Source organism: Lissotriton vulgaris, unplaced genomic scaffold (genome assembly GCF_964263255.1).
Source record: "Lissotriton vulgaris unplaced genomic scaffold, aLisVul1.2 SCAFFOLD_610, whole genome shotgun sequence".
Lineage (NCBI taxonomy): Eukaryota > Metazoa > Chordata > Amphibia > Caudata > Salamandridae > Lissotriton > Lissotriton vulgaris.
This window is the reverse complement of record NW_028244781.1, coordinates 409,677-481,765: the sequence shown is the minus strand read 5'-3', so window position 1 is coordinate 481,765 and position 72,089 is coordinate 409,677. Positions and strand designations below refer to the sequence as shown.

General features: G+C 46.9%; 1 protein-coding gene across 1 annotated transcript; it reads right to left on the bottom strand.

Annotated features, from left to right (window-relative positions):
* Positions 1-15,405: 15,405 nt before the first annotated feature.
* LOC147666739 (epithelial sodium channel subunit beta-2-like) lies at positions 15,406-71,365 on the bottom strand. The gene is made up of 7 exons (XM_086948915.1): positions 71,298-71,365; positions 60,596-60,732; positions 51,355-51,518; positions 45,753-45,857; positions 42,224-42,340; positions 19,476-19,533; positions 15,406-15,449 (listed from the first exon to the last, which is right to left on the bottom strand). Exons 1-7 carry the CDS (start codon positions 71,363-71,365, stop codon positions 15,406-15,408), a joined length of 693 nt encoding a protein of 230 aa, XP_086805041.1.
* Between the last annotated feature and the right edge of the window lie 724 nt (positions 71,366-72,089).

Here is a 72,089-nt window from a genome sequence, read left to right as displayed (position 1 = left end):
AGCCCAAGACAATGCTCTCTCATGCTTTCTGTGTTGTGCAGGGCGAAATTTTGTTCAGCTTCACGCACGTGTGATCTTATTAGCATTTATGTGGTCGATGACATCATCGGAATGCAACACATTGTAAGCAAGATGATGCACAGTATTTTTTCCATTCACCAAACGGGACTTGGTAGATTTTCACGCAGCAGTGTATTGTGTGACTCTTTGTAAATGTTCCCCAAAATTACCCACCATCTGTCAACAAAACAACAATGGGCCTGTGGACACGTCAATGGTGTATGTGGAGCAATTTCTCTGTATCAAAGCTTCTCACAGGTTGGTAATACAATGTTAAGCAGTAAATTACACATGTAGAAGAACACTCTGGAGTATTGTTTGTTCTTCCTTTATTTCGAATGATTGCCCAGCCAATACGTGTTTCGTCTGGGGAATGCCCCAAGACTTTTTCAGGACTGAAAGGCAGGCGCAAAAACGTGGTCAATCTCTCTGCTGGTTGTACTTCCGTCCCGACTGGTGTGGATAAAATGCACTCTAGAATTGTATCTGGTCCGAAAGTGTGCACAATACGGTGGAGCCGAGTGAGGCTTCACTCTGGGTGGTGTGCCTGCGTGACTTGTAAGAGACCTGTTTCCAGTCGTTGGTTGTCAGAAGTTGCAGCGTACTCGCTGCTCCTAACTAAAACCACAGATATCCTTACAACTCCCTTTAGCTCAAAGCTTGACCGGGTTCAAACACTGGAGCTTCTTAGCAGTCACACAAGCACACCACCCAGAGTGAAGCCTCACTCGGCTCCACCATATGGTGCACACTTCCGGACCAGATACAATTCTAGAATTCATTTTAACCCCTTCGCAGCGGGGGTAATTCCCCCGCTGTGCTGGGGGTGGGGGGCGCGCACAGCGCCCCCATGCTCATGACGAGCTCAGCTCATCATGAGGCACAGTGCTCGTGTGCTCATGACGAGCTCAGCTCGTCCCGGCCACATCCGTTTTCGTGGAACGTTCAGCACAGCAGGGGAATTATCCCCACGTGTGAGCGTTCCACGGCTCATGACGAGCTCAGCTCTTCATGAGCACACAAGCACTGTGCCTTATGACGAGCTGAGCTCGTCATGAACACGGAAAGAGTTAGCCACACCAGCGGGACGGAAGTACAACCGGCAGAGAGATCAACCAAGTTTTTTCGCCTGACATTCAGCCCTGAAGAAGTCTTGGGGTATTCTCCAGCCAAAACATGTGCTGGCTGGGCAATCCTTCAAATTAAAAGAAGAACAAACAATACTCCAGAGTGATCTTCTACATGTGTAATTTACTGCTTGACATTGTATCATCAACCTGTGAGAAGCTTTTATTCAGAGAAATTGCTCCACATACAGCATTGACGTGTGCACAGGCTCATTGTTGTTTTGTTGACCTTGTCGGTTTTCAGGGGTTCAGGGTTAGCCCCACCTTTGGCACTGTCTTATATGCATTGTAGCTACATAAAAACGCAAACCTGTTGCAGGCGCCACTACCTACTGCACACATCAAGACCCTACACCCACCATCTGTCCTTACCTCTACACTCGAACACAGGCCCAACCTGGTGTTTAGCGGCCTCAAACTTAAGATAAACTACAACAGTAACCCCACCTGGACCTCTTAGTGGGACTTGCCCTTTCCTTTCCCTGGCCCTGTGGAACAACAGGTTCCAGACAAAAAAACAATCCACCACTAGCAGCACACTCTGGCATCACTAGAGGAAAGACAAGTCAAGTTCCCTAAGGCACGCCTGACCTTGACAACTGTGAACTAGCAGCCTGCAGAATGGAATGTCCTTGGAAACGCACCACAGAACAATTCAATAACGAGGTCTCAAATCCTGCCAAAAAATGTACAACCACATTAAAGTTCCTGCCAAGGCACCCTTCTTCGTGTCAATGAAATGCATCATTGACTTAAGCATTGGTTGCGTAAATAGCAGGTCACAGGTTAGAATCCGAGGAGGACAACTCTGCCTTTCGTCCTTCTAAGGCCAATATTTTGGCCCTCATTAGCAGAGATCTATAATTCCAGAGGCAGCCAGTAATTTAAGTTATTGGCCACAGCAGCAGTGGTATCTGTTGACATTTGAAAGAGGTGGGGCGTAAAAGTTGGGTATGACTTTTATGTAGCGAGCAACACAAGCAAGCTTCAAAATGTGGGTTCCAGGGTGGTTCCTCGTTCCAAGAAAAAACATTGAAAAAAGATTGCCAAATGGTGTATCTTAAAGCAAATTAATTTTGTGATCATGCATGGCTTACAGAGCATTGGGAAAGTATATTTGTGGAATATTAAACACATTAAAAATACACCATAGCTTACTGCATTAATGTGTTCAACAGTTACTGTAATGTGCAAATTGTACAGTGGACAACTTCAGGCCCTTTGAAGTGTGTGCTTGCCAGTGTCTTGCACTGCATGCAGCATCAACTTTGGAAGAAAATGCTCTAACCAGGCTTCCAGAAGCACCCACAGCTGCTGGATACAATCAATCATATAGAAGTATGTGCAAACGGGTCTTTAAGTGGAAGGAAAATAGTGGGAGCTCTCTAAAAGGGAACATGTAAATACATTTCTGATTCCCATAGTGTGCCACCCCGCCGCAATTTTGGTTTCTCTCTGAGATGAAATTGCAACCAGAAAAATAGAACAACTGAGATACACCTAAGACCTGTAAGTACAAACGATTTGTCATAACTAATTAACATTGTAAATGTTTGCCTTCTGAAACTGTGAGTCTTTTAATTAAATAGTATTAAGGCCTGGGGAAGGAGTTTCAGCCTTCAGTTATTTGCTTTTTATGTTAGATATGTGTGCCCCTTTTCTCTGCACATCTCGTTCATCTGCACATCTTCAACCGACTCTCTTTCCCCTTCAGCCCCCCGTTTAACTCTTCCTCAAATGCACTTACTCATCGTCCTGACATCACCAGTTCCAAACATACATGGAACTCATTCACATTTAAGCACTTTATGTCCTTTTGCTCTTAAAATATTTTGGCATCTGTGTACCCTCTTCACACACATTTTCATGGAATTTCAATTGCAACTGGAATACATGATCATTGTTCTGTGTGCTCTGTGGAGAGACCAGTTCACTGACAGGCACTTTGCTTTGCCTTCTGCCTCAGCACCAGAGCTCTCAATAAAAGCACCTAGCACAACTCAGAATGTGTACTGTTCAAGCATCAGCGGCTCCTCGCTATGGCTGAAAAGCGTTGCCCCCCTGGGAGCAGCCCAAAAATAAAAAATAAACTATAATGAACCTGTGTTTAATATTGTTTTATTTTTCTCTGTAGCATCGTCCAGGCGGCGAGGCCATACAGATGACAGGCAGAGGGGGAGTGGTAGGTGCACTGGTTGTTAGTGTGCATGACGATTAGGTCGTCCGTCTCAGGCCAGCCAAACTCTCATGCGCACTGAAGCTTTCTCCAACCCGAACTGCATTGCCGGGTTAGAGAGAGCAGATAAAGGCTCCAAGTCTCACTGGTAGCACAAATCTTTGGTGCTCAGGCCAATCCTGATGCTGCTTTCATGCAGCATGAAAGAAGCATCAGGATTGGCCCAGTGGATTCAGGGAGCCTGTACCTGCAGTGCACAGTGACTGAGCCAGAGAGGAGCTTCGAGCAGGTAAGTTCTTTTATTATTATAATATTTTTGGTTGTTCATCCCCAGTCCCCCCTCTGCCTCGCCACTTTGCCCAGACACTGGCCGCTACTGTGTACAAGAGTAATATTATGCTCACAATAATACAGAAACACAACATGATGAAATAGTTAACTAAATCGCTGGCATGCATTACCCTAACGTTTTTAACATTCATTATTTGCCAGCCAGTCCATCTTTTTGGCATTAATGATAAGGCCATGAAGATAGGTACAGTTTTATCACCATACAGCAGACAATTGCCTTTACTATAAGCATATATGTCTCCTTTCACGCTGGACTCTGATATTTGGATATTCCCTACACTGTCACCACACTGGTTTCATGAATAAGAATATGTGTGCACATTCACAGACATGCCTGCCATGTTTTACATATGTACGTTTTTCTTTTAACCATACGTTACAAGCAGTTGATGTTAGTAAAAGGAGGGAAATTCCTGAGCCATGTGCTGCTAGTTCACTATATAACTTTAATTAGCATCTGGGGTAGAATGTGAGGCTACAGCCGTCATTCACGTTTCTTAATTTTCAGGGATACACCAACCACTGCTCATGTTCAGGAAGCATGTGGCTGGCAGATCCTTCTCTCTAAGCTACCTTTTGCTGTCATTTCACTCAGGGCTTTAAGTGGGATGACAAAACTGGGGGGTCTCTCAAGGGGGCCTGGCCAATGTAATTAAGGGCGTGGCTTAAAACACGTAAGCTAAAAGTTTGTGCTTAGCATAGTGTGCCGCCGACTGATATTTTGTTGTTTCTGTCATTGCATCTAGATATATGATACAACAAGTAACATCATACTTACAAGTCAGGACTATTGGCTTTGTCAACGGTTGTTAGTTCCATAAGATCAATAAGCAGCAACTGTGGCTTGTAAATAATATTGAAAAAGCTTCCACATAAAGCCCTCGTGACACCACGACAATGTTGCTGCTCCTTTGTTCCGAAAGAGAAGAGAAATCCAGAGAGAAAATGACTCTTTAAAGGATTTCCCTTCCCCTACAACGTTCGAAAAAAACGGACCTCCTGTGCCATGGCACAAAACAGAGCCAGATAGAGACCCGTTACGAGGCCTCCTTAAAAAAACTGCTGGTGCTCAGACCCAGTGGGACCCGGCCCACTTAAAGCCCTGATTTCACTGTAAACCTACCACGGTGGGTAAATTACTAACTCATTGAGCCACCTATGGTTTTGATAGGAGCATTTACTACATGATGTCATAAAGTTCAACAAGCATTTACAAACTTCCCTCTACCACTGTTTAGCCAGGGTAAGGTTACTTTGCAGCGCAGAAAGTGAAAACAAAAACAGCCGAGGAGAAAGGCATTTTCAACGATTACGTGCAGATAAGGATATTTGGCTAAAAATATTAATTTGCACCTGAAATGTGTTCTGCGCAGGCCTCCTTGCTACCTGTAATCAAACTGCAACTTGGTGTCTGATGCAAGGACAGGGCCTATGGTATGGGGGCCTCATACTAACATAGAGCAGAATGCTACTCTCGAACTACTCTCGAACTATAACATAGAAGGGCAATTTCAGGGTAAATTAAATGCACTGGTAACAAGCATTCAGCGACTAAAGTAAGTACCCACAAGATAGTTAGATCAACTCCACAAGGGAACAAAAACCATGCTGGTCTTTTGGATCAATTTCACGGGGGACCAAGTACAGCAGCTCCACTTCTAAAGGGGCCAGCGGCGTGCAGCCAGGGCCTGGGGTGTCACAGAGGGGGAGGTTAGCATGGCGAGGGGGTTTCAGCCCAATATACTTGACCCAAGATTAGCATTATAACACTTACCATGCCTGCATCCATTCCTGCCTCTGACAAATGGGAAAGGGTGGGTTCTACGCCTGTGAATGACGGGTGGCTACCTTCGCGCAGGATGAAGGCTCCCACACCCAAAACCATGACGCAAAAAGTTTCACTGGCATACAATGGATACAGTCATTAAGCACAATCGCAATGAAGGGCTTTAAGGGCCGGATGCATCAAAGGGTTTTGCTCATTCTGTGTCTATGGGAAAATGTGTTCATGCATATGGCCCTTGGAACAGTAAGCCCTGTGTTGTGGGCCACAGTTCTTAAAGTTGATTTACTGCCTGGTTTCCGTCTCCTGCTTCCGAGAGATGTGGGGCAGGCAGCCAGGGACAGACAAACTTAAATACATCAGTTTGTTAAGAGATATGATCTCAAAATAAAACAATCTATTTTATATTTGAATAGCAATGTGAAGGAATTCCACTGGGGCACACCCCCAGAACGCTAATAGTGTAACCGCCCCTGCTGACAGCAGTAATTACAAGCGCCGGGCAAAGCAATCAAAATGTCCAGGTGAAAAATAGCCACCTATGGGGAATGACATGTAAGATTGGCGCTGAAACACTGAATCCCATGTGTCACACCCACTTCTCAGCTGCAATCTTCTAATGGGACGTATTCCCACAATCCGCAAGTGCCCAAGTTGTGTAACAGTAATGCCAGCAACTTGCTGGGCTATGAAATAGTGAACATAAGACCCCAAAGTACAATATTAATAAAAGCCCTAATCATTGGTAGTAAAAACTAAATGCCTTTCCCCCGTCGTCCCGGTGAGACTTGTCTGCCACTATCTAGGATCCCTCTGTCACTCACATTATGAAAGACTTCGCCAAACACCAGCCTGCACCCTACCTCGCCACTTTTAACGGAGACAACCCGCTCCTTACCCCATCGATTTATACCCCATTACCAATACTAATAAAATTGCCACTAGAATGACAATCCTATAGGTACCCGGGCTCTAATGAACTCTTTTCGACTCACTTCTTAAGTGTCTCCCTCAACTGAGGCTAGGAATTTCCGAGTTTATTTTAAATTTCCCCCTTGACATTAGGATACATTGTGGTCAGGGCCACTTGAATTATGCGGCAAAGGAAGACCAAAGTATGCTACAGAGACCAAATTATGCGCCAACAAAAGGCAAACCATCTGTCCGAATGTGGCACATTGTGTGTCAATTTTATTATTTTTACATTTTAATACACTTTAATACTACCTGTACAAAGGTTTCACCTCATTGCTACTAGGGTAACACCTGGATGCAATGCAAACAGATACTAAAAGGTCCCCAGTGGCCTTTTTAAGATGGTCAGCCACTGTGTGGCCCAGCAAACGGCGCTTTTTGAAAGTTTTTTTTTGATCCAATGATCTAGAAACAGTTAAGATGTAGAAACCTGTTAATTATGCAGCATATTGTGGATTTTGGGGGAGATTCAGTAAATCCAAGAGTATGTGGAAAGAACCATGGCTGCAGAATCCTACAAATCTAGGGACTTTGATTACGCTATTGTAGTCTCACAATTTAAAATTATTCATTTTCTTTTATGCAGTTCCTGGCAAATGCTTCCTCTAAACTCGTTAGAGAAATAAAGCAAATATGCATGCCTAGTTTCACCGGAGGCACAGACCAAAGGTTGAGAAGACACCAGTTTGTTGGAACGTGAACACAAAACCTCCTGTCGTGTCTTGACCCAAGAACGACAGACACACTTCTTTATATTTTAAGGAGCTTTATTCAGTACATCCTTCTCTGTCCCTGTCCCTATCCGATCTGCCTCTTTCCTGCCTACGCTCCTCCTCTTCCCGTGGCCCCGGCTAACTCCACCCACCCAACTACTAGACTGCTGACTCTGTTACATCTCCCCCTTTCTTAACAAACAAACAAAATAACAGACTGGCTCAAATTTCTTCAATGAGTCTTCTTGGTCGTTGAATGTCTCGGCGGGGTCGCAGAGACACTATCCCCGTATGAGTTCCAGAGTCCACTGGAGGATCTCTTGTCTGACTCACACTCTCTTGGTCAGATCGAACATGTCCTTCATTGACGGGCGCTCCAGTCATCTTTGTGAGAGCTTCTTTCATGTCTGGAGTGCACTTCTTAAAATGTGACGCATTCCTGGTGATTCGTCGATGATCGGACTTCGCCGTTATCATGGTGCCCTTCTGCTGGGTAATTAGTAACGGTTCAGCTCGGAAGCGGCAATCAGTCTTTCTTTGTTGGTCTTGTTTGACAATAACACAGTCTCCTTCATGTAGAGATTGTGATCTCGCTCTCCTCCTTGCAACCGCATATGATTTCATTTTGTCTTTGCCATGACTGTCTGCCGCCATCACCTTTTGATGAACACGGAGAGGCGACACCGCTCGCAGGGCTCCTTCCCAGGTCTGTATGCGTGTTCTTGTGGGTCGCCCTAGCATCAGCGTGGCAGGACATTTTCCAGTGGTGGCATGAGGGGTTGTTCTGTATGCCCTGAGGACCTCGTTCAGAGCCACTTGCAAGTCCTTTTTCTCCGTGGTGGCTTGTTGAAAAGTCTTTTTAAGTGTGGCCATAAACCGTTCAATGGTGCCATTTGCCTGCGGCCATAGAGGTGTGACTTTCCTATGTTTGAAATTAAAATGCTTTGCAAAGGCACTGAACTCGTGTCCATTGAAAGGAGGTCCGTTATCTGTTTTCAGCTCTTTGGGAACACCCCATGCCGCAAACACTTCATCCAACACGGTGAGGGTGCTGGAAGCACTTGTTGATGACACAAATTGAGCAATGGGGAACCGGGAGTAGTCGTCAATTATGGCCAAGACATATTTGCCTGATTGCAGAGGTCCATAAAAATCCATGGCAAGTTCTTGCCACACCCCACTAGGTAGCGTGGTCATTTGCAATGGAGCAGGAGGATCTCCACGATTAACCAACTGACACTGGGGGCAGTCCTTGAGGGTTAGCTCTACCATCTGATCGAGGAGGGGAAACCACACCCGTTCCCGGAGGGCTCATTTTGTTGACACCACTCCTCTGTGACCTTCATGATCAAGGTTGACAACACCCTGTAGTAGTTGGCTTGGGAAAACAATCCGCTGACCTCGCAGTATCAACCCATCTGTGGTAGCAGAAAGTTCATCGCAGACATGTCGAAAAGCTTGCATTTCTTGCTTGACAGTCGGATCACCAGCTTCTTCTTCACTTTCATGTCTCCACCTGTTCGTTTGGAGCCAACGTAGCACCTTTTTGTTCTCTCTGGCTTCCTTTCCCTTCGACCTGGGTCACGCCTCCTATGCTCAGTGTGCCGTTGGCGGGACAACGGCCGAGGCCTCCATTGTTTCTCTCTTGAGATTCGACGGCTGCTGCTGCTGGCCTGTACTCGACACACCTGTTCTCGGCTTACATTCCGTCCAGTTTCAATGCTCTTAGCATGTTCCTTCGCCTGGTCATAGACGCGAGTCATTTCTTCAATATCATCTAACTCATGATGTTTTCTCAGCAGCCGCCTCCAGAGTGTCTCAGAGTGGCATCCATCGATGATCTGTGATTTAATGGCAACATCTGTTGAAAAGGTGTCGAACTCACAGTGTCTTGATAATCGCCGCAGTCTGGTAATAAATGTGCTCATTGCTTCTTCCTTTCCTTGACGTGCCTGATAAAACGCATGTCGTTCATAATCGACATTCTTTTTGTGGAGGAATTTCTTGTTCAGGGCTTCACGCACCTTGTCATATGTTCCTACGTCCGCAGGAGGAAGGTCTTTGATTATCTTACTAATTTCACGGCCCGCCAGATTGCGGAGGGCAATCAATTTTTCCTCATCTGCTGTCACTTTCGATCCCTTAATGTAGTCCTCAAAATCCTCAAGCCACTCCTGCCATCTGGGGCCCATGCTCCCTCCAGTGGTCAGAGTTAGAGGTTCTGGAGGCCGCAGATGTGACACACCCGTGATGATTGGTTTGACTTCGTTTCGTTGTGGGGAGGTGTTCGGAGTCACCATTGTGAGAGCACATCTTTTCCTCTTTTTCTTTTCTTTTGGCTTGTGTTGATTTATTGTTTCTTATTTGCAGGTACTCGTGCTAGTTTGTTATTTCTTATTTGCACTGACTTGTGCTTGTTTGTAGTACCACATTTGCTATTGCTCGTGCTTATTTATCATTTGTTGCTTGCAATAACTTGTGCTTGTTTATTTTCAACTGTTCATGTGCACCAACGCTTGTTTGTCACTGGAGCGCCTGACTTCAAGATGGCCGCTCCCGAATTGCACAGGGGGTGTCTCTTTAGGTTGCCTGACTCCAAGATGGCCGCTTACTTGAAACTCCCATACACCACAAGGTTTGGGGCTGCATTCGACTTCCAGGCTCACAGGGCTCACACGGCACTCACCAAAAGCTTTCCTGGCGGGCAACAGGTCTCCCTCGGTCTTTCTTGTGCTTCTTGTTCACTTGCACTCTCAGGTAGGCTCGGGGTCAGCTCCCGATTTCTTTCACTTGTCTGTATGCCGTTCCTCACGCATCGGGGGTGAGCTCCGACTTTCGGCAATCTCAACATGGGATTTCTAAACTTCCCCACGGCTCTCCACACCTCTCTAGACGGTCTCAACCTTCAGGGCACTTCAGGAAGTCTGGGGTGGGCTCCCAGTTTCTTCATTAACCTTGCACGGCTCCTGGGCTCACACACACTTTTGGGCGCGAAACGGCGCCGGGTTTAAAATTTAATTTGCCGCTCGACCGCGCTCCTCTCACACGGCTCCACGCGATCGCTGAATCGCGAAGCTGGGACACTGGCTGCTGGCCTCTTCTTTTAGGCGACAGTTTCCTCAGGGCACATATGTCACGACCGCGACCGTTCTTCAGACGATGCCCCAGGGACAGGATGCTGTTTCCAGGGTTCAGGGAGAGCAGGCTGCTCATCCCACTCTCGTCGCCAGTTGTCGTGTCTTGACCCAAGAACGACAGACACGTTTCTTTATATTTTAAGGAGCTTTATTCAGTACATCCTTCTCTGTCCCTGTCCCTATCCGATCTGCCTCTTTCCTGCCTACGCTCCTCCTCTTCCCCTGGGCCCGGCTAACTCCTCCATCCCAACTACTAGACTGCTGACTCTGTTACACTTCCCTTGCAAACCTGTTTGGAAGACTTGTGGCACTCAGGGAACTGCACCATAAGAAGCACTCCCTTCCAGAAATATTGTTAACTGTAATAAGTAAATTCCAAACCAACTGTTAAATGTAAATTTGCTAAATTCTATGGATAAGATTAAAGAAAAGCAAAATACATGCCAATAAGCTTGTACAGTGGTAAGAAAATAGATATCGGATGGAACCCTTCATCCCTGTGCTCAATGATAAAGGTGTATTTTTAATATAATGTTTCTAACTGCAAAGTAGCAGGATCAAGCTAGGACAGAAAGTGAATCAGATAGCTACAAAAGTGGTCCACATTCTGCAAATTCTGCCAATTTTAAACTTATAAAGACACGTTGTATAGGTGATTTGCAAGGTATGGGAGCCTGCATGCATGTGTGCTTGCTGCAGGCAATGTTTGAGGCTAAATCAGGGAAATCAACAGTAAAAAGTTGGCTCACCAGACCATAAAACAGAGACCCAGACAGCCCAAAAAACGGCCTGCACAATGATCTGTCAGGCCACCCTTTCTGGCACTGCCTGATTGCCCTATACATCAGTCGGACCCTGTTAATTAGCAATTAACAACATTTTCAACACAAAAGTATTTGTGTTATACAAATAAATGGTATGTCATGCATCACAACGCGTCGGGAAGGGGGTGTGGCCTTACAGCCAGGGTGGTCGACCTCGATGCTGGGAAACCGGGGTCAAGTCTCGGCTAGGGATGCTCAACATCCTGTGATGCTGGGCAAATCACTTAGGGCCAGATGTAGGTAGGCTTTTACCGGTCGGTAACGGACGAAATCGGCCGTTACTGACCGGTAAAAGCCTTTCCGTATGTAGGAGGCTTATTTACCGATTCGGTAAATTCCGAATCGGTAAATGTTGATTCGGTATTCACCGAATCGGTATTTACCGATTCGGAATTTACCGAATCAGTAAATGAAATGTAGAAAGCACTGTAAACAGTGCTACAGGGCTTTAAGAATTCGTTATTTACCACCAACTATTAGTTGGTGGTAAATAAGGAATTCCTATGTAAATACATAAATGTGCATTTACACCTGTGCCATGTGACAGACATACATGCCCTTAGGGCATGTATGTATGACACATGTGCACACCAACACTAATCAGGGGTGCAACAGGGTGTCAAAGTGACACCCTGCTACCCTTGACTTTTTCACAATTTTACCAAATCGGTAATTACCGATTCGGTAATTGACATTCATTCCTATGGGCCTCCAGGCCCATAGGAATGAATGGCAAATACCGAATCGGTAAATACTGATTCGGTAATACCGAATCTTACCGATTCTGTATTTTTTACTGATTTTTTACCTACATAGGATTTACCGATTCTGAAATACCGATTCGGTAAAATTCGGTATTTAAGAATCGGTAAATCCAATTTACCTACATCTAGCCCCTAATCTCTCCATGTCTAATAAAAAAATGAATGTGCCCGTCTGTAACGCAACTGGTGCTCATGATACCTTCGGGTCAAGTTTGCGCCATATACAAATCTGGGAGAAAAAAACGCAGCCCCATAGTGTACCTCACTTATCTCACAGCATGATCAAATTCAAATTGGAAGAAAGCTAATTTTTCCGTTGTCAGTTCCTTAATACCTGTCCTGTGGTATAATCCAATTGAACACGTCAATACAGATTGTACTTGTCTCATCGGCATTGAACAATGCTATCAAATGCACATTTTATTTAAAACTATACAATAAAAAAACGAAAATCACCCTAAAGCCAACTGTTAAATTCGGTCATCATAGGAAAACATGTACGTCGTTTCTGCATTAAAGCCTCCCATTTTCACTGTCCACTGAATGATAAGGCTAGCAAGGGTGGAAATACAAAATATGGAACTAGAAGCTTTTTTAAAAGTCCATCATCGAAATGTGTCTAATTTGGTCTTCATGGTGGCTCGTGCTGTACATAAAAATGAACTTGGAGACAAATGTACACTGACATTGAGACAAATGGAAACAAAAATGATTTTGAGACGCTGCACTTTGCAACCATTAGGAATAAATTTAGATACAGTTTTCTCTATGAGGGCAGCTGAGGTTGGTGTATTGTAGACAACTCACCACAAAAAAATGAAACTTTGTGTTCAGTACAGGCTATACTTCATTTGTACCAGTGGTTTCTGGTGCTCTGCTCTAATTTGTGGTTACTTAGATTCATTGTTCTTCATCAGGCTTTGACCAATAGTAAGAGGATAAAGGCAGGAAAGAGAGAGGGGAAACAGCATCAAAGGATGAAAGGAGAGATGAAAAAGAACCTGCAAGAGTGAGCTTAACAGACAAGAGGTGTCGGGTTGACAGTGAGGCAAGAGGTGGAGTAAACGCAAGGGAGCAGTGGCGGCCGCTTTGTACCAAGGTGGCGGGGTGGTTGAAGGGGGGGGGGTTGTAAATGAAAAAAAAATAACAAAGAACCACTTACCTTCTGGCCTGCCACCTGGCCGGCCGCCGCCTCTCGTCCACTCGCTTCCGCCTCTTGCTCCTCTGAAGCAGGAACCAGATAGCACCCAGGCTCCTGACTCCCCGTGCCAATCACAACGCTGCATTGCAGCATTGTGATTGGTCTGAGCACTGTGGTTCGGTGCTCAGACGGGGAATGGCAGGCTCAGCAAGTTCTCCACCCCGGCTGTAATGCAGATTGGGTGCAGAACATGCAAAGCGCGCAGGACGGTTATGGTCCGCCCGAGAGGGCCGGTCAAACAGTTATGCGCACTTTAGAGGGGTGCACCACTCCTCCTCCCGGCCCCTGCTCTGGAAGTCCAACCCCGCTCCGCACCAGGAAATGAAAAACTAAAATGATAATAACGCTGGTCATCATTTTAGTTTTCCTTTAACTACTACTTCCAGAGCAGTGGGGCGATGCTCCCCCGCCATAGCCGAGGAGCCCCCACTGTGAGGGAGCCGTGGAATTCAGCGGATCTAATATTCGGCAGAGCCGCTGACGGACTTATAAAAAAACTTTGAGTGCCCCGCACTTATGTTTAATATGAAATGAAGCACGCTGTACTCATTATTTTCCAAAAATCAATTCAGAGGCGAAATAATGACTTTTGTACAGTGACAATATTTATGCTGTTATATGCTTCTGTTACCATCTTGTTGTTTTTTGTCATGTGTATTTAGTTATACAAAGTGGAACCCCAAAACGAGGCTTCTGATTCAATCTTAACTCTAAGCCAAACAACCCACAGAACATCCCTCAACCTAGAAACAAGCATTGCTTCCTCCTCATATTGGAAGATACCCACAAGAAGAGAACTACGTTGTGTGACATTTATACTAATTAAGTATTTTATCTTAGCTCTGTCACCATGGATTCTATTGCCAAGGCAAACACACATGGAAACAAAGAGCAACTGTGTCTTTTGCGTTTCACCAACAAAAACCAAACAGTAAGCTGTCTGTTATTCTTCATTTTCGCCCTTGGCTAAAGTAAAGGAGTGTCAGTATACTGACAAATAATCTTGCAGAACCAAACCACTTTATTTAGCATTTAAATTATCTACCTTAAAGGGCTTCTGTGACCTCATTCTGATGACGTCAGTAAAGCCGGTTCCGAATTACCAAATAGGCAATGTAGGCACCAGCCTAAGGGCCCCACTCCTTTTAGGGGCCCCACGACAACAGATCAAAATAATATTGATTTGATCTAGAAATAAACTTACAATCAAGCTTTCTTAAATTGTTTCCAATTAATTTTTGTTTAATAATATTAATAACTGTGACTGCTTAGTTTTGTGTAATAAAATATATTTATTAAAATTGTTAGTTGGTAAAATTAAAAACGTATTAGGAGATAATTTGCAAGGTGGGGTGAAATTTCGACTGCCTAGGTCCCTCCATAGGGATTAATCTGGCACTGAGTGAGGTGTAAGTCAGAGGCTTCCAATGTTTAGCACTGAAATGCCACAATAAAGGCACACCAAAGGCGGGGCAACTTCAAGACTTTTCCCTGCTGTTGGTAGAGTGTCCTTTTTGCAGTTCCAGAGTCAACCTGGTGCTTCCTTCTTTTGGTGCCCTAGCCGACTGTCTAGTGCCCACTAATGCCCTACGGTGACGCCAAAGTCACACCAAGGGAAAACTCGTTTACGCTCCTCCATGCCACATCAAAGTTTAAGCCGTGTCAGATTTTTTGCATATTTACAGATGATGGATTTACTTATAATACATCCAACTGGATCTAATTTACTTCCAGTGCTTAATTTGCGCTGGTGGTTTCTGGTGGGCGGCACTGGCACTCATTTTGGGCTCCGGTGCTTATTTTTCATCATCAGACTTTGCCCCAGTGCAAGAGAGAAAAAAATCTGAACAAGGAGAGAGAATGAGGAGGAGAAAGATAGCTAGGAAAACATTGACAAATGAGGAAAAAAGAGAAAAAACACTGCAAAAATGAGCTAAACCAAGAGGAATTGTGTGGTGGTATAAGAAAGAGGCATGAGATGAAATCAAAACTAGGCAGCCGTAGTGTTTCGCGTACCTGGCGATCGGCAACTCCGGTAGCGGGGTGTAAAAAACTTTGGGCCCTACCCTTATTTACAAATTAAGCACTGGACAATCAAGCTACACCATTTCATGGCTTTTATCCTACTCCACCAACTTTCTTCAACCATTATGGTGCACAAAACCACTGTAGCAGCTGCACGGCGCCACCTCATGGTGCAGCTGCACGACATGAGACCGAGACTGACCGCTCTTTTCATACCTTCCTAAGATGGCTCCCACACACCAGCTCACCTGATGTTCTCTGTGCTCTGGCTACATGTCCCTCGCCTGTTCTCGAGCCTCCTGGAAAAAGAATCCTGGAACATAAAGTATGTTAAAGCAAGATTAGATATGCAGGATGATGCTCTAAACCTGTTTCAAACCTGGCCTCTCTCTCTTATCTAGTGACTCATAGAGGTGGGCAAGCCGCTGAAGGTGCGAGCTGGGCTCGAGCCAGAGGCCTGGCTCTGGTTCAGCTCGAGGTTCTCTTGGAGCCTCGAGCCAAAGCGACCTGAGACTTCATGCGGTTTCTGCTGCCACGCAGGCTGCAATCTCATGCACTAGGAACTAATGAGAAATATTAACCTTTGATGTAAAGCAGGAGAGAGAGAGAGAGAGAGAGAGAGGATGAGAGAGAGGGTAAGAGAGGGAGAGGGAGAGAGAGAGGGTGTGTGTGAGAGAGAGAGAGGGTGTGTGTGTGAGAGAGAGAGAGGAAGAAGAGTGAGAGAGAGGGAGAAATAGATAGAGATAGAGAGTAAAAGGGAGAAAGAGAGAGAGAGGCGGAGAGAGAGAAGATGAGAGAGAGAGGGTGAGAGAGAGGGGAAGCGAGGGAGAGAGAGAGAGGGAGTGTGTGTGTGTGTGAGAGAGAGAGAGGAAGAGTGAGAGATAGGGAGAGACAGAGGGTGAGAGAGAGAGGAAGAGAGAGTGAGGGAGAAAGAGAGAGAGAGGGGGAAAGAGAGAGAGGGAGAGATAGAGAGGGAGAGCGAGAGCGAGAGAGAGAGAGGGTGAGCGAGAGAGAGGATGAGAGAGAGAGGGGAAGAGAGGGAGAGAGAGGGTGTGTGAGAGAGAGAGGGTGAGAGAGAGAGAGGAAGAGAAAGTGAGAGAAAGAAAGAGAGGGGGAGAGCGAGAGAGAGAGGGAGAGATAGAGGGAGAAAGAGAGAGAGGGGGAGAGAGAGGGAGAAAGAGAGAGAGGGAGAGATAGAGGGAGAGAGAGAGAGGGAGAAAGAGAGAGAGGGAGAGATAGAGGGAGAGAGAGAGAGAGAGAGAGAGAGAGAGAGAGAGGGTGAGAGAGACATCATCTAGTAGCTGAATTGCACAATGTGAAACTAAAACAAGCATTTACAATGCAATGGTCTCGGCATTATTAAAGGTAGAGCTATTGGCATTGCTCATGACTTTTTTTTTAAAATCATAAATAAATAGCATGGTCATTTACATTGCCAATATCTTAATCGTTAAATAAATGGCATTGCACTCTGAATCTGCACTCTGCACTCACACTCTGCACTCTGATTCTGAACAGAGCCACGCACACACAGACAGACAGAGCCACGCACACATAGGTACAGAAAAACCGGGATGACAAGCAGGGAACAGAGGCTCTGTCTTGATGGCATCAGCAAAAAAAATTGGCAAAGGAAAGAGATCCCCATTGGCAAAGTCAAAGAGGCGAGCCGCGAGACCCATTGGCTTATTTTCCTTTCTTGTCGCAAATCTGTTCTATCTGCTTCATGCTGTCACAACTTTAGGAGATTTACTGGTACAATGTCAAGTTTACCTGTATGCAGAAAGGCTGTTATCCATCTGTACTCCTGCAGGCAGGCTTTGCCCGTTCACTTTTGCTAGCACTGGGCTACAGGGCAACAACTTTCAGCATCGTGTTTATAAAATGTTGACGCTGAATATCACACTAAACTCTCAAATTGTTTCCGTTTAGGATGATTCTGGTGTAGGTTACTGATAGAGCATCCCGGATTACGCACACTTCGTGTCAATTATTGCTTGCAGAACCTACTGCGAAAGTTGTTGAGTTTAATTAATTAATCATTTAATCTTATAATCGCCCTGCCTGCCCATAACTTTACATTTCCTCAGCCCCAACAGGTTTGGGAGCCGGTGACTATTCCCAGTTCATTAACTGACTGACCTCTGCATTAACACCCCCTCGGCCTAAAAAGCACTAGCAGCAGGAAGCAGCAGGCTTTCATGCATGTCTGAAGCACTGCATCTGGGCTGTTTCTGCGATAAACAAGAAATACAAGATAAGCAGTAGTTCTTCACTTATATATTCACAAACTCAAAGTGAGCGTGACACATGTTTCCTAAAGAGTGACCGAGTGAGGCGGGCACCAATTTGAGGCGGGGGGGGGATGTGGGGGAGGCAGGGAGCTACGGCGGGTAGCGGGAGGAGATTGCCGGTCTGATGGACGGGGACGGGTTTGTGGTCGTGGGGGGGCACGGGGCATCTTTGGCGGCCTAAAAGAAATGCTGCAGGGAAAGCGAGGCTTGGGATGGCTGGTATCGCAAATAGAATAGAAAGTCTGCATATGGTGCGCCGAGCCAATGAAAGTTTTTGCTCCACTGGGGTTAACACCATGGTTTTTCTAAATACGCTATTTGTGGCTCCATATTTCAAAATGACTTTCGTTATGCAGGGCCAGCAGTTTAAATTGGCTTAGGACAAAACACACGTACACGATGCATTGATGGAAGGTTGCCGGTCTGGTGGATGGGGACTGGTGGTGGTCTTTGGGAGTACAGGGCATCATTGGCGGCCTAAAAGAACTCTTGCGGGGAAAGCTAGGCTCGGAAGATGGCAGGGGATGTGAGGTGCTGTCGGAGGCTGTCAACAAAACAAAATGGCGGCCGGCAAGCTCCGTCTTTTTTTCGGATTTGGGGGCGTGTTCGGTGGGCGTGGTTAAAAAGTGGAAAGAAGAACACCGAACACACCTCCAAATCCGAAAAGGACGGAGCCTATTTGGAGTGACGGCTCTCTCCTTCAATGGCTGGCCTCCATTTAGGAAGCCAGCCAATGGGAGAGAGCCAAAATTAGAGGCGGGATAAAGAGCCCCTCTAAGAAACATAAGATCTCGCTACTTCTGGATAGTACCTCGACCTAAACAGGGGTCAATCCGGCTAGACCAAATCCTGAAACTGTTGAGAAATATTGTATTTCGCTGTGCCTGCTGTGCATCTTGAAATAGGTGAGGTCAGGATATGCCCAGTGCAACAATATCTCTTGTGTTTGATTTAATTAACTATAAAGTTGGTCCATGTGTAATAAGATTCTAGGCCAGATATAGGGTGCACATGACCACTGCCTTGCCTCTCAGTGAACTATGAAAAACACTTTATTCAATTCTGAACAGACTTTATCATATATTTACATGACGTGGGTTTCATGATTTGCAAAACTAACATTTCCGAGCCTCGTCTCGTGCTCTGGCTCTTAGAGACGAGTCAGTCCCTTGGCTCGGCTCTGGCTAGACTCGCCCTGTTAATTTGTTGGCTCGCCCACCTCTAGCCCCTAAATGCCCTGGCATGTGTCTGCCCACACAGCTTTCAATCAGATTCTAGCATGAGATTGACTTTGGGACAGACCTGGGTTTTATCAAACACCATTAAACTTGTTTGACGTAAAGAGCTATACGTGTGATTGAGCGAAAAGACAAGTCTCTTAATGCTTACCGCCCTTGGCAGACAGCATGGCACAGGCTTGGGGCTAGCTGACAGATGTGAGCCTGTTCTGTACTTTCTTTGGCATTCACACCCGATTTATTTTTCAGGGACCTCATCTTAAAGGCCACGGGTCACGTGGTCTTCACAACATCCCTAAAATCCAAGTTCAAGGCCACACTGTGGGCCAGTGCTAAATTGCAATAACATTCTCAAACTTTGAGAAAGTTGTAAATGTTGTGTTATACGATTCTGAGTGGAATTTTTGCTTGCGTGAGACTGGTTTGAGCAGAAGATGTCTGCCATATCTCGTGTGACTTATACCTTGCATAAAACTGTCACCAGCAAATCACATTTCAATCGTAAAATGTATTGAAGCTTCACAAGGGCAAAATTCAGCGATTTCACACACTCCTGAAATTACTAAACTCATCTCCCTAGCGACCCCTCTTGAAAATGCTGTCTGGTCTTCCCACTTACCCCAGCCTGTAAGCCCCTAGCCATATTTCCTCTAGGCCCCCTCTTCCTCCAGTTTCAACCAGGTTCTCTCTCCATCCTCCCTTCGGGTCCCCTTCTCATGCTGCTTTCTTTTTCTATAGCTCCTCACCAAATGCATGCTCCACCCCCCCCCCCCCCCAACCCCCATCCAATGTTGCTCTTTATCTTACCAGGTACATCGCACTTGGCCACTGAGCTGATGACATGGTGAGCTCGAAGATCTCTTCTCTGTGAGAAAAGAGAGACATGAAATTGAAGTCATTTCCTTCTGCCTGGCACAAAAACGTCTGCTCCTAGACACACCAGTCGCTGAGGCACTTGTGTGACTCCCTGCTGCCCTCTCACGCATTTTGAGTACTGTTGAGTTTATACTCACTCGCACTGTAGGGGGCAGTGGCACCTCAGCAGGTCGTGAGACAGCTTGTATTCATAGAGAGACACACAGTGATCTGAGGAGAGACAGTAAACACCCAGATGAGAGTCTGTACTGATGAGGCTAGATAGAACACAAACAGAGGCGAGGGACAGCCAAAGGTAGGTACAACAGGACATCTAGCGGTACACAAAGGGCTTAAATAAATGTATAACCGCAGGCTCAGAGTAAGAGAGAGGGGAGGGAGAGGTCCCTCGCTCCTTGGTAGGACCCAGGAAGGAATTAGTAAAACTGGTAGGAGTGTTGATGGAGGTTGAATAAACTTCAAGGTTGGGCTAGCTATGGCACCAAAACACCACCCACACACTCAGGGTCGGCTCTAGGGCGGTGCCACCGCACTGTGCTCAGCTGACTTCAGGGGGCGCCGTGTTTGCAAGTTTATTTTGGTTTTAGGAGCACCCGCTGCCGCGTTCCCTGCCTCCAGCAATTTCCAGGCAACAATAAAAATGTCAAGAAAGCTCTGGTGATTTATGTTCTTCGGGCACCACCAGCCCTAATGCCAGCCATGCACCCACTCGCCCTTTCAAGCCGGCCCATCGTGAAGTGCCATACAGACCAAAAGGCTACAACAACCCCAAATAATGTTTATTTGTCTTAAACATTTGCATGGTACTTCTTCTGAACAGTTGTCACTCACCACATTTCTAAGGTGCCCATTAAGCATCTGGGCTTGGAGCCTCTCTGAAATCGATAAGGCACGTAAACCTGGAGGTGTCTGAGTGCTGGACGCGTCAAGTCTGATCTGTGCATAATGAGTGTGTGAGGGTAAGGCACCAAAATAGTGCACTTGCTTTAAATGAAAGCCAGAGTGACTTTAGCCTCTTGTCCTGGTGGAGCTACAAGCTGAGTAACCTACCAGATGTTGCTCCTCTCATACACCTCAGGATTAAACATCTCTAATCACTTTCCAAGGAGGAGAAATTGAATTCCACTCTTTGGGTCTTAGAGGTTGTCTCAAGGTTGTTGCCGACCTGTGACGTGTGCAGATGTCAGGCTGGACAACCTTCTTATGTCCCAGATCCCTTTTAACCTCAAGGCTTTCACAGCGGACCATCGATGTTCTTTACTATCTTTCTCTGCCGGCACTTGAACGCCGCAAAGCAGCAGAAAGCATTTCACCCATTTACTCACAATTAGCAAGGCCACGTGCAATGCAAATTGCGCAGCGCAGCGTGAGTGCACGTTCAGTGCATCTATAGAACTTCTGGAAGTGGGATGCATTGTGGGTGACTCCGCTGTTATTGGAAGCAGTTCCGGAAAAGGCGGGGGCCGCAATGACGCTCCCGCAGGTATGGCAGGGCACCGTCCCCCCCTCCCCTTGTGTCGTCAGTCCATTGTGGGGCGCGCCCCACCGCGTCATCATGACGCGGTAAGCGTGCCTCACCATTGATTGGTGTAGAGCCCCCTTCAGTTGACCCGGAAGCGATTGGATCGCTTCTGGGTCAAAGGGGGGAGCTGAGGTCGGACCAGTTAGAACTGGTGTGACTGGTGAGGGTTTATAAGGCTGGGGAAGAAGGAACCAAACCCACCGATCCAAGGGAAGACTCACCTGGCATGCAGCAACAGGGATAAGGCTGAGGTCTTCGCTGACACGCTGGAGGAATCCTTCAGGCCCAACCAGGCAAGCAAACTGGCAACAGAAGTTGAGCAAGAGGTCGCCAAGCATCACCGGGAGCACCCACCGGAAACAGAAACTGCACACATTGAGGAATGCTCAATGGGCGAATTACTGGCCCTGGCAAAAACACTAAAAAACGGCAAGGCACCAGGGAAGGACGGAATAGTCAACCAAGCCATCAAGATGCTCCCAGATACCGCAGTGGATCACCTTGCTGAGATATTTAACGCGTGCATGCAGCACCAGTATTTCCCAAACGCCTGGAAAGAAGCAAGAGTCGTCGTATTCCCCAAGGCTGGGAAACCACTGCGAGACCCTGCAAACTACCGCCCCATAAGTCTGCTATCTGGCCTATCAAAACTCTTCGAAAAAGTTATCCTTGCCCGTCTCGTTGACTTCGCGACAAGCAACAACCTACTTGCCAAAGAACAGTTTGGGTTCCGGAAAGACCACTCAACCAATCACCAACTCCTCAGAGTGGTGGACATCATCAGCCACGGATTCAACATCAACAAGTCTACTGGAGTAGTCTTTCTGGATGTAGCCAAAGCATTTGACTGAGTATGGCATGAGGGTCTGCTCTACAAACTTATCAAGCTCCAGTTTCCCAGCTACCTGGTCAAGTTGCTGTCCAGCTACCTGAAAAAACGGACCTTTCACGTGGCGGTGCGAGAAGAATGCTCATCGCCGCGCCCAATTCTAGCTGGAGTGCCTCAGGGGTCAATCCTAGGACCATTCCTCTTCAACATATTCACAAACGACATACCCACTGACCTAAAGAAGACTGATCTTGCCCTTTACGCGGATGATGTTGCAGTCATCTCCCAATCCTTCAGCGACAAAGAAGTGGCGAAGAACCTGGAGACATCGCTTTGCAGACTCTCCGAATGGTACAGCGACTGGCAGATCACCCTGAACACAAGCAAAACCACAGCAACCTTATTTACCAGGAAGCTGAACAGGAAACACCCGCAGATCCTCCTCAATGGGGATGAGGTCAAATGGGAAAACAGCCGCTCCTACCTGGGGGTGACTCTGGACTCTAAACTCAGCTGGAGAAACTACATAGAGAAGACCTGCCAGAAAGCAGCATCCAAACTGGCTGCATTATACCCACCCCTGAAGTCTAAGTCGATGCCCATGCAGAGCAAGGTGCGAGTAATCACCGCAATAATTCGACCAACTATGACATACGCTTCACCAGTTTGGAGTGGCTGCCGCCCACAGCTTCGGAAGGACCTACAAATACTACAGAGCAAGGCCTTACGGATTGCAGCAGATGCTCCCATGTTCACACGAATAGCAGACCTCCACAGAGACCTAGGCATCGAGATGTTGGACGACCATCTCCTCAAACTCAACAGGACATTCTACAAAGGACTGGATCAAAAAGAAAACCCACTGATCCGGAAACTTGCAGATATCTCTACAAACCCATTTGACCGCTATCCGCGTCCCATTGAAGCGCTAACCTTGCGAGGCTGAGACGGCAACGCAGCATCCAAAAACTCATCACTGCCTGAAGGCAAATGCCGGCAGATACGCAAAACCTCACTGCTGCCCTGATGGCATAATCGCCTCGGCAAGCAACCAAAACCCGATCACTGCTAGATGGCATAATCGCCGCTGCAGACAAACCAAACCATCTCACTGTCAGATGGCATAATCGCCGCGGCAGTCACCCGAAAATCAAAACTATCCGAAGGTACTTGATAGACAAAGACGATACTCTCTGAGGAAACATGCTGACAATTTTGCAAACCCAACTGCCCGCTACCCGCGGCCCATCACTGAGCTGACCATGTGATACAACCTCAACTGTGACAAAGGGTCACACATCAATAAGGCAACCTAAACAGCGACTTAAAAATTCTAAATGAATATGGAGTAATGAGGCAACTGCCTCGGTATCCAAAAATCCACCACTGTCAGAAGGAATCTGACAGGAGAAGACAAGACACAGACGAGGCGTTCTCTTGTTACCGCGCTCCCCAGGCCTGCCCTTTACCCCCAGCCTCCTAGGAGGCTGTTATCTTTTTCTGTTTTATGTTACAGGGTTCAAGGATCACGTCGCGGGTTCGAGGAGCACGTCGGGACGTCGGCGGACTTCTGTTCTTTTGTCTCTCCCTTGTAGGTCTGATTGGAGGAGCGGGCTGGAGCGTGCAGCAGGTTTCCCGGGGTGATCGCGTAGATCGGGAGCAGGCGGCAGAATGAGAGACGGCGTTTCTGGGTTTCCGTTGGTCGGCGGTAGATCCGGCGATTTGGTAAGGCGCACACACTGCGCTTACAGGTACCGGGGGTCTAAGGCGGTGCGGTGCACTCAGGGTTCGATCCCCTTACTGGCCATTGCTGTGTTTGGCATTTTTGTGTACCGCTTCTGTTCTCGTTTTACGGAGGGTACCGGGGCAGGGTCTTAGGCGGTGCGGTGCACTCGGATTCGTTCCCCGTACTGGCCATTGCTATTTGGGCATTTTGTTTAGCGCTTGTGTTCTTGTCTGTCGAGGAGAAAAGGCAGGTTCAAGGGTCACAGAGTTCGACATTCTGTGATTCACTGCATGAATTAGCTAACACTATTAGCCGAAAGATCTGAATCGCACAGCGATAGCTATTTAGGAACAGTGGTGAAATAATTGGGGGAGAATTAAGTACATGATAACACTACTGCTGCTCATGTAAAGTGCTCTGATACCTACTTGTTTGAGGTTTTTTCGGCTGGATACTCGCTTTCATTTTAAGTGAATTTATTTTGTGAATACCACAACTGCGGGGTTGAGTAGGTTTAGCGCTTGTGTGTCCAGATTATATGCTAATCTTGTTTCCCTTCGTAGGACCACATTAAGGGGGGCTCCGCGGGCTGGATGTCGGGGAGTGAGGCTGTGGATAACGCTAACAGGGGACAAAGGCTGGCCTGCACTTCCCTGCTTCTGAGGGCTGCCGGGCTAGAGTGCGCTTGCCCAACACCCAGGCTAGCTGGTGTGCCGCGGTCCCAGTTGTGTGGTGCTTACGGCCAGTCCGTGTACCTCCAACTTCAGCAGGTAAAAGAGGTGCTAGGTCTGTGAGGACAGTGTTACTACAGGTCAGGGCGTAGGGTACCTGGCAGTTGGTGGTAGAAAGAGGATGGCCAGTAAACGCAGTGCGAAAAGGTCCCGCGTGGAACACATGCTAGAAGGGATGATGAGCAGTATGGCGACAATGAATAGGAGATGGGGAAAGGTGGACCAGTTAGGGAAAAGCGTTGCGGAGGTCAGACAGAGGTTGGAAGCCCAGACTGGGTCAACAGGCAGGCCCAAGCGAACAATAGTGCTCCCGAAACCTAGGGGGGAATTACACCCACTCCCTAAGTGGGCTAGAGCCAGGAAGGGGAAGGTGCAAGATCCAAAGCCAGTTGGAGAGGGTCCTTCAAGGGAGGGTCCCTCAGGGAGCTTAGTGCCACCAGTGTCCCCTACACCTATTCCCCAGACCCCGGCTAACATACCTGCAATCCAGGCACCAGCTACGCCAGTGCCAACACTCGGTCCATTACCTCCATTGGCCCCAGTCGTAATCCCAGTGGTACCCACGTCCAGCCCCACGCCATCTACGGGGACCCCGTACCGAACACAGCGGCCCCCACCCCAGTCTTGCCACCAGCAGTGGTTAGTGAGGTCCCGCCGGAGCTAGCGGCCCTGATAGCGGCAGTTCTCCTGTGGCTAGGAAAGGGGGGATGTTACCATCTTCGGTTGGCGCCAAAGAAGTAGGGGAGGATCCTTCAAGAGAGGCACATAAAATGGTGGCTAAGATTATGGCTACCCCAACCGGCGTGGGGCAGAGTATTTCTAACCCACCCCAAGCGGTGCAACCAGAGGGCAACGCCGGAAAAGAGAAGATGGTAGAGCCATCATGCACCACGGCACAAGGCACATGTAAATTTAGACACGCAAGCTCCATTTGTAATCAACCTTCCCACCCTGAAACAACATGCCGCAAAAGAGGTAACACTTCCTCTGGAAATAAGGGGAGAAAGAAACAGGAATAATACAAATGTACAGCTGGTGTCACGTTCACCCATTGATGTGCTGGCTATGACTCCTTGGCTGAACAAGTACCCTGACCATGCTACTGCTAGGATGTTACAAGAAGGTTTTTTGTATGGTTTTAGGATCCCAGCCGTAGATTACAAAGGGACCCCAGAGTGTAGAAATCAGCAGTCTTTTAGAACCAATCCAGGGGTGGCAGTGGCCAAGATTACAAAAGAATTGCGTTTGGGCAGAATAGCGGGTTCTTTTGATCACATCCCTGTCCAGAATTTTGTTTGCTCACCCCTGGGCGTGGTTCCAAAGAAAGAGGAGGGCAAGTTCAGGCTGATTCATAATCTGTCAGCGCCTAGGGGTGAATCGCTGAATGACGCCATCAATGAAGAGATCTGTAGCGTGAAATATGCCCCTTAGACCAAGCAGTGGATATGCTAAGGGCTCTGGGACCAGGGGCTTTGTTAGCAAAGTCAGATATTGAATAAGCCTTCCGGCTACTGCCGGTTCACCCTCTAGATCACCATCTGCTAGGTTTTTCCTTTCAAGGCAAATTCTATATGGATATGTGTATGCCCATGGGTTGTTCTGTTTCCTGCGCCTACTTTGCAAAATTCAGTTCTTTTTTGGAGTGCATCTTTAGACGGATGACTGGGCACCAACACGTCATGCATTATCTGGATGACTTTCTTTTTCTCGGGTCGGCGGGCTCTCTGGAGTGTGCGGGGGCATTGCAGGAATTTTGCGTGCTCATGCGGGCTTTTGGGGTCCCGTTGGTACCAGGAAAGACGGTGGTTCCAGCAACAACAATAGAATTCTTGGGCATCGAATTGGACTCGGTAGAGGGTTGTTTTACGTTACATAAAGACAAAAGCATAAAATTTAGAGCAGCACTACAGCAATGTTTGGCCAAAGACAAATTGACACTTCATCAGCTACAGTAGACTGTGGGCCAGCTGAACTTCGCTTTGAGGGTGATACTGATGGCACAACCATTCTCCCGCTCAATCTCACAGACCATGACAGGTCTGCGGGAGAAGCACCATCATACGAGACTGCCGGCAGAGGTCCACCAGGACATGTGGATTTGGATTGCATTTCTGGAGGGCTTCAACAGCAGGGTAGTGTGGCTCGGTCTCCCCACTACGTCTGCAGAGTTAGGTTTATGGACTGACGCTGCGGGCAGTGTGGGATTTGGCGCCATACTTGGAGACAAGTGGGTGGCACGCCAGTGGCCTGCTTGGTGGGAGGAGAGTGGTCTGACAACTAATATAGGTTTCCTGGCACTATTTCCAATCTGGGTTGCACTGATAGTTTGGCCTCAGCAGTTGTGTAATCAATCTGTGATTTTCTGGTCTGATAACATGACAGTGGTTGAATGTATCAACCAGCAGGCGACCCGGTTTAAGATGATACTCCGCCTACTAAAAGAGATAGTGCTGGTGTGCATGAAGCTGAACATACAGTTTAGGGCCAAACATGTTCCAGGGGTACTAAATAATGCAGCTGATGCACTCTCTCACTCCAAGATGCAGGTTTTCAGGGAACATCTACCATCCGCAGAGGGGACACCAACACACTTCCCGGAAACACTCTGGCAGATTGGTGTCCCCAGCTACAGAACCTCGTGGCAGCTAGCCTAGCGCCCAGGACCAGACCAGCTTATGAAGGGGCGTTTCTGTTTTACTGCGCTTTTTTGGGGCAGGGTTGGGCGGAGAGATGGGATGAGTCAGTGAACTTCATCCAATACCTTGACGCATTGCACAGGGAGGGACGCTCAGCTGCGCCAGCCAGCCGGCACATGGCAGCTGTTTCTTTCTTAGCGCAGGTCAAGGGTACCAAGGACCCCACGAATAGTTTCATTGTGAAGAAGGCTCTGAAGGGGTGGCGTGCCTCCAGGAGACCGCCACTGACACGAGACAACCGATAGGTTTAGAGCGGCTGGCATCACTATTAAATGCCCTGGGTGGCATTTGCAGTTCAACAGGGGAAGTGCTATTGTTTAGAGCTGCCTTTTCACTAGCCTTTTACGGGGCATTCAGGGTAGGGGAGCTGGTGGCTAGCAATAAGCAGGATCTGCGAGGTGGACTCCAGCTTGAACACGCACAGATATTAAGTGATGCACTGTTAATTACCATTAAGAAATCAAAAACTGATCAGGAAGCCCGTGGTGAGGGGCTGGTACTTCATCAGGCACGAACTAACCCATGCTGCCCAGTGATGCATGTGGAGGCCTTTCTCCGCCAGAGGGTAGGTGCAGTAGGGGGGACACTTTTAATGCATGCAGATGGCACCCCACTTACCAAGTTCCAATTCAAAAGGGTGTTGGCTATGACAATTGGCAGTACTGGTCGGAATCCAAAACACTTGTGGACGCATTCGTTCCGAATAGGGGCTGCCACAGAGGTAACTGCTAGAGGGTTGCACAATAGCAGTGTGAAAAAAATTGGGAGATGGTCTTCTAATTGTTACAAGCGTTATGTGCGGCTGTACATGTTGTGAGGGGGCAGAGCAATTGGACTGATGCCTGTCTTGTTTGTTTGCTTATATTTCAGTTTCTCGAACCTGTCACGCAGGGCGGAAACTGCCATCAGCACATCACCAGCAAGTATCATCACCACGGCGGGTGCAAGCACAGGACAAGGGCGCACATGTTGTATGGGTTATTGGTCACTTTTATGTGAAGTGTGTCAAATCAGTATTTCTGCCAGCTAACTACAGACAGAGGGCTGAACAGGGAGGTTTCAGGGTTTCCTTCCATGCGAAAGGGGGTCTCTTCCTCAGTCAGTTTAGGGGGTTTGTTACAGAACTGCTGAACAGACACACCCCGCCGCCCACAGTGGTTATCGTGCACTTGGGCGGAAACGATCTAGTAAATTTGGGGAGAAGGGTCCTGATGGAGGAGATAATCTCTAAGGTAGGCTGGTTGGCCAGGGCTGCACCATAGTTTGGTCCCAGATGATACCCAGATTCAGATGGAGGGGTGGGGGGAGTCTGTCAAAGCGTTGAATCACTTGGTAAAGAGGATCAACAATAAAATAGAGAAGTTATTTAGGTCACCTCAATTGCAAAACCTAGCACATGGGTGTGTCAGGGGGGAACAGTGCTTCTTAAAAGACGGGGTTCACCTGACTGGTGTGGGCAATAACATATTTTTGGAGAACATCATGGCCTGGCTAGGGGGTCTTAGGTCAGGGCATGACCTTTCAGTGTAGGAGGATAGGGGGGGCCAGATAGTCGGGCAACTACGCTGGCCTGTGGCGGTAAGGTCATGAATGGTGAGCAGTCAATTTAAGGTCCTTAAGGGGCGGCGCCATTCTTGAATGGGGTTACCCAGGGGGAGGGACAAATGGTTTCTCCTAGAACTTCAGGGGCGGGACATCCGTTTGCATGGATGGGTGCAGGGGAGGGGGGAGTCACGCTTTCTTTAGGCTGGTTGGCCATCCCGCACGTGCACTATGATGTCACCAAACAGCGCTGAGTGCAAGGGCCCCCCTTTGTTAATGGAGTTCATGGAGCGTACGGGGGTAACCGGGGGGGAGTACCCTCTCGGTAAACGGGCCCTCTGCGCATGCGCACTCATACATGAGGGCGTGCTGTTTGATAAGGACCTGACACGGTTAGTGACTTTGCCGTAGGCCCAAATAGGATATGCAGAAAAATTTATAATGAGTGATTATGATTCAAAATATTAGTTTCGGATAGGAAATACTTTGTATTAGAAGTATGTTAAGGTTAGCCCTTTGATATCTGTCTACATGAATTGTAATCTAATGTCAACTACGTTTTCTGCATAAATAATTGTGTAAATATTGTTTATTTCAAAAGTGTTATTTTGCTTTTATGTTTTAATAAATATGGCTGGGGTGTTGAAGGACTCCCCGCCTTCCAAAGAAAATCCTCCTGTGTCCAATTTTAATAATTGTGGGGGAAACACAAGGCAAGGGAGGGGGATGGTCGGTAGTCCCTGACCATATCGCCACGTACATAAATACTTTTTGTTGGTATTTTCACTACAGGGGTATCCATCCACAGGGCAGCTGGGATGAGTTTGAGCAACATGACGGGCATCCTGACTCACATAAAATGGCGACAAAGTCTTTCCTCTACTCTAGACCTTGGAAGGGTGATGGGACTTGCCTGTGACTGGTTAGTGAAGCTGTCATTCAAATAAGTCACTTTCACTGAGCTTTGATGTGACTCAGGAGGTATGAAGCTGAGACGTGGCAAATCTATGTGTGCTCTACAAGCACCAAAGGGGATGGAAAGGACTGGATTGGAGTGTTTTAGTTGACAAGTGTGAATTTCTTTTTCTTCCGGAGTTTTATATAGCGCGAACTCGACCTGAAGGCATCAGAGCGCATTACACGAACACCAGTTGCGTTATAGACCAGCGCATCCATGTTGTTGGGCACGAAGAGATTAAGGGCCAGATGTATGAAGCTCAAATGGGTTCGTAAACGCCGAAATTCGCAGAATTTCGGCGTTTGCAAACTCATTTGAGCAAAATGGTATGTATGTAGCAAATTTCAGTGCAAAATAAGGAATCGCAAATTTGCGATTCCTTATTTTGGAATTACATTTAAGGAATCGCAAAATTTGCGATTCCTTAAATGCAATGTATGATGCAAAAAAATTTGCTAATTGTCCCTAAGGAATCGCAAATTACCACCAACTTCAAGTTGGTGGTAATTTGCGAATTTCTTGAAAAATGCCCATTTTTGCATTTTTTAAAGTGCCATGTGATGCACATACATGCCCTTAGGGTATGTATATGCACCACATTTGCACCCATGCTTATTTCAGGGGTGCAACAGGGTGTCCTTTGGACACCCTTGCACTCTTGAAATTATTCTCAATTTGCGATTAGCAAATTGCGAATCGCAAATTGAGTATAATTTCACATTCATTCCTATGGGCCTCCTGGCCCATAGAAATGAATGGGAAATTATTCCTTAATTGCAATTAGCAATTTGCTAATCGCAATTAAGGAATTTTAAGAAATTGCTAAAAAATAGCGAATTTCAACATACATGCCATTTTGCAATTCTCAAATAGCGATTCCTTAAAAATCGCTATTTGAGAATCACAAAAGTGTATCTTGATACATCTGGCCCTAAGTGATTTGCCGAGAATCACAGGATGTTGAGCGTCCCTGCTGAGATTGAACCCGGTTCCCCACCTTCAAGGTCAACCGCACATAGCAGTTTGGCCACTTCCTCTCCCCATCAATATAAATGTCATTGAACATGGCTTCAACCTTCCTATTCTCCTTCTGCTGTACCAGAATCCAGTGTCCGCCATAAACGGCAGAGCGGTGTCCCATGTACAGTCTCATCAGCACACTTTGGTCCAGCCCCTAGGGCGCCCATCACTTACCATTGGTTGGCATCATTATCACTCTTCTTTGCTACTTTCCATTTCAGCTGTACCAGGGAGGCGTCACTTCCTTGTCTGCCTGTGGCGATAGACCAAGTACAGATTGATATATCTTAATTAGTGTCCATCTGCTGCTCACAGCTGTGATTGAGGTACTATTTCTTATTTAATTTTTTGCTGTTTCATATAGCGCAAACTCATACGACCCGAAGGTATGCACAGGGCCGGGCCAGAAGCCCAAAGCAGCCCTGGCAATTTTGTCAGACCAGCCTCCTCCCCTTCCCTGGGGGAGGGGAGGGTGTTGCAGGTATGAAGCACTGCTGCTTTTGTTACTAGGAGCCGATACTGCAGCATTGCTCCAAAACCAGGCCCTAGTAGCAAAACCGCCCCCCACTGCTACGAAATCAGCCCCCAGCCTTCCGTGGAAATGCCACATGCCCGCTACGGCCAGTCTGGCCTTAGTGTTGGAGCTTTTTAAGTGAGCACTAGTTACATTACACAACTTCCCAATCATGTTTTTTAGGCACGGACAGATGAAGTGACTTGTGCAGAATCACAGGATGTTGAGCCGATGACGAGACTTAACCCTCGTTTCTCAGTTCAGAGGTTGGCAGCTCTGGTTGCCCACATCCTTTGTCCCCCTCCCACCCACCCACTCTCTTTCTCCATTTTGCTTCAAGCACTTCACCTGAGGGAAGTAGAGGCAGGAGTATACATACATACATGAATGTGAAAGAGGCTTCTGATTGTTTCTCTTCTGATTGATTTTATTGTTTTTCTTTAAGAGGTACAGAGCTACTTCCTTTCTTTTATCCACTGAAGGCCTAATAAATAAACAAGTCGCTGATGCCCAGCATTTCCACAAGCTATGCTACCTTGAGACACTCTGCTTTGTCACAAAACTTGCTGGCAATCCCTGAAGCCTTCTATGTCTTCCCCGAGCTTACAGTCACCCTGATGGTTATATTGCTCTAACATAGGGGATCATCACTATGTTGGGCAGACCGCCACCGACAGGCTATCAGTGGCAGTCTGTCTGACATATTCAGAATCGGTCTGACCGACGGATTACATTACAGGCGATTGGAATGCAGAGGTAGGGGAGGACCACCGCCTTCAACATGATCAAAGATCCCATCAGGACGGCGATCCAATTCCTAACCCTACAATGGGGGTGGTTCCTATGCAGGCTCCACCGTAGGGATTTGGATATCCCTTTCCAACTGCCTCTTCATAGTGGTCCCACCGCCATGAAAAGACAGCTGGAAGGGGACTTAGGGCCGCCGTAGGCCACTGCTAAGTGGCCTGGGGGGCGCATGTATTCCCCGTCCCCACAACCATACACCATGTGTCAGACACCTCATTGTGCCTGGCACATGGTGCATGAATGTGCACAAACTGCCTTTTTTCCACTGTTGTCCTTTTCTTAGGCCGCAGCACAAGACACAGTAGAAAAAGGTAGTTTCCTACCACCTACAAGGCGGTCTAATCGCTATATGGTGGGAGGGACCGCTGACTCCTTGTCGGGCGGTCCCATTCCCACTACGATGGTCGGTCGTCTGACCAATCGCCATCGTAATTAGGCCCATAGTTCCGATGTGTGAACATGCTTACGAGTGTTTATCATGTCGCTAATGGGCAGCCATGGAAGACAGAAAAGCGGTTCGGCAGCTGCAGGGCACCCCGTTAGAAGGTAAAACCTGGCAATGGAGAGATGATGGTTTTAGAGAAGCACATGCTCCCTGAAGCCCTGTTGCACGTTTAAAAACAAGCATTGTCAATGCAAATAGGTCTCGCCTATGCAAGCTCTAATGGCTTCGTCAATGTTTTTAAGCTATGTTGTACAACAGCACAGCTGCTATGCAGCATGACTAAAAGTTTTTAAGAAAAGCACTATAACTCGTTCAACGCTGGCTGCTTTATAGCATTTTTTTTTTACTTTCAACCATGCTGCACAATAACCATACAGCTGTTCAACATGTCAAAGAAAACATTGAATGAACCAAACAGCTTCACTATTTGCTTTCAGTGTTTTTTAAGCCATGTTGTACAGCTGAGTGCCTGCTGTGCAGCACGATTGAGAGTAAAAAAAAGTGTTATGGCGCTGACAGCGTTGACTGCACCCTAGCACTTTGTTTTACACTTTCAGCAGTGCTAGGGTGACCAGATTCTCAAAACAAAGAACGGGGACGGGTCATAGACATAGAAGTAGGACTATGGTTTGCAGTAACCATCGACATAAAAGTAGGACTATTTGACAGCTGTCATAGACATAGAAAAGGGACTACAATGACCGCTCCCTCCACAGACCGAGTGGGCACTTGCTATGCAGAACCTGTAGGTTGCGAAGGAAACTCACACTGTCACAGGCTGTTTGAGCAGGACCCTCGGTGTACATACATCTGTGAAGGAAACTTACAGTGCCACTATCTGTGCTGAGCCTGTACTGTATAAGAGAAACGCGCACTGCAACTGCACATGCTGCCAGGCAAGTGTGCGTGTGTGTGATGCTTGCATTGGTGTTGCGTGCATTATACCTGCTCTCTACAAGACAGGTGCTTGCCCCATCACTGCCCGTGCTTTCGCTGGTGTGTGTATGTGGTGTGTTGCAGCCTGAGGTGGGGGTATCAGCGCAGTTCACACGAATACACCTCAGGTGAAAGGGTTTAGTAGATATGCCACCTGTAGGATTAGGAAGGCCTGTGTTGTTATCCTGGCTGTCCTCACTTGACCTAATTGTGGGATCCTACGCATGACTTGCTCTTATGTGCTTTTCAAAAAAAGGGCAGGATGTAAGCAGGCACAGCGTTTGAACATAAGCATGATGGAAATTATACAAGATGCAATCTATTCCTCCCGCATACTTTGGAAGCAGAAGACTGGCTTAGACAAATGTAACTTAATTTCCTTTTCTGTGCCTCAGTTCACAATGCGGGCTACTCGAGAACATTAATTAATTCATTCAAGAGGTTTACACTGTATGTCACATAGGGAATTCATGGGTGTTCCGTATATAGGATATGTAAGAAATAAAGCCAGTTTGTCTCAGTGTCACAGAATGTGCACTTAGGAACTTGCAGGGTGTTCTCCATACAGGTGTATGCCTCGGCTAAAGAGTGTCCCCACCGGTGAATCCACCATGCATTATATTAATGTGCAGATAAATTCCTCAGGTGGTAACCATGTTTAGGTTGAATTTGTAAAGTACGATTTGGGTAAATGCCCAAAGGAAGATGCACAAAACTTTATAAGGAGCATCAGTCTGCAACACTTTTTTTCAAAACGCTTCAAATCATCACATTATTCAGTTCGACCAGATGAAAGTCATTTGTGGGGTGGAAGAAAACCTCACCGAACATCCCTCACAAAATGGTCAATTAAGCTGAGCAAGTATACGTTATCAAAGGAGAATATTATTGTTCTCAGTAGTGACCTGCTGTTTAAAAGACTATATTCCAAAAAATGCAACACCCACTCGTTCCAGTAAATGATGTCTTACTTTTTTCCTCCTAAAAACGGACAATGGCTGAGCAGTGTATTTACAGGTTTGACTAGACCTTTGTCGATTTCCCCCTCCATTTCCCCCCCCCAAACAGCCCCCCCCTCAGCTTTCTCTGATCAGACTGATGGACTGAGATTGACGTCAGCAGGGCAGCTTCTCCCTTTCATTGTGAGAGACTTTTGAGATCCCATAACTGCAGAGACTTGTGTTTACACCAGGTACCGGACCAGTATTAGTAGGCGGTCACAGCAGTTGAAAGGCCCGTGTGGTGCCGCAAGCAGGGCGCGAGGATTTGTTCTAATGTGCACATGAGGCCTGATTAACATCTTTGCAACACACCTGTAGGGGGACCTCTTGGAAGTCAGCAAAAGTACGTATGTGCCGCTGCGTGGACAAAGAGAAGAAAAACCCAGAGAGAAAATGTCTCTCTTCAAAGGATTTCCCTTCCTGCTACAGCGCTCACCTCAGTGACATCACACGCAGTGCAAACCGAGCATGCGAACCGCGACATTTGTGTGTATAACCCGGACGCTGTTCGAAAACGGGGACATTTGACTCATTTGGAGAAAAGTGTCGGGACATGGGAACACTTCTCCAAAAACAGGTACTGTCCGGGGAAAACCGGGACGTCTGGTCACCCTAAGCAGTGCTGCACAGCAATTGTGCTCCTGTACAACATGGCTAAACTACATTGACAAAGCCAATAGATCTCGCATAGGCGAGACATGTTTGCTTTGCCAGTGCTTGTTTTATTTTTGTCTTTGCTTTGCTCTCAGCTTCCACATCCATCACATGCTCCTTAGGTCTGCTTGAACGAAGATGAAGAAGTGAGGAGCTACAAAGCCTTCCTTTCAAAAACATCCAATAATTCCCACCAATACTATGATTACTACCCATAAGCCAGGAAGTTCTCACTCTCACAAAAGGAATTGCCACATGAAATCAGAGGTTTTGCACTTTTTCGCCAACGTTCGTCCAGTATCAGAGCCATGAGAAAAACAGTTTTAACCCCCTTGACTTCCGGCCTCTACACAGTGATGTGTTAGACATTCGCACTAATGTTTGCATAGAGCTTGCACAAACAGTGAAGGGCACTTCCTGTGATCTTTGTGTCTAGTGCTCAGGATGTAATATTAACACCGAGTGCACACTCTTTGTGATGTATATATACACTGCTGAGGAAACTGCACACTTATTTTCAGAGGTAACAGAAATTTACAAGGAATATTACCAAACTGCAGAGGAAACTATGCCACGGTTTTGACGTACGAAAAAGAACACATTGATTCACATGTAGCCTGATAATGGTGATCTAAGCAGGAATTCACTCACGTATGAAAACTTTGCACACTCTTAATGGAGTGGTGTCTTCACTGCTCAACTAAAAATGAGATGTGAGGTGCTTTGGTCTGTGGGACATTTTGTGGTGCTCTTTCAACAACTCTCAGAGGGATTTATATACAGACAACTTTACTAAGGGTTGCTCTTGGCACTATTTTTTCATAATCAAAATAAATTGTTCAATTGAGGTCCCTGCAGTGATACTCTCCTGTAGGTGTCACTCATACACTTGAGAAATCATGTAGCGTCAGTGCCATTGAAGGGTGGACGGATGCAATATTGCAGCCTTTCCATCTGCATCCCTCTTATGGATGACCCATCAGACGGTCCATGCAAGTGGTTCTTAACCTTTCGACTGCTGTATACCCACAGATTCAGTGCTGGAAGCTGGGGGACCCCCACCTTATATATTTCTACGATTTGAACCTCAAAACAACACACAAAAGGACAGAAACGACTACACGTCAAACAAATACACAGATTTTGATATATTTTATTTAATTCACAAACCAAAAAATGTGAAAATTGAAATTTTTATTTTAATGAGAAGGATAGAGCTTTTCAAAGCTTACTTTATTTCTGAACGTCAAAGCAATATGCTAAATTCTAGCATATCACACTTTCTTTTCTGCTCCTGATGCATGCTCTTTTTTAGGTCTCGCTGTATCAATGCGTAAGCATTGATGGCGAGATTATAGTAGGCTTTCGAAAAGTCTGCCTAAAAGGCGGATTAGACACAGTTCATGTGAGACAGGCGCTTGCACGAGGCCAGCCACGTCACACACCACCATTTGTCTGTGCCACGGCATCAGACTTCAAAGGCTGCCGCTCCCCCCCAATCACACTTCAAAGGCTGCCACTCCCCCGCCCCGCATCAGATTTCAAAGGAATGCGCTCCCGCTCCCCTGCCCCCGCCAGAGCAATGCCGAGAGCTTGTTTTAATACTCATTAAGCACAGCTCTTATGTCTCCCACATAACCTCGCACTTGCTCTCTGCTCTGCACATTCCTTGCACTCCTAATAAACTGGAAGAGTGAAAGAGTGCTTTCATCCAGAACTGCCCCATCCCCTCACAAAACTGACCCTTCATCTCTCTCACAAACACGCCCAGTCTGATACGGGTCTCTTGATACCTTAAGGAAGCTGTTCATGTAAGGGCGTCAATCTTCACCTCTCCTCTGTATCTTTGTCCAGCCCAAGCATTCTGTTCAGCTCTCCTTGCCTTGCGGATGTTGCCCTCCCATGGTGCCCGCTTCTGCCTCTCTATCGTGCTCCCCACCCTCCTCTGCTCTCACTACATTAAGATGCTTCCTGTCCCCATCAGGTTCACTACCTCCACCTCTTCCACACTGTCCGCCATGCTCTAGGGATGTTGTTACCTTTACTTCACATCTCTTTGTACCTCCACCCAACCGTGTGCCCCCTGCCTCCTAAACCCTCGTCACCTGAAAGATGCTACCTTCTTTCAGTCCTTCTTTTCCACTGACCCTCACTCTCCATATCATCGGCCCTCGTGACATGAATGAATCTGGTCCTCTCAAGCCCCCAGTCTCTGCTTCCTCCATCCCATTCTTATATTCTCGCCTCTCGTTAGGATAAGGTTGCTGGTCCTCTCGGGCCCTCATTCTCTGCTCCTTTAATTCTGGGCTCTCTGTACTTAATGCTGTTAGTCCTCTCAGGGCTTTAAGCACCCCCCTCCACTCCCATGCCTCTCATCATATTCAGGGCCCTTGTATGCTTACCACCACAACCTGATTTTTATTAAATTAGGTCATCTTAGCTGGTGGCTGGAGCCTTCAAAGCCCTCTCCAGCCACTGGCCTTTCCTTGGGCTCTGTTCTCAGAAAGAACAAAAAAATTCTAAGATTCCTAAAAGCAGACAGGCCCCCACCTACTCTCCAGCGAGGCACCCCCTCTCTTTGTTGCATAATTTATACCCATGCTCACCATCCAAATTTTGAGGTCCTTTTCTCCCTCAATGTATTTGAGTAAAACGCCTTCAGCGCCGTCGTCTCCTTTCCAAAATCAAAATGCACCATTTAACATCATTAATTACAATGAGAACGTGGAAAAACACATTTGAATCGCCATGTCTAATCGAGTTCATGGGTTTTATTTGCTTACATTGTGTAGCTCTGAGATAGCCACTGCGTGCATTTCTACTGGGGGGGGCTTGTTTGTTTTGTTTGTCCTCTGAGACATTCCTGCAGCTGTTACTTCTCCAGTGAGACAAAGTCACTTCCTCCTTTCCTGTCCTCCCTGTTTCTTTCCCTGTGTCCACTCTCCGTCGTGCTCCCTTCCTCCGCCCTCTCCTTCTTTCCCTCCCTCCCTAATCTAAACCCTCTCTTTTCCTTCCCTCTATTCCCTCTTCCATTCTACTCTTCCCTCCAATATCTCTTTCCTTTATATACCAATTTATTTCATCCATAGCTGTGTTCTCTTTTCCCCTTTCCCTCTTCATTCCCTCCACTGGTCTCTCCTCTTTTCCACCCATTATTCTTCCTTTAAATCCTTTCTTTTCCAGATTCCTCACTCCCTCCCTCACACTTCTCATCTCCCTCTAAGACTGCCCTGATCTACACCACCCTCCCTGCCCTGCTTCTGTCCATCGCATCCCTCCATTCCCCCCTGCCCTCCCTCTCTCTCCTCCTCTCACACTGCCAGACTCCTGGCTACTGGTGCACTAAGATGCTCCCAGCCGAGCACTGGACCCAGTGGAGCCAGCCACAGACCATCCATCACTCTTATCAGTGGCCACGTGGCAGCTCGGTGGGCCCTGACACCAAGGGGAGGGGGACCTGCGGGGCCCGGGCGGGAGGGGGCTGGTGGAGACAGGGAAAGTTATTAAGGTGATAAGCAGCCATTACAAACAACAACAACTGTCCGGACTGGTAACTTCAAACAAACGTTGCATAATGTATGTAGGCCAGGAATGTAAACAGTCAACGATACAATGCAATGCTATGCAATAATGCTTTATTGGCATTACCGAAGGTCCAAGGATTGCCAAAGCTATACTTTAGAAAACTGCACCTAGCCGGGCGGTAGGTGTGCGCGCAAGCGGCATCCTCGTCACACGCCTTGTGTCCAACCCCACACACACACATACCCACACACACACAACCACACACACCCCCACACACACCCCACTCACACACTGCCCACTCACACACTGCCCACTCACACAGACCACTCACACACTGTCCCCTCACACACTGCTCCCTCACACATTGACCCCTCACACCCCTCCGCCCACACGCAACCCTCCACACACAAACACACATCCCCACACACACAACCCCACACACACACAACCCCACACACAACCCCACACACACACAACCACACACACCCACAACCACACAACCACACACACAACCACACACACACCAGGATAGCAAAACATAGCATAGCAAAACAAAACATAGCATAGCATAACAAAACATAGCATAACATAAGAAAACATAGCATAGCATAACAAAACATAGTATAGCATAACAAAACACAACAAAACATAGCATAACACAACAAAACATAGCATAGCATAACAAAACACAACAAAACATAGCATAGCGTCACAAAACATAGCATAGCATAACAAAAAAAAGCAAAGCATAACAAAACATAGCATAAGAAAGCATAGCATAGCATAACAAAACATAGCAAAACAAAGCATAGCATAATAAAACAACAAAAAACATAGCATAGCATAACAAAACAAAGCATAGCATAACAAAGCATAGCATAGCATAACAAAACATAGCATAGCAAAACAAAGCATAGCATAATAAAACACAACAAAACATAGCATAGCATAACAAAACATAGCATAACAAAGCATAGCATAGCAAAACACAGCAAAACAAAGCATAGCATAACAAAACATAGAATAGCATAACAAAGCATAGTATAGCATAACAAAACAAAGCATAGGATAGCAAAACATAGCATAGCATAACAAAACAAAGCATAGGATAGCAAAACAAAACATAGCATAGCATAACGAAACAAAACATAGCATAGCAAAACACAACATAGCATAACATAACAAAACACAACAAAACATAGCATAGCATAACAAAACAAAGCACAGCATAACATAAAGCATAGCAAAACATAGCATAGTATAACAAAACATAGCATAGCATAACAAAAGACAACAAAACATAGCAGAACAAAACCTAGCATAACATAACAAACACAACAAAACAAAGCATAACAAAACATAGCATAACAAAACATAACAAAGCATAGCATAACATAACAAAGCATAGCAAAACAAAACATAGCATAGTCTAACAAAACATAGCATAGCATAACAAAAACACAACAAAACATTGCATAACATAACAAAACATAGCATAACAAAACATAGCATAAGAAAGCATAGCATAGCATAACAAAACAAAACATAGCAAAACACAACAAAACATAGCATAGCATAACAAAACACAACAAAACATAGCATAGCATTACAAAACATAGCAAAGCATAGTATAACAAAACAAAATATATAGCATAGCAAAACATAGCATAGCATAACAAAACACAACAAAACATAGCATAACAAAACAAAGCTTAGCATAGAATAACAAAACATAGCATAACAAAGCATAGCATAGCATAACAAAACATAGCATAACAAAGCATTGCATAACAAAACATAGCATAGCATAATAAAACAAAACAAAACATAGCATAGCATAGAAAAATACAACAAAACATAGCATAGCATAACAAAGCATAGCATAACAAAACACAACAAACCATAGCATAGCATAACAAAAACAAAGCATAGGATAGAAAAACTAAACATAGCATAGCATAACAAAACAAAGCATAGGATAGCAAAACAAAACATGGCATAGCATAGCAAAACATAGCATAACATAACAAAACATAGCATAAAAAAACACAACAACACATAGCATAACAAAACATAGCAAAACAAAACAAAACATAGCATAGCTTAACAAAACACAACAAAACAAAGCATAGCAAAACAAAACATATCATAGAATAGCAAAACATAGCATAGCATAACAAAACATAGCATAGCATAACAAAACATAGCATAGCAAAACAAAGCATAGCATAGCAAAACATAGCATAGCATAACAAAACATAGCATAGCATAACAAAACACAGCATAGCATAGCATAACAAATCAAAGCATAGGATAGCAAAACATAGCATAGCATAACAAAAAAACATAGGATAGCAAAACAAAACATAGCATAGCATACAGCATCACTCAGCATCACCACAGCCTCACTCAGGGGCCCAACAACATCACTATTCGCTACCACAGCATCACTGAACGCCACAGCATCACTCGTTCGCCACCACTACATCACTCAGCGCCACCACAGTATCAATCTGTGCAACCATTCAACAACAACTAGTTCAAATATGTTCTCTCAATGTTTCAAGCTTTATTACAAATGTCACAAAAAGATGTTAATATTTCACTTCTGTTCTTGGATTTTCGTCACAATAAAATACACTGAACATAATCTTCACAAAAGTTATTTACAAAAGTTTAAGCTATGGCCATTATACATTACAATAACTTTTCTTTAAGTATTAATTATTAACAAAAAATAAAAGCCATTGTTATTTGTAATATCAATACATCTAAGTCACGTAAATACAACACATATTGCATTACAAATGCTATAGGTAGCACATTTGCGAAAGTTAAAACTATTAACATTGTAAATGACAAAGCTATTAATTTAGCTATTTTCAAAACTAACACATAAATACAAAATTTGTCATTTACAATACCAATAGCTCAAACTTTCCTAATGCGAGACCTATTGCATTGCAAATGCTTGTTGTTAGTGGAAACCAGTGCTGCTTCAATTGAGCCCACCAGTCATCTATACAGGAATACGTTTCCTATACTTGCACTGCTTCCACAAATCAAGATAAGGATACCAACTTAATTATTAGCTTTCAATTTCAAATTCATTCACATTGAAGAGTATTTTTAATTTTTAATTCATGTTTTTTATGCATGTGTACTTTACAAATCTCTTAATAATATTTCATTTTCAAAGCAGTCATGGACCCCTTGAGCAGCTATCATGGAACTCCAGAGGTTGATGGACCACAGGTTAAGAACCACTTGTCTATGTTCTTTGTCCTGAGGGTATGGACAGGGCTACAGTTTTTCCTTTCTGGTCCAACATTGACCACTGTCTCTCTCTCTTGAAACAGTTAAACCTGTTTGCTTACTTTCCCAAAGTGGTTATTTAGGAATATTCACAGTCTAGCCTTTCTGACCCATTGCAGGACAAAAGGCTTTCTGAGGGAATGACACCTTGCTGCCCCAGAAAATTTCCTCTTTTTTGAAATCTTTATATCTATGCCCCCTTCCGCAGGCATTTGTTATTTGATCATTCCTCAGGTCCTTTTCAGCCTCCATTAGGGTAAAGGAAGTAAAAGGACAAAGACATGGATAATAGTGTGGACAAATACAGTGACTGAGGGAAAACACAATTAGGCAGGAACCAAATACCAAGAGAGGGTTTATAGCGATGGGCAGAGGATAAAGTGTAGAATTAGGTAGGAGGAAGTAACAGAAAAAGGCAGGCATGGAGGAGTAAATGACAGACTTGGCAACGTACTGACTGTTGTTTCACTGATGTTACAAAGGGGTACTTCAGTCCCAGGGGGTGCCGGAAACTCCCACATGCGACAGCCACAGTTTTTGATAATTTTTGCTTGGCCACAACTTTTCTTACAGGCCTGGAAATAAAACAAAACTCCAGTAAGTGACAGACAAAACTTCCCATATCCATACCCCTGATTGAAGAGAAGGGTGAGAAAATTGGGACCTCATGGACTAGCACATAGGGGCACAGAAGACTATGGCGAGGTTGAACAAAAAGTATGCTGTGGCAATACAAGCATTTTACCCTAGAATAACCTCCTTTCCTCTGTTAAGGGGACATTTACCAATAATCATCAAACTCAATAAGTGGATGTGTCAATCTCTCACTTTTATGAGCCCTGCATCATCTTGGGTGACTTCAATCTCCTAGACAACACAAGCTCAAAAAAACAAGAGGCACACTCTTCAACCTCCTCAGAACACCCAATGTGGTACAGCATGTCACACAACTAACACACTCCAAACGCCATACCCTCAACTTTACCTTCTTAACATCACCAAACAACAATCCAATGCAAGCTCCCCATACCCTTAGACTGTTCGGACCACTATGCCATCCCTATTTCCCTCCTCTGCGTACTGTAAACAGACCAAGGTCAACAAAAAGAGACCACCAAATCTTCAGAACTTTCAAAGACTTTTCCATAGAAAACCTAATGTTTGACCTCACCTCTCACCCCATTAACACCACATTGGATGCCAATACTCTTATAAGCAACAGTTCTTTTGGAAAGCTATGTGAACATCGAAGCCCCAATTACAACATGCAAGTGCAAGCCAAAGCCTTCAGCAGTATGGTATTATAAAGATCCTGCTAGCAATAAACAATCAATCCACAGACAGAAAAGAAAATGGGAAAAAAACAGAACCGTAGAGGACCTCTTGATACTGAAGTCCCTCCAATCAACACATAGATAGCTCATTATTTGAGCCGAAACAAAGTACTATGCCATCACCATCAATAAAACCTCCAACAGTAACGGAATGCTCTTTAAGTCAATCAAGCACTGCTTGAACCGCCTACCAGATCCACCTATTCATCCCTCCATAGAAAAGTGCAATGCCATTAACCTCTTCTGTGAAAAAATACAGACCATCCAATACCATTTCGATTATACCAGCTATGTATCCCTTGCACTCACCCCTTCCCGTACAATCTCGCAATGTTCAGGCTTCAAAGCCCTATCTCTCACAGATCTGGCTAACATACTCCACTCCCTTAAAGCCACTTCTTATGACAATGATGTTTTATCATTGTCCTTCATCAAAGCTCTCTCTAGGATGCTCTCTTTCCCCTACTTGTCATTATTAACGCCTCCCTCACTCAAGGCATCTTTCCTGGAACTCTCAAGACTGGCCAAACCCTCCCACTTCTAAGGAAACCTACACCAGACCCTGATGACCTCCCAGCTACCCGCCAATTCACCTACTATTCATTGACAGGATCATTGTAAAAGCAATCCATGTTCAACCCCAACATTTCATCAAAGCTAACCATCTTTTGCAAGACTACATGTCTGGTTTTGATCATGCTGGAGCACAAAGACAGCCACCTTATACACCAGACACCATGCCCTCTTGCCTGCGGATGAAGAGGATCTGGCTTCCTGATATTTCTGGACCTCTCAGCTGCCTTCGACCGAGTCAACCATTCCACCCTCATATGCGCCTTTGAGTCGTGAATGGGATTCACCAGCACTGTCCTTCACTGGTTCTCCTACTACCTTTCCAACTGACACTAGTTTGTTCACATGGGCACCTGCAGGTCCCAACAGATCCCTATGAAGTGTGAAGTCCCCCGGGTTCCATACGATCCCCTGTCATCTTCAAACTTTCCATGGAGCCACTTGGTACTCTATTCACAGATAGCAACATCAAGATGCAATACTACACTGATGATACATTTTGAACCTGATACTCATCAGATAGCTTTGCCCTAAACATTTTGCTTTTTCCAACAGTGTTCTGCTGATTCTCTTGTTTGGCCTTCAGGCACTTTCCCACTGTAAATGCAGTGTGAAAGTGCGCGCGCCCTTCCAACCCATGTTGGGAAGTGGCGCTGACTCAATGTTCTCTAACATGGAACGATCTGCCACAGCAGACAGGTGGGTACGCCTTAACATCTATACTGAGTAAACCCAGGAGCAGTATGTCAGTGCAGACCGTTGTGTGTGATCACCCACACCTACGGTGCCCGTGATCAAGTGTGCAGCCTCCCATCGCAGGTTTGCATGCACACTGACCCTGTCTCAATTAAACCTGTGTCTAGTCTGTAGTTGCAGACTGGTGTGGGCACACTTGTACCTCTGGTGCTGGAGACTATTTGTCCGGCCTGTCATTGTTGGTAAATTTGTGCAATAACGCACATGTGCCTAGGTTGTGAGGAATAACTGTGTATGTTTTCAATACCAATGAGACTTGCTCTTCCCATAAGTTAACATGGCGAAGCGATTGACATTACTTCAGGCTGCAATAGGGGATTGCAGTAGAGCAGCCTCATGATGTTTCATATTAATTGATTCGTTGTGCCAAACCCTTTCCAGTGGTAAAGGTAATTTTGGCATAACACATAGAAATTTCAATTATGGAATATGGACATTTCTATCCTCTCAGAGTCCCATGTGGCATTTTGCATGGTTCCAGTGGACACCAGGGGGTTGGGGGAGCAAATCTGTGCATTTCCAATCAACAGCCATAAACCATGGGCATACAAATGGGAACAACAGACCTCTGCCATTTGAGGGTCAGATGGAATAGATTGGAACAGCAAGGTTTTTGACACTTGGCCTCTCAGGGCTGGATCATGGCCTCCCTAAAGTTTAAGATCTACATTCCACTGCCCCATGGCAGACAGGCCTACAGTTTATGGGGCACATCTAGGGTTCAAAGGAAAAACCCTACACTGCCCCCTAACTTCAAAGGCTCACAATAGTATAACTATGGATGCCATCCTTCAGCAAAGAGTGAGATACACTTGTGGGGACTGGGAACCGGAGAACTGGACAATGTGATCACATTACCAGAGGACTCTGTTGTGCACACAGAGGATTACTGCTCACGCCAAGACCTGATGAAATGTGGTGCCCTGATGTGTGCTTTCCAAGGGCCTGTCTGTGGGCCTCCTGTTCTCTCTGGGATCACAGGGACATCAAAGATCTTTTGCGAGGGACGTACACTTTCTACCTTACATCTGGAGAGCGGTGCCCTCTCAAGTGCCCACAGCGGTTACTAAATACCAACGGGTAGCGGGGTGTGAGCGTGGAACTAAGACTTGTCCCTGGAGACCGGATTGTCTAGTGCAGAGCCCAACATCCTCTCCTATTAATTGCTAACCTTAAGCTTGTAACTTGACCATGTGCAATGCTCTGCTGCCTTTTGGCTAGGTTTGCTTCATAGAAATACCATATATAAACATACAGACATGAGGTGAGGCTCAGTTGACTGCCCCTCACCTCCTTACTGTAGATTCAGTTATCTAATCCTTACCTCTTGACTGTAGGCCATGCCATAGACTTCGGAGTAATAATTGCGAATTTCATGCCCCCTTGTACACCTACTGCTGAATGGCTCCTCGAGGCGATGGACATGTACCTGTTAAAAGGTAGAAATGGCATACATGAGAGTGTGGAGAAAGAGCAGCATATTTCTATCCAAAATGATCAAAACTGCTCAGAAAAGCACTCAGTAAATCCGGGTGCAAGCAGTTAATCCACTTTTTGGGGAAAACTCATGATTGTGGTGGATTAAGTGGATTACCACACTTTGCAGCAGAGATAGTGGCTCTTAAACTTAACTCTGGCTCTCCAGTATCTCCGCTGTGATGTCCATCTGGGAAACAACCTTTATAATGCAACCATTACATCACACTACACTTACAGCGCAGTCATTACATGGCAACATCCTTTACAAAGCATGTCACTACAACGCAGGCATTACAACACATACCGTTACAACGCATGACACTATATCACATGTCACTACAATGCAGGCATTACAATGCATATCATTACAATGCATACCATTACAGCGCATAGTACCCCTACACTATACAACACTTACCCTACTGTTGCACCCGCTGGAGTTCGAATAGTAATTTTTACCCCTACACTATCCAACACTTACAGTACTGTTGCACCCCCTGGCGTTAGAATAATAATTTTTACCCCTATACTATCCAAAACTTACCTGAAATGCAATGTAATGGTATGCGTTGTAACGGTATAATGCGATGTAATGGAATGCGTTGTAAAGGTAGTTTCAAAAAATGCGATGTAGTGTCATGCGATGTAATGGAATGCGTTGTAAGTGATGTTGCGATGTAAAAACTGCGTTGTAAAGCATGCGTTGTAAATGTATGCGTTGTAATGTCAGACATTCGTCCACCCACCTCCTGAGGACCTAATGGGAAGTGGCCTGGTAATCACACAGCAGGATGGAAGTTACCAGCCACACTGGGGTTACAAGTCATGCAGACATACCATACCCCTGATGTTGCTCCCTCACCCCTACCATTATGGTTGCAAAAACACAAGCAGATGAGTCACAGCAAGAACAGCATGGAGGGTGGAGGTTTGGGGTGGATGGTCTGCAGAACTTATTAACAACGTGAAATTCAAATTAACATTTTCAATCAGTAGTCCCAGCATAAAGATACTCTGGTAAGAAAGTGTAATAGGAATATCAGATTTTATAATTCATGCTCCAGCGTGATCAAAACCAGACAGGTAGTCTTGCAGAAAATGGTTAGCATTGATGAAATCTTGGAGTTGAACATGGATTGCTTTTACAATGATCCTGTCAATGAATAGTAGGTGATGGGCGGGTTGCTGGGAGGTCATCAGGGTCTAGTGTAGGTTTCCTTAGAAGTGGGAGGGTTTGGCCAGTCTTGAGAGGTCCAGGAAAGATGTCTTGAGTGAGGGAGGCATTAATAATGACAAGTAGGGGAAAGAGAGCATCCCAGAGAGTGCTTGGATGAAGGACGATGGTAAAACATCAATGTCATCAGAAGTGGCTTTAAGGGATTTGAGTATGTTAGCTTTGTATTGAATCTTTGGAATCTGAAAATACTTCTAAAAGGGTTCATTGTGTCCTTTCAATGCACTGCTTCTTCATTGTGGCACTTCTGAGCAGTGGAATATCAAGTGTACTCAAGGCTTAGTACAAGCAATGAAAACATCTCAGGCCTGTTTTGTTATTAAAAGACAGCTACAATTGTGGGGCTTTGGGCCGCTCAAACCTCTGATCCCGATGCCACTACACCTGTTACACGAATGGCAGCTGCACCTGAAGAGAGCTGCTTGCCCAAAGTAACTCCTGTTAGTTTTTGCTATACCTTTGTCCCCTACCCAGTGGTTCACAAACTTTTGACTCATGAGGACCCCCATTGAGTCACCACTGGAAGCCGGGGACTCTCAAGCAATTTGTATGATTTAAATTTCAAATATTAAAACAGTAATTTTAAAAAAGCACACGTGTGAACACAAAACAAGTACTCAAATTACCAAGGATTTGGGGGCCAAATGTACGACCATTTCATTTAGAGCCTCGCAATTGGTGACAAATTGCGAGTCGCAATTGCGAGTCGCTAAATGAAATGTACAACTGTGTGTTTAACTCTGTTTGCGATTCACAATGGGGTCGCAAATTGCGAAGCTCATTAATATCAATGCAATTTGCAAGCCCATTGGGAATGCCAGCCCTCACAGGGTTGGTGGCCTGTTGGGCGCAGCAGACCACCATGTATGGGAATGCTTTTAAATAAAGCAGTTTTTTTTTTAGAAAATGCAGCCCGTTTTCCATGCATTAAAAAAAAAGAAAATGAAACGTTTTCATTTCATTTTTTAAGGGCAGGCAGTGGTCCCTGGGACCACTGCCTGCCCTTAAAAAATAATTTGCATGCATTTGCAAAGGGGAAGGGGTCCCTCGGGACCCCTTCCTATTAGCCAAGGCATTACCATTTACTCGAAGTAGGTGGTAATTGCGAGTGTTTTGCGACCCCAATTGCGGTCGCAAAACATTTGTACATGGTTTTGAGACTCGCTATTTGGAAGGGAATGCCACTTCCAAATAGCGAGTCGCACACCTATTTAGTGAGTCGCAAAGAAACTGCAATTCGCGAAATAGACTATGTACATGGCCCAGTAGGTTTTTAGCATGCACACACGGGTTTGCAAACTGATTTGTGCATACAAAAACGAGTTGTACACCTGGCCCTAAGTATTTTATATTGAAGGAATTTGCAAAAAAGCAAAACATTTAATAGGAAGAGTGGTGCTGCATCTCCGTGACTAACTTTTAAATTGTTGGTTTTATTTCGCAGCACGAGACTCCTTCTCCTGCCAGGGCCAGACTGGAAACCCAAAGCAGCCCTGGCAAATGTTTTCAGACCAGTCCCCACATGGTGCACCCAAGTGCAGGGAGTGAGCCTGACCACTACAAATGGGGCTTAGGGAGGCTCTCCCCCTAAAAAAATTTTTAGGAAACAATGGTGCATTCTACAACACATTTTTCATTATATTTTGAATTGTATTAGCTTTTAAAGAATAGTAAATGAAGACCTTACTATGAACCAGGATGCGGCAATCTTTGTTGGGGTTCTTCAATGATTCCCTTATTATCACCCTTCAACAGTTCCTCTCATCGCTCCATAGCCCCTCTGTCACATGTATTTCATTTGTTTTATAGCATCTCTCATACCATTGTAGGATGTCAAAGGACTTTACATCACACACATATAGAGACAATGAATCATACATGTAAATCAGTGTATAGAAAATGTTACAAAAGGTAAAGGGGACTACAAGGTGTAGTATTCACATGTCATTCATACTGATAGGCATTTTTAAAGAGTGCTTGGCTGGAAAAGCAGAAACTCTGGATTCAGAACATAACACAGTGACTAGCACTGACTTTAACATTAAAAATGTACTTCCACCCAAAGAAACCTTTTTAGCAGGATCAGGATAATGAATGACTGTGAAAAAACACAAGTTACTAACTGGTACCATGCAGTTTGCAAGCAGCTCTTTGATGACAGTTTATAGGTCCCTCTGCTAGATTCCGATAGTCACTTATGAAGTGCACAGTAAGAAAAGAATCTCTATGACACAAGCAGTAACCCACAGACCTATGCACATAAAATACTGTTTTTTAAAATGCATGTTACACGTTCTTTGCAGTAGGCATATTAACCCTCTGTGCTACATTAATTAAGTCAAAGCTGCCACTGGACAAAACTCATCTCTCTCCAGCATGTACATTAATCACATGTATAATCTTGACACTTTTATTGTTGCTCGAAAGCAGCTAATTATACAAAAAACTTTGCTGTGCTTTTAAAACTGCTGCCTACGGACCCCCTGGGAATGTGTCACGGACCAGTGGGGGTCTGCAGGCTCCAGTTTGGGAAACACTGCCCTACACCATATCAAGTTTGGAGGTACTAGCGTGTTTTAATTAGTTGTTACACATGTACCACTGCATCTTTTTCTGAAGAGCTCTGTGATATTTTTCGTGTGCATTTTTAAAATGTGGTAATGAAGTTCCGTGCGTAGAGGTGATGAAGTAGACGTAGCCAAGTAGTGTCTTTGTATGTTATTTATTAAGCCCATAACATCAGTGGTAGCAGTCCCACCAGGGGCAGCCTGCCTGCTGCTCAGCCCATCTTCAAATGACAGCGCTCACACCATGAACCCAAACATTCCACTCATGTCCATCACACCAACATTCCAAACAGAGCACACAAAATCCTTCATACTTGATCAATCCTAGCTACCAATGGTGAGCCAGAGATACCCCATCTTTTAGGATTCAGATCTTTTGGACCTTGTATTGACTTCACCACAGTTCACATTGAGTATGATTGAGTATATTTCTTCTCTTCCGCTTAACATAGCAATGTAATTAATTTAATTATGTACAGGTTCCAACTTGTGTTATTATATTTTCTCGCTCTTCTTTTTGTGAGCAAAGATGAGCAATGCTCCCCTCGGCTCCTCCAGCCCCATCTTAAAATCTCCTGGACGTGAGAATATTTTTAAGAAGAAAGCAGCAGCTCCAGAGCAAAGTCATTCACACAGGACATTTTGTGACTTCTTCACCTGAAACAATATAACCATTATCTCCCACAACTTTTTTCTTAATGATTTTAGTTCATCCAACCTATCATGATTACCCCACCTGGAATCCATTCTTAGCCATACCTCTCCTCCTGCAAAGGCACATAAAAGGCAGAATTCATTCATGGTCTTTAGAAATTTCCAACCTGAGAAGAAAAGGTTGTTTCCTGGGTGACTGTCATCATCGCAGTGAAAGTGTCTCTGCACATGAGGTTATTTCTCAGTCAGGGACGTAGTTTGATCACTTAGATTGGGGCGGGGGGGGGGGGGGGGGTGAGAGCTTCAGATTTACCAACAATCAGGCTGGCATATAATGTTTCAATACATTATGCGACAAGCAGGGCACCTGAGAGTGGCCTATGGGGCATATCATAGGGAGAGGAATGCGGATTTGTAGGAGTACTAAGAAAGAAAATGCTATATTTTTTAAAATAGACAATATTTTGAGGATTTTAAAAACAGAGAGGGAGAGAGTGTGTGTGCGTTTTTGTCTGTTTTTATGTAATCATCTCTGGAGAAATCAGACTGACATCTCACAATACCCAAATGAGAGCACTTATACCCAGCTATTTATGAGAAATACATTTATTAGAGGGGTGAAACACCCACCTGAAGCTCTGCTCCTGTTCTCAATGTTTCCTTGGCATAGGAGAGGTTCTGTTTCAGTGTTTTTTATATGTCGGAGCCCTTCTTTCAAAGTGTCTCATACATATAGGACATGTTTTAATCTAAGCAGGTTCTCAGAACCGGAGGCATTATATCTCAGGATCTCTCCAGTGAAGGACACCTTCTGTGCCAGTGTCCCCTCAGAACAAGAAGCCTCAAGTCATGGTGGCTCTGAATTTCAGAAATGCTGCAGCACAAAAGTCTTGGTACACCAGTGTTCCTCCAGCACAATCTTAGATTCCCACTATCCCACCCTTCGTGCCTTATTTCACCACACGCCTGTACGCTCTTCATTGCTCGCTCACCTTCACTACACCGATATCAGACTCCTGCCCAGGGGGGACATTTACGCCCTCCTCCTCCGGGAAGGGCATCTCCCACTGGCTGTGCAGAGCCACTCGCACCCCGGCTGTGGTGCTGAGGGTCTCGATGTACTCGCTCTGCTCGATAAAGAGCTCCATGGTGAGGCCTACGAAAGAAAGGAGGAGAGAAGCGTCAAAGAGGCAGAGGACAGGAGATATACATGCGGGTGAGGAACAGCCTATAGAGTGGAGAGCGGCACGAGGGAGAGGGAGACAGAGAGGTCTGGGAAACTGGGATGAGAGAGAATGAGTGACATGTGAAGGAGAGAGAGGCACTGCAACATGGCCACTTGGATTCACATGTTCTACAAAGAGGCATAGGGACTCTCTGTACTATACAGCGAAAGCACTGAGAGCCATCCTACCATGTAAACTGTTCAATATTCTGCAAAGATGACTCTGCTGATCAATCAAATTAGTAACATTGTTTACTATAATTTATTATTTAAGGACCTGGGATCACTAATTTTGTGGTGTATCCCAACACCAATCGATGCTATTCATACCTAGCAGATGTGGAGAAGGGTTGAGTGCACTATGGTAGTTAATTCCATTAATGGGTTATGGGAAGGACCAGGGCCGACTTTTGGGCGGTGCGAATTGTGCAGCTGCACTGGACTCTGACCTGGAGGGGTGAGCAGTAACCTCATAGGGGGAGGGGGGGGGGGGTGCTGTGCTTAGCAATAACTTATGTTTTAAAAGTACCTGCTGCAGAGTTCCTTGTGCCTCCAGTGTTCAGGCAGCATTAAAAATGTCAAGATAACTCTTGTGATTAATGTTCCTGCTAGAGAAACAGTTCAGAGTTGTGTCTAGTGTCTGTTTTGACTCACCGTAAAGTAGTGCAGAGGGTTAATATGCCTGCTGCAAAGAACTCGTACTGTGCAGATCACAGATGCGTATTTTATGTGAATAGCTTAGTGGATGACTGGATGACTGCTTTTGTAACAAAGATCCTTTTGTTATCACTGTTCATAAGGTACATCCCTCACACAGAACAGTGACTGTTACCAACTGTCATCAAAGAGCTGCATGCAAACTACATAAAATTGGTTAGGACGTTCTGTTTGTTTCTACCCAGTCTTTTATTGTCTATTCCTAATGTTGCGGAAATGGATTTGTTTGGGTAGATATACATTTTTATTAGTAAAGTCAGCCTTTACTAGTGCTTTAAAAGAAATTAAATGTATGTGAGAGAGGGACTATGGAGGGATGAGGGGCACGTTTTCCTGATGGTCGTGAGGGAATCCGAGGAGGTGGTCGGGGGAAGGGGGGGGGGGGACAAAAATTATTGTGAGCCCTTGGAAGAGAAAGGACCCATCAATACAGAAATGTGAAGCCTGAGTAGATCTAAAAGACGCATAGGGCCTTATTCTCAAGAATGTGTGATAACCATCACAAAAGTAACTAAACCCAACTCCCAACATCGCAGTCTATTGCGGGAAAATGACACCATGTTAACGAAGCATTCACAACACGGCAGTACCATGCGATAGTCACCAGATAACGCGCCAAGTGTCCGCGTTAACACCAACTCCACACCGCAAAAACGCGAACGCAAAAAATCCTGCGAAGAGGCCAATCGCGGTACAAAAAGCAGCGAAAACCAGCGACAGGCCTGCAAATCTCACGCATCTGGCAGGAAAATGCACTATTACAGCTACAAAAACCACACACCATAAACAACCCAAAGTGCGTAGCAACATGGATGCACCCTTACCGAGCGCAGAGGCCGACGCGATTCCACAAGCCCCACAGACCACCATCAAGGAGCAACGTGGTCGGGGAATGCCAAGGAGAAGAGGGAGAGGAAGATGGGGTGCAGTACGCTTCAAAACAAGATCAGCGTCACAGAGGTGGCAGAACACAACCATCAACTGACCCACAATTAGACCACCGGGAATGTAGTCGGAGTATCGAGGAGGCCAATGGAGGAGGCCAAGAGGCGCTGGCATGATGTGAAAATCTAAACCAGGCACAAAGGTGCTGCCTACACGAAGGCAGCAACAGCGACAGAAGGTGGGAGTTCTACGCCACAGGAGGAGCTGGAGGAAACGGAGGCCACAGTCAACTGTGTAGACGGTGCAAGGAGTTGGGTGTCCGGACACAGCTCAATAGGAACTGACACACCAACAACAGGGTGAGTAACGACCAGGGACTGGGGGACATGGGCACAATGGCACACATGCACAACAATGTGTTGTACACTGCACACCCGCAATGACCCTGGCTCATGTCACTCATCCCCGAGGCACACTGCAGTACACACACATAGCAAGTACAGCATATCCACATTGACGACAATGTGGTACAATTTGCAACCCCAACACTGCAGAACAGAGGACACAACTGGCTCTGCACACGCAGAAACAGGCCTACTACATCTGACAGAGATGGAAACTGTGAAATGGAAAGGTACGCGTACAACCTCACATCCGTCATGTAGTCCAAATGTACACTGTCTCGCATCTAAATCCTGCACTCCAAAACAGTCACAATGTACATTGTCATACAGTCTGCATGTAAACAAGAACAATGTGCCAACATACATGTCAACACAATGTCAACATGCACTCTCCCTCACATTGTAGAGGGACACACAACACCTCCAGCAGAGCAGACCAGACAACTAACTCATCAGTGATGCCGGAGAGGACCACCACACCTTCAACACCGCTGCCCTACAACAGCCCATGGACATCCCACGCAACCCACCACCAGGACAGCCAAGCTTCTTAGGGGAGAACCCTGCACCTGCTACAGAACACACAGCATGAAGCACCCGCAAGCAGGGCAGGCCCATAACACTTCACCGACCCACACATGGCACCCCAGTGCCAGGTGTCAGAATGCCAAAAGGAGGTGGGCAAACAGGTGCGGGTGTGGTCAGAACCCATTGAAGGCGAACTAGATCACATATGTGGCTGTCCAGTACCCTTCAAGAACCACCTACACCCCACAAAGGAGACCCACACTGCCATAGAGACACATGCAGATGCACATTTCCAGTACAGAACCACGCCCAGGGGCAGGCACATATCAGTCACACACCCACGTTGGCTCTGCGTATGACGGCCCAGTCCTCTTCCCTTATGAATTGAGTGGGTGATGACAAAGCTACATGTCCAAGCACTAACCCGCTACCTGCGGTGACATGTCTGCGTCCGCGGTACACAGCACAATGTAATGTCAAAGGGCCTAGGGCCTTCATGCATAAAACAAGACCACAGGGACACATGCAGATATTATGTTGAACTGGCTATGGGCACGTGCTCCCGGCCCCTTTATTGGCAGGGCCACATGTACAGTGACGCCTGTGCTGGATGTATGTAGGGTGAGTATGAGCCAGCCCGCACGGAGTGCTTGGTGCCGGCAACAACTTGAACAATGGACACCAGTGCATTGGAAACAGAAAACACCTGCATAACAGAGTCAACTGCTGAGCAACATGGAGGGAGCCGGAGCAAGTACAGAGGTCACCCAACATACAAACAGAAGTGTCCAGGAGTTTCAGTGCGCTGGGTTTGGGGCGCTAGAGCTGAGCGCGCACATGTGAAGAAAATGTCTAGGATAGTGTCCCTCCTGGACATTCCTGATGCAGCTGTAGAGGGTGCGGGGGAGGGGGGTTGTCACACCTGCATTATCTTCACCATCGTCGTCCCAGGTCTCTCATACTGCCTGAGGTGACATTGTTGCGTGAGCTCTCCACAGTACATAACCAAAACAGTAATGGACGATGATTCAGGGTGCACTGAGTTATTGGCATCTGGAATGCTGAGCAGGGGATCAGGCAGATGATGGCATCCATGACAGGTGTGAGAAACTCCGTCAGTCTGCCAGTACACCGTTTCGACTGTGGCAGATGGCGGTTTGAGGTGGTCCTGACGATGGTGGCTTGTGCCTCCTGCTGTGATGCCACGCCCGGGCCGGGCTGGACTCGATTTGATGTGTGAGCCCTGGTGGGTCAACTTTGTGGCCGGAGGCAGCTGACAGCGCAGGGCCACAGACACATGGCGTTGACCCCAAGATCATCGCCTCGGAGGCCATCCAATATCTCAGAAGAAGGGGTCCCGAACCTGACCAGGACAGAGTAAGTGGCCCCGGATGCACAGCGCCCAACACAGGCACCCCGGCACGGGACAGTGACTTGCGGTGCACTGAGGTGGGGCCACACGGACTGAGCGGGTCCTCGTTGAGGTCCAAGGTGAATGTGGTGAAGGGTTGCAGGGGACAGTGGAAGGTGTCCTCCAGGGCATGATGCAGAGGTCTAATCTTATCTGGAAACAGCAAATGGGGGAGTGAAAAGAGACAGTCTTGTTGCCACCACCAATTCGGTATCAGCTACATGAGGATGAAAACTACCCCCTAGTCCATAGACTCAGACGCCACCAATGTACGACCAGAGAGTGTCCATGAATGTGGGGGAACAGATTTAGTGGCCCCAGGGCTGAGGGGGATGCAGTCTGCGATGATGCCGGTACACTGATATGAACTTCGCCATTGCTAAATCAAGACTTTGTGACCTTCTGGACCGCAGAGTAGGCCGGAGGCAGCGGTCAGCAGCCCACAGGTCCCACAGCCACATGTTGTAGGCTCGCGATGCACAGAGTTAGTGACACCAGGGCAGTTGTCGGTAGTGTTCGATCATCTCCGTAACAATGATCCTCCCACATGCAATGCATCATCCTCTCACGCCTCTCCTTGTGTGCAATGATATGTACTCTGCCTTTGAATAATCGATGTCCAGTTCCAATTCTGTGATCTACTCGAGCGCAGCGCAGGCCGCGGGCAGTAGTCCGTGTGGGCCCACAGACATGTGTGGTTGGAATGCTATACACAGACTTGGTGGCACCACATCAAAGGGAGTATAGTGATTTAACCTCTGCCTTAAATAATTTTCTCTGCTATGGTGTAATAAAGACTCAGTTCCAAATGTGTGACCTACTCGAGCGCAGCATAGGCCGAGGCCAGTAGTCCGCGTGGGCCCACATGCACGTGTGGTTGTGATGCTATGCACAGACTTGGTGGCATCACTAATCAAAGGGAGAATTGTGATATAGACTCTGCCACAATTAATGTTCTCTGCCATGGTGTAATCAAGACTCAGTTCCAAATCTGTGACCTACTTGTCCGCTGTGTCTGCCGGTGAAGTACGTCAATAAGAATGCAGTACTGTGGGCTTGTGTTGCGGAGGCCGTGATGGTCTGAGGAGGCTGCCAGGGTCGTGGCCCTCGGGTCTGGAGCTTTCACCAGCATGTGGTGGGCCCTGTTCGACACATGCCGGTGTCGGCAGGAGGGCATTGTGGCCTGGGTGCGCAGGGGCGGGTAAGACAGGTTCTGGGACCAGCGGCCTGGGCTGTAGCCGGCGCACAGGATTGCAGGCAACCCTGCTCACAGCGACGCCCTCGTGGCGAGGTAAGAAGCGTCGCCCTGGCAGAGACTTTGGGCATTCAGGAAGAGGACCACGCCCAGAGTTCCATGCCTTTTATTCACACCCCTACGCTGGCCTGGCATACGCAGGGCCAGCCCACTGCGCTCATGCTTACAGGGGGAATGTAATAAACTAAATTGCCGCGATCTTCCTAACTGGCTGGGGTGACATGGTTGCGTCCACTGTCCACAACACTCCAAACGCCATGGGTGTGTGTCGACATGGATATGTGTGTGTGGTCTGCATACCGCAGTCTGACCCTGACATCCACGCCACACTTGGCATTGAGTACATTCTCATTCATCAGTCACTTGCCTCCTTCGCACATGCCTGGTCCCCACCTCTTCCGACATTCTGCTATTGTGTGGCTGAGGTGCCATACCATTGATGGCTAATGTACACCACTGGGCCACAGTGAGTTGTGCTGTTGTGTCCGGTGGGTGTGCATGTTGTATGTGAGCTTGTGATGTGTGCATTTCCTGTGTTGTGAGTTGCATGATTGTGGGGTTGAGGTGTGTGATGTTTGCATTTGGTATTGGCCAACGAGCAGTGCATGTCCGTGAGCGCCAGCCTGATAGTGCAGGTTGATGATGGACTGTCAGAGGTGTATGCATCATGCACACTGCCTGGGTGGTTGGACGACAACGTTGGCGGAAATTCCCCGGTGGTCCACTAGTGCGTGCACATTGGTGGGATACGTGTGTTTTCTGTTGCGCTTATTGTGTGCAGTTTTGCCAAGGGGCACAAGTGGGACATGCGTACAGTCAATTGCCCTCTGACACGTGCGGGAAGCCAGCTGTGGCGTAGATTACTTGCTTGGTCTCCGGCTGTTCCTGCAAAGTGTGGGGGAAGAATTGGTACTGGGGTACCAAGCTGATGGTGTAATCCATGACGGTTGTGAGGGACTTGGATTGGCCTGTCTGTGTGACTCGCCGACTCAGGTGGTTGTTGGTTGGAGGGAACCAGAGGCCAACAGGTGCATCACGGGCAGCTGATTTGTTTGAGGTGGAATGTTGGTTGTCTGCTGTGTTGGTACCGTCAGCCGTGGCCATGGTGGTCAGGATGTGGAGGTGGGTTGTCCCTTTGAGCCCGTAGACAATGTGGGCTGTGGGCAAAGACATTCTCTGGTGTTGGGGCTGTGAGGTTAGTGCATTTTCTTGGGTCTCCGTGTTTGTCTGCGCTGAGTCAGTGTTGGTCAGGGGGTGGTGGCGGTTGATGTTATAGTCGTATTCATGCTCCGAGCTGCATGATCAGTGGCTCCATGGCATCTGTTGCCCTTCAGGTGTGGCTGTGGGCTGGGCTACCTTTTGTGGTGCAGGTTGTGGTCCGATTTTGCACCAGGTCAGAGCAGGTGTTAGTTTCCTGCTGCTAACTCGCCTTATGACATGTTTTGTGGTCGTATCGCCTACCTGGCTGGTCGTTGAGAATGTTGCGGTGTAGTGTTGTCACAGATTTTTGCACGGGAATGCCTATCTGCATCTCATTAGCGATAGTTGCCAGGGTCTTCTGTGGTGATGTTTTTTGCTGCTGCTATCACGGGTAAACTGGCGCTATGGGCTGTTAGCACCAGCTTGTGAAAGGGGTGATAACTTTATCGCGACTTTGGCTGCGATTAAGTGCTGTTAACTCGGTGATAGCTCCTTGAGAATATGCCCCTTGCTTTAAAACAAAAGTGTCCATAGGAATATTTTAAGGAGGACCCACAAGTTACGCAAGGAATTACCTGGTGAAATCTGTGCAGGGAATTACTCTTTCCCATCCCTGCCTGACCTTCAGAGGCAATGGCCTGCTGCGAAGTTTAATGAGTGTGATATGGCACTAAGTTTTCCTTTCAAAGGCACTAGCTCTTTGCTAAACCTCTCAACTTCTAATGAACTCAGACCACCTCTGAAAAGGGTAACCGGGGCGAGAAAGGGTATGAGGCAAATACATTTGTGATCAGCAAAGTTCGAATGAAAGCAATTCGAGTATTCTTCTGTGGACAGCATAAAAGCAATGGCACCAGTTATTGCTATGAAGGCATCACACTCCAAGGTATTAACCTAATGTGAACCCTTAGAGACATAGACCAATAATTCACAACACAGTCAGGGTCTTTTCCAAAATGGCCGTGTCCTCTCTGAGCTGTAATCAAGAAGACGGTTGGACCCTGAAATCACTAGGTACCTGCGCTTACGAATTTATGGTTTACACAACAGTAGCCCCTAATCTGAAATTAGTAAGAACAAATGAAGTATAACAGCAGTCAATTAATATTTATCAAACAATTAAAGAACAATAATCAATATTGAACAATGTGTGAGGTGAAATGTGCTAGGTGCTTATACGTGAAACACAATGGATGCAAATTGAGTGCATTGCACAAAGTGAGAAACGACCCTAACAGGATATCAGCAGCAGTGGCGGATGGTAGGGAATAGGGCGGCGGAGCAGGAGGGTAGAGGGGGTTTGGAAAATATTTTTCGCTATATAAATGTTGCAATACCATACAATAAACCACTAATCTTAATTTCCAAAGGCATATCATAGGATTCACTTTTGGGGATCCCTGTGCCTTTTGCAGAGACTCACTACATAAAAAAGTGACGATTGGCAAGAACTAAATTAATCAAACTAGTGTTACCTTTGGTACATTCCATTTCATCGTTTTTTAAATTGTCTGTGACATCACAGACAGGGACCAACTGCAATATTCTTCTGGGTAAAAAGTTATGGAAAGAAGAGCATTCATTCCTACAGTTAGTAGGCATTCATTTCAGTATTGCACAGAATATGGTTAACTAGGTTTTAGGTTACAATCAGCAGAATACTACACTTACATTGTGCATACTATTTACTCCTAGATTAACAAAAACCAAGTCAAATAATTAAATAATCAGAACTGTATCCTGCAACCATCCACAGATCCAAGTGGTAAGACATAACTCCCACTAACGAAATCTGGTATAGACAAAAGAGGGGCGGCCAGGGATCATCTATCTTGGTACCCCCAGCTCTGAAGAGAACATCAACATCACTGTGAGATCCCTACCCATAGACCTTCCCATTCATTTGGAGTTTTTCAATTATATATTATTTTGGTCTTTCCTTCTGCACAATTTGCAGAATACTTTGGTCTCCTATTATGCCGGGCAGACCATATCAAGTTGCAGAAATCGTTGTGCTGGATTTGATTGGTATTGCATAGCGCTTTCCTACCCCTCACGAGGCCCAAAGAGTGCTCTGGATTCTGGAAAAAGTAGGCACTCCATATCTATTCTACCATGTTGCTCTATAGAGCACTGCACTAAAATGCTCTCTGGACTCCTCTATTGTGACTGCATAGACCTTTGTACTACAATTCTCAATAGACTCTGTATTACAGTCATTTACAAACTGTTCTATGATATTGTTGGTTGCACTGGTCTACTTTATTGGGTGATGGACCTTGCTGCTCTATTGTAATATGGATTTATTATATTATAAAGTTGTACAGATCACTTCCTTATAATACTGGTCCTGCAATTCTACTATGATGCTCTACAAATCATTTAAGCAGATCAGTGTGCCAGCCATTCCACCACAATATTGTGCGGCCCATTCTCGTACAATCTGTTGCATCCATCTGCATGGACACTTCCACTGAGCATTATCAATGTAAGTGACTGAGGTCCACCTTTGGTAAAAAGCACTCTGTAAAGGAAGATAAGCCTTCTAGAGCAGGGGTTGTCTGGCTTCTTTGACCATTGGTATGGAGAGTAGACGAAGATCACTTACCGTAGCTGACTCCGGCCTTGGTGGCATTGAGAATATCCGGTTCTGCATCCCTCGGGCCAGTGCGCATCGCCGAGCCCCTCTGCCCATTGAAGGTGTAGCAGTTTCCAAGTTTGTGGTTCAGGATCGGGGTGAAGAAGCTGAAATCACAAAGACAGTTTTAATTACCTTTTGGATCAGTGTTACTCCCACAGGATCACCAGCTGGACAGGGAGCCGGTGTCAAGTCTTAACGACCATAATGAATAGCCCAGTTATGCAAACTCTCACCCAGTAGGGTCTCCCGGCACCAAGAGCTTTTATTAGCATATAATGCTGGGCTCGAAAAGGGTGAGACGCAACAATAAGCTGAAGAATCATCAATTCTAGCGATAGTGGTAAGATTGCATGAAGAAAAAAAGTCTTGAGATTTTTTTCTAAAGCACAGGTGGTTTTTAGTCAAGCAAAGAAAGATGGTAAAGAATTCCACATGTTTGTAGTTTTGAATGAACATGATCAACCCCTGAGTTTTGTTCTTTTGAAAAACGATGATGAAGGTAACTTCCTGTGAAGGCAGTTGTTGAATAGGATTGTAATGCATCCTGGCACTAACTGAAGTGAAATTGCAGGAAGACAAGGTAGAGAATTTATATAATTAATTGAAAACGGCGAGTTTTAAGTTGTTTTGGGAGAGATATGTGTGATTTGGCAGTCCTGAGATTGGGTGGGAGACTGTCCCAGTACCTTGATGCTAGAAAATAGAATCAACAGCCACCAATGTGGGTGCAGCAGATCCGTGGTGATGGGATGAGACTGAGATGGGCTGATCTTTGTGTGCGTAAGGGAGAATAAGGTACAAATTTGCTGTGGATGAAGTGGGGCCAGAACTGAACAAAGCTCTATGGTCAATGCAAAGAAATTTGAAAAGAGCCCTTTGACTTATGTGCAGTCATTAAAGAGTGGGATGATGAGTGACAACAGGGTGATCCGCAGGAAGTTTAGGGATTAGGCAAGCCGCTGAATTCTCAATCACCCGAAGGCAGGAGACAAAATACAGAGGAAGACCGAAATAAATACTGTGTCCATAATCAAGCCGTGACAGGACAATAGTTTTAAGGCAAGAAATTGGAGACAGGATAATGATTTTAGGTATGGCTCTAAGGAGAGAGAAACATGTGGTGGAAACCTGGTCAATTTGACTGCAAAAGCTAAGGGTGGAATCAATATTAAAGCCCACAATTTTTGTTGATGTTGCTGGGATATGTGGCAGTCCAAATTCAGTAGGCCAGCAAGCAGACCACCAACTGGTGGTGGATTGTGCAGCCAACCCTTGCTGCACATGGCTGATGTCCATTGGTAGTGAACACTGGATGTACTCTGGGGGGTTAGGAGCAGGGACTGGCCACAGGACATGATGCTTATTTTGTTTGCATCTGTTTAGGGTGGAAGGTGTATGGGTTAGGGATGGTGGTGCAGCATGTGGGTCATGTTGTAAGGTTCTAAATTGTTCAATGGATGGAAGGCAGTTAAAAGAGAGTTGTTGTGTTTTGTATATGTGTGGGGGAAGAGAGAAAGCTTGGCAACAGAGTTGGTTTAGGGTCAATCAATCATAGACATTTATAGAGCGCTCTACTTACCCGGAGGGTCTCAAGGCGCTGGGGGGGGGGGGGGGGGGGGGGTGCTGCTACTGCACGAACAGCCAGGTCTTGAGCTTCTTCCTGTCTTCCTGAAGGCGAGGTGGTCTTGGGTCAGGCGCAGGTCGGTCGGGAGGGAGTTCCAGGTCTTGGCGGCCAGGTAGGAGAAGGACCTTCCTCCTGTTGTCGTTCTTCGGATGCGGGGGACGGCTGCGAGGGCGTGACTGGCTGATCGGAGGTGTCGTTTGGGAGCGTAGAAGTTGATGCGGTTGTTGAGGTAGCTCGGGCCTTGATCGTGTAGGGCTTTGTGTGCGTGGGTGAGGAGACGGAAGGTGATTCTCTTGTTGACCGGGAGCCAGTGCAGGTCTCTTAGGTGTCCGGAGATGTGGCTGTGTCGTGGGATGTCGAGGATGAGTCTGGCTGAGGCGTTCTGGATCCGTTGGAGTCTCTTCTGGAGCTTGGTGGTGGTTCCGGCGTAGAGGGCGTTGCCGTAGTCCAGTCGGCTGGTGACGAGGGCCTGGGTGACAGTCTTCCTGGTCTCGGTGGGGATCCACCGGAAGATCTTCCGTAGCATGCGCAGGATGTTGAAGCACGATGAGGAGACTGCGTTGACTTGCTTGGTCATGGAGAGGGAGGAGTCCAGGATGAAGCCCAGGTTGCGTGCGTGGTCTGTCGGTTTGGGTGCAGTTCCCAGGGCGGGGGGCCACCAGGAGTCGTCCCAGGTGGAGGGCGAGGATCCCAGGATGAGGACTTCCGTCTTGTCCGAGTTCAGCTTCAGGCGGCTGGTCGACATCCACTCGGCTACTTCTTTCATTCCTTCTTGAAGGTTGGCTCTGGCGGTGGCGGGGTCGTTGGTAAGGGAGAGGATCAGCTGGGTATCGTCGGCGTAGGAGATGATGTTCAGGTTGTGTTGGCGTGCGATGGCCGCGAGGGGGCTCATGTAGACGTTGAAGAGGGTTGGGCTCAGCGAGGATCCTTGGGGTACGCCGCAGATGACTTCGGTGGCCTTTGATTTGTACGGTGGTAGTCGGACTCTCTGGGTTCTTCCGTCGAGGAAGGAGATGATCCCTTCCAGTGCCTTCTCCTGGATTCCGACGTTGTAGAGGCGCTGCACTAGGGTGCGGTGGCAGACGGTGTCGAAGGCCGCGGAGAGGTCTAGGAGGATGAGGGCCGCTGTTTCTCCGTTATCCATCAGGGTTCGGATGTCATCGGTGGCAGCGATGAGGGCGGTCTCGGTGCTGTGGTTGGCTCGGAAGCCAGACTGTGAGGGGTCGAGGGATCCGTTCGTCTCGAGGAAGGCGGCCAGTTGCTTGTTGACGGTCTTCTCGATGACTTTGGCTGGGAACGGGAGGAGCGAGATGGGGCGGTAATTCTTGAGTTCGGTGGGGTCCGCTGTTGGTTTCTTGAGTAGAGCGCTGAGTTCGGCGTGCTTCCAGCTCTCAGGGAAGGTGGCGGTGTCGAATGAGGTGTTGATGATGTCCCGCAGGTGGGGTGCGATGACAGCGTCGGCCTTGTTGAAGACGTGGTGAGGGCAGGGGTCGGTCGGAGATCCGGAGTGGATGGAGTTCATCATGCGGACGGTGTCTTTGGTGCTGATAGGAGTCCAGGCGCGGAGGGTGGTGGTGGGGGGCGGTGGTTCGGTTGAGTCGGACGTGGCGTTCGTCGGTTGGGTGTTGAAGCTGTTGTGTATGTCCGCGATCTTGTTGTGGAAGTAGGAGGCGAGGGAGTTGCAGAGTTCTTGCGATGGGGTGATATCGTTGTTTCCGGCGTTGGGGTTGGAGAGCTCTTTCACGATGTTGAAGAGTTCCTTGCTGTTGTGTGCGTTGTTGTCCAGCCGGTCCTTGAATGCAGTTTTCTTGGTGTTGCGGATCAGCTGGTGGTGCTTCTGGGTGGCAAGCTTGAGGGTGGTCATGTTGTCCGGTGTTGGCTCCCTTCTCCAGGCTTTCTCGAGGGCTCGGCAGTTCTTCTTGGAGCTCTTGAGTTCGTCGGTGAACCATGGGGCCTTCTTGCTGCCGGGTCTGCTGGGCGGGGTCTTCAGTGGGGCAAGTTCGTCCGCGCAGTTGCTGATCCACTTCGTGAGGTTGTCGGCGGCCTGGCTGGGGTTCGCTGAGCTGGCGGGAGGGTGCTGGCTCAAGGAAGCGGCGAGCTGGTCGACTGTGATCTTGCTCCAGTTTCTGCGGGCGACCTGTTGCTGGTGGTGGTGGATCGTCGTTCTTCTGAAGGTGAAGTGGACGCAGCTGGGGTCCGTCCAGTGAGAATTCATTGTGTAGTCAGGAGCGTTTGAGTGGGTGAATGTTTCTAGTTTGTGACAGGTAGTATTATAGGTAGTGCGTTGTGAGATTTTGTTGTGCTGGTGTGTGTGTTATGTTTTGTTTTTGAGGAGTAGTAAGAGGAGGTGATGATGTTTTTGTCTTCTGAGAAGTATTTGTATGTAACTTATTGTTGGCGATTCGAACCTGCAAGGTAAAGGAGGTGGTGATGTATTTTGGGAAAGAGTGTGTGTGAGAGGGGATAAACAAGAGTTAAGAGTGTGTGTTAAATTGGATTGCTAAAAGAGGTAATATGTGTGGTGCAGTGGAGTGTAAGGGTTGCCTTTTTTAGTAAAAAGAAGAGGAGGGTGTTAGTGAATGAAAAGATGGAAGGCTGAGTATAGATTTGTTGGTGAGAGAAAGGGGTCTTTTAGGAGTAATTAGAGCACGGAGTGTGTGTTTGGATGGGATATAGTTACATATAGTATGGATTTGGGTTGTGTTGGTGATGAGTGGATTGGTTAGTGTTATGGGATAAGGTTCTGTTTTGAGTGTGAATGAAGGTGAAGGTGCCATTGTGTGGTAGTTGGGGTGGAATTTTGTATAGGTGTGGTTTGTAGGGTTTCCTAGTGGGTATTGAGACATTGAAATGTGTGTAGGGTTTGTTTATAGTTAATGAGTAGAGTACATTTGCTGTGAGTGTGTTAATATATTTGTGGATCTGGATGGGTTAAGGTGGGAGAAGATGAATCAAAAAAGGGTAGCATTTCTGGCCCTAGGCCTGAACGGTCCCGAACAACCCCAAACAGGCAATTGCCCTTGTCCCTTACACCCTTAGCCTCGAAGCCCGGGCTGAGACGCCCTGAACCCTGACCTTAAATAGCCCTAGAGATCAGGTGACCCCTTCGGCCAGTGGGAACCCTAGCCCTAACCAATTAGAACAGTAGCCCTAAGCCCTAAGACAAATAGGAGACTAGGCCCTTTCCACCAATCAAAGCCTTAGTTCAAGCAGCCAATCAGATACCAAACCTTAAGCCCAATAGAAACACTAGCCCCAGGAACCAATCAAAATCCTAGACCTATCCACCAATCAGAACCCTAACCGAAGTCTAAAGTCCAATAAAAAGCCTACCTAGGGACCAATCAGATCCCTACACTTATCAGTGATTCAGAAACATAACCCTAATGCCAATAGAATCACCAGGTACAGCAGCCAATCAGAACACAGATGTAACGTCCAATGCCAAACTTATGTAAGGAGAGTGTCACCTCAATCAAGGGTTCATAACCAGGGGGTAGTGAGCTGCTCCTGTAGAATAGAATCTCCTTGAAGACAGACAGTCTCAATCCACACTCGGGAGTTCCTGTTCCCACCTCTGCAGGTCAGGGCCAAGTCAAAGCCATTAACAATAATGCTTTTTCCACACTTAAACAACTCACTCTCCTAGCCAAAAACGAGCGCTACATACACTTTCCAAATAAAATGTAAACCCTGAGAGCAGATTTCTGCAGTCTCAGAGCACACTCTGCTTAGCCTATGTGGTGTATTTTGACTTTTTTCCTTGCTAAGATCAAAAGGGAGCTGGGGTGGATTGCTTTCACACAGGTCTTTAGGAGAGAAAGTTAAGCAGTCACAGGCGGTAAAACAGCAGATTTTAAGCTACAAAGCCCAAAAAGCAACAGGTAAATTTAAGCAGTCACAGGTAGGTAAAACAGCAGAGTTTAAGCTACAAAGCAACAGGGAAATGTAAGAAGTCACTTGCAGAGGAAAAACACGTTTAAAAGTTTCAGGAATAAACAGTACAAAGTCTGTCTTCTTATCACCTTCTGGTCTTTGTAAAAAAGTAGCTTCAGGCCTGGCAAATGTTAATTTTGCCAGGTTGAAACTGCAGCTTAAATTGCACACACAGACTGCAATGCGGATCTGAGACATGTTTAAAAGGCTACTTAAGTGGGTGGCGCAATTAGACCTACAGGCCTACTAGTAGCATTTAATGTACAGGCCCTGAGTACATGTAGTATTTCTTTTCTAGGGACTTACACGTTTTTTTTTTTGTTTTTTTGGTGTAAAACTTTTATTGACAGTCATCATCCAATTAACAACAGTGCATATATACAATAAGCATTACGCAAGATAAGTGAGCAGCACGTACTTTTACACAGCTATTCAGCCGACAACCCTCCGGTCCGGCAGCACATGGTGAGGATGATATGGCAAATCTTCAGGATACAGGTTTCGGAGTCATAAAGTTTTACTTTTAAAGTCCATTTTTATGTTGTTCCTTTTTATAAAAGTAAAAACCAAACCAAACGTGGTGGCTCATTTGTAGTGAATAGATATAAAGCAGTACGGAAAAAGAGTTGCTAGTAGAACATGCCGACCCCCAACCCCCAGGCCATCCCCCCCCCATCCTCAAGCATAATGTGAGCTGAAGTTTCAATGATAAAATCATATTTCTAATCCCACCCCGTGACATCCTACAGGTTAAGCACTTATTTCCTCCTCATCGTCTGAGTCTTCGTCTTCATCCTCCTGCAGCGGGTCGCACAGGTCCCCTCTGTACCTATTCCACGCCTCCCACACCTTATTCCATTTCTTTGGATTCGCTCTGAGTTTATTGACAGTTCTTTCAGTCAGCATCAGTTTGTCCATGGTCTTGCACCACAATGCCAAAGTAGGTAACTCCGCCACCCCCCACCTCTGCGCCACATCGCGCTTCGCCACCATTGTACCAATTGTGACCCACTGCTGTTGTCGGAGGTTAAGATCAGTGCCCTCCCATATATTCAGGAGACAGAGGCGTGGCTCAGGTACAAGGGAGGTATCAAGGGCCTGTGAGATTGTGCGCATGACCTGTTGCCAGTATCTGGCAATGAAAGGGCATTCCCAAAGCGTATGTAACAATGTGCCGTCTTCCCCACAACCCCTGAGACAGTGAGGGGAATCAGCCCTGTGCATTTTGTGTAAGGTGGTCCTTGTATAGTACACTCTGTGTAGCACTTTTAACTGTATGAGCCTAAACCTGGCCGACACCCCAGCCTCCCTTGGAGACGCCATAGCAGCATTCCAGTCCGTCTCATCCATAGCTCCCAACTCATCCTCCCACTTTTCACGCAATTTCTGTAGGGGGTCTGGAAGATTATTCAGCAGTTTGCGGTATGTGAGTGAGGTGGCCCGAGATTGTAAAAAATCTGTAAGAAGCCGGTCTTCCAGGGGTGAGGACTCCGGGACCGTAGTTCCAGGTTCCAACACCGCCAGGAGAGCGTGTCTGATTTGGATGTATCTGTATGTTTCGTTGGGGCCTAGGGCATATTGCTGTTGAAGTTGCTCGAAGGAAATCACCCCTGCGGACGACCAGAGATCCCCCACCGTAGAAATGCCTATATTGTCCCACTGGGTGAACCCCTTACTGGTCCTAAGGCAGCCCAGTTTCTTGGTATCCCAAAGCGGGGTAAGCTTCGTGATGATTCCCTTCATTGTAGCCTGGTGAGCGCCTTGTACCATAAGGTGACTGTATGTTTAGTAGGGCCAATCAGGTCTTTGAGGAGGCTTGGGTTGTATAGGGGGGCCAAAAGACTTTGTGTTCCCAGTTGGGCCCTGTCAGCTAGATATGCCGGGTCATTGTGCGATGCATGGAGCCACTGGTTGAGTACCTTAAGTTGAGATGCCCAGTAGTAAAGCTGTACATTCGGTAGTGCTATCCCTCCATCGTACCAACTACGGTTAAGTTTGAGGTGAGCTATTCTCGGAGGACGCTCACCCCATAACAGGGTGGTGATAACTGCGGTGATTCTTTGAAAGTAGGAGGGCGGGATTGCATCTGGGGTATTCTCAAAAACGTATAGGAGGCGCAGAAGCGCCATCATTTTAAACAGGGCCGCGCGGCCCAGGAGCGTGAGCGGCAGGGATGACCAATGTCGTACGTCTGCTTTTAGGCGGAGGAGGGGAGGCGCCAGGTTCCGGTCGTAAAATACGGCCGTATCGTTGGTAATATAGATGCCTAAGTACTTGAAGGAGACATCGGTTAACATCAAAGGACAGTGATCGGGGAGGACTGGCCAGGGGCCCTTCAGAACATAAAGGACCGATTTCGCCCAGTTGATCGTATAGCCAGAGGCCGAGCCATGTTTGTCACAGAGTGCCAGTAATATCGGAACACTCGATTCGGGGGCAGACAAGTAGACCAACATATCATCGGCATACAATGATACTCTATCTTCCCAGGCCTCCGTCCATTTAATACCCTTCAGTAGGGGTGTCTTTCTGATAATAATCGCGAGAGGCTCAAGGACCAGTGCAAACAATAACGGGGATAAGGGGCAGCCCTGGCGAGTCCCACGAGCTAGAATCGCTCGTGAGATGTGGCCATTGGCCGCCACGTGGGCTACTGGGCCAGTGTAGAGTAGTCGGACCCATGAGAGAAACTTCGGTCCGAAGCCCATCCGAGTCAGAACTGCGAACAAGTATTGCCACTCTACCATGTCAAAGGCCATTCTGGCGTCCAGTGACAAAATGGCCGCCGGTTCTGTCAGGGAATGTGCCCGTGCCAGTGCGCCATGCACTCTACGGAGATTTAACGCTGTACTCCTGTGTGGCATAAAGCCGGATTGGTCAGGGTGGATCAGCTGGGAGAGGTATGGAGTCAGTCTATTAGCAATCAATTTCGCTAGGATCTTCGCCTCTACATTGATGAGCGAGATCGGGCGATAAGACGTGCAGTCTTCTGGGGGTTTGCCAGGCTTAGGGATAGCCACTATTGTCGCTAAGCGTTGGTCCAAAGGCAGTGTTCCGGTCTCACAGCAGTTCTCGAACATGGCCAGCATTGGCGGGCCCAGAGTGTCTGACATCGTTTGAAACCATTCGATTGGTATCCCATTGGGGCCCAGTGCTCTGCCTGTATGTAGTGCTCCCGTCGCCATACGGAGTTCCTCTACCGTGAGGTCCGCTTCCAACTCGGTCCTTGCCTCCGGTGTCAACATCTCTAATTCTACATCTTGGAGTGCTAATTCTGCCTTCTCGGCCGTGACCACCGCCTCTGGGGTATATACCCCTTGGAAGTGGTCTGCTAAGAGGTCGACGATTTTAGGAGGGAGCGTGTGACACGTCCCTTCCTGGTCCCGCAACTGCAGAATGTGCCTGCCTCCGTCCCGTTTCTTGTCCAGCCAGGCCAGCAATTTGTTGGCTTTGTCGCCCACATCATAAACTCTGCATGCAGTCGACTCTATGTGCTCCAACACCCGTCGACGGAGAAAGTCGTCGTGTCTTTGCTGACATAGAGTCAGCGCGTGTCGAGTGTCGTCTGACGGCGCGGTCATGTGCATCACATTAGCCTGTTCCAACTGCAGTTCCAGTTCTACCAGTTCTTGTTTTTGTTTACGTTTATGATCGGTTATGGTCGCAATTGCCTGGCCCCTCAACACTGTCTTGTACGCCTCCCATAGTATCGTCGGTGAAGACACCGATCCGGAGTTCTCCTGGAAATAGTGCTTAGTGGCGGTTTTGAGGGATTTTCGGACCAGAGGGATTTTAAGATAACCGGGGTAGATGGGATAGAGTCGTTTGCGAGCCCTGTCTGAGCAGGACAATGTGGCGATCAAGGGGGAGTGGTCGGATATGCCCCGTGGCGCAATCTGTACATCGGCAAAAGTGAGTCTTCCACCCCCCAATGTGAGAAAATAATCAATGCGAGATAGGCAGTCGTGGGTGGATGAATAGTATGAGTACTGGCGGTCAGCAGGGTGTAGCTGTCTCCAGATGTCGACCAGACCCTGTGCCTCCAAGAAGTCCCTGAATTTCGTTGGGCCAGTGGGGAGGGAGCGAGCCGGGAACCTATCCGTTTCAGTATTGGCCAGTGCATTGAAGTCTCCGCCCACCAACAGGTCCCCCTCCGGGAGCTCCAAAAGAAATTTACCCAGGTCCGGGAGTGCCGATGAGTGTAGCGCTGGTGGGATGTACACAGACACCACATTAATGGGCACGCCCTCCCACTGCCCACAGACCGCCGCGAAGCGGCCATGTTTGTCCGCTTTCGTGGAGTGATGTATGAAGCGTGACGTTCTCTTCACCCAGACACCCGTCCCCCGGGACCCTGAAGTGAAGTCCGAATGTAGTACCATGCGATACCCTCTCCTATCTAGAGCTTTAGTGGCCGCCCCCACTAAGTGCGTTTCCTGAAGGAGGGCGATATCACAATTCAGTCTCTTAATACACTGTAAGACCAGCCCCCTCTTTACCTTATCACCTAACCCCCGAACATTCCATGACATTACTTGTAGCGGTGGCACAGCCCCCACCCCAGTGTCAGGCGTTACGGCAGTAGGTCGTAGGGGATCCGCCATTTTGTAATCGTGCGTTCAAGTTGGTGTCCCGTAGGGAATGACGGAGCCGAAGTGACCAAGGAACGTCCCGTCCCTGTACAATTATCAACACGTTTGTGCCATAGTAGTGTTAGAGGATCAGAGGCGACATACCCGGTGCCAGGAATACGGTCATGTGTGACTACTAGCAGTTTCAAAATGGTGAATAGAGCCAAACAATTTAAACAAGCAAACAAACCTAACCCCCCCGTTCCCAACATCCCCACCCACCCTGCTTCCCTGCTACACGGACTCCAAACTGCCCGCCACCCCAATTTAGCAGAGTGCTTAAACCCATCCCATAGAAAACACACAGTTACTTGCTCGTTGGGGGTGAGGAGCACTCCGGAATTAGCGACCCCTCATACCCTCCACGGAGGCCCTCGGCCCAGTGTCCTTGGCGGTTCCAGCCGCAGTCCCAAACATCAATGTCACTTATAATTGTTCATGGGTCCACCTCCTGATTTAGGTCAGCCTCGTCCCTTACCGGTGAGCTTCTGCCACTGTTTGTACCAGCGTCTCCACCATCATTACGGTCAGGTTGTTGTGAGCCATTCTTAGTCCGGCCAGGGCGGCGAGAGTGGGAGGTAGGACGCCAACCATCTAGCCAGTCTCGTGCAGTTCCAGGGTCGTCAAAAAACCAAGTTCTATTCTCCGCCACCACCCGGAGCCTTGCTGGGAAGATCATGGAGTAAGGGAGTTCACGTTTTCTAAGTTCCTTTTTTATAACCAAGAAAGTTTTTCGCCGCCTGGCCACCTCCGCCGTGTAATCCGGGAAAAATGCCACAGTTGAGTTGAGGATTTTCACCGGTGGTGAGACTCGTGCCGCCTGGAGGATGACGTCCCGGTCGCGGTAGTTGAACAGTCTTGCTAGGATCGGCCTAGGCGAGGCCCCTGGTTTAGGTTGACCCCCCCGGGACCCTGTGGGCCCGTTCCACGGAAAAGAAGGCCGACAGGCCTTTGGGTTGAAGATGGGTTTTAATGAGGTCCTCCACGTATAAATCCATCGCTCTCACACCTTCAGTCTCCGGAACGCCAAGAATGCGCACATTGTTCCGCCTGGAGCGTCCCTCCTGATCGTCGAGTTTGTCTTTAAGGAGCTTGTTTTCCGCCATGACCGCTTCCATGGCCGTCTGCAGTTCTGAGACATCCTCCACCAGCGACTTCGTAACAAGCTCTAGCGAGCCTACTTTTTCGGCCATCTTGTGGAGGTCCGCTCGGATAAGGGTGATCTCGGTCGAGATAGAGCCCACCGTCGTTTGGACCTGCGAGAGTGCCT

Coding starts and splice junctions, on each gene's coding strand:
- LOC147666739 (XM_086948915.1), bottom strand. CDS start 71,365: ATGGCTCACAACAACCTGACCGTAATGATGGTGGAGACGCTGGTACAA. Junction 42,341..45,752: donor GCATGGCCTACAGTCAAGAG/GTAAGGATTAGA, acceptor TTTTATTTCCAG/GCCTGTAAGAAAAGTTGTGG. Junction 15,450..19,475: donor GGCCAAGTGCGATGTACCTG/GTAAGATAAAGA, acceptor TTTATGTTCCAG/GATTCTTTTTCCAGGAGGCT.